At 34.3% G+C, this 72,089-nt stretch overlaps 5 protein-coding genes across 8 annotated transcripts; 3 read left to right on the top strand and 2 right to left on the bottom strand.

The window, feature by feature from the left end:
• Nucleotides 1–26,353: 26,353 nt before the first annotated feature.
• LOC127120133 (histidine kinase 1) lies at nt 26,354–33,025 on the top strand. The gene is made up of 13 exons (XM_051050528.1): nt 26,354–26,703; nt 26,857–27,099; nt 27,522–28,325; nt 28,729–28,976; nt 29,488–29,647; nt 29,747–29,873; nt 29,961–30,050; nt 30,150–30,344; nt 30,442–30,511; nt 30,817–30,859; nt 31,114–31,254; nt 31,360–32,370; nt 32,576–33,025. The coding sequence occupies exons 1-13, from the start codon at nt 26,446–26,448 to the stop codon at nt 32,789–32,791; spliced, it is 3,606 nt and encodes a 1,201-aa protein (XP_050906485.1). The 5' UTR covers nt 26,354–26,445; the 3' UTR covers nt 32,792–33,025.
• A 436-nt stretch (nt 33,026–33,461) lies between these two features.
• LOC127120134 (L-ascorbate peroxidase 3) lies at nt 33,462–35,310 on the bottom strand. The gene is made up of 8 exons (XM_051050530.1): nt 34,929–35,310; nt 34,709–34,833; nt 34,512–34,627; nt 34,377–34,425; nt 34,193–34,275; nt 34,021–34,100; nt 33,830–33,932; nt 33,462–33,742 (listed from the first exon to the last, which is right to left on the bottom strand). The coding sequence occupies exons 1-8, from the start codon at nt 35,039–35,041 to the stop codon at nt 33,566–33,568; spliced, it is 846 nt and encodes a 281-aa protein (XP_050906487.1). The 5' UTR covers nt 35,042–35,310; the 3' UTR covers nt 33,462–33,565.
• An 18,790-nt stretch (nt 35,311–54,100) lies between these two features.
• On the top strand, nt 54,101–58,660 carry LOC127120130 (protein ALTERED PHOSPHATE STARVATION RESPONSE 1). Its single transcript, XM_051050523.1, has 4 exons — nt 54,101–55,096; nt 55,327–55,532; nt 56,154–56,377; nt 57,584–58,660. The coding sequence occupies exons 1-4, from the start codon at nt 54,361–54,363 to the stop codon at nt 58,368–58,370; spliced, it is 1,953 nt and encodes a 650-aa protein (XP_050906480.1). The 5' UTR covers nt 54,101–54,360; the 3' UTR covers nt 58,371–58,660.
• Nucleotides 58,661–63,651: 4,991 nt separating this feature from the next.
• LOC127120131 (senescence-specific cysteine protease SAG39) lies at nt 63,652–65,228 on the top strand. Its single transcript, XM_051050524.1, has 2 exons — nt 63,652–64,236; nt 64,305–65,228. The coding sequence occupies exons 1-2, from the start codon at nt 63,795–63,797 to the stop codon at nt 64,895–64,897; spliced, it is 1,035 nt and encodes a 344-aa protein (XP_050906481.1). The 5' UTR covers nt 63,652–63,794; the 3' UTR covers nt 64,898–65,228.
• Nucleotides 64,740–67,442, bottom strand: LOC127120132 (L10-interacting MYB domain-containing protein). 4 transcript variants are annotated; one of them, XR_007803135.1, is made up of 5 exons: nt 67,321–67,442; nt 66,597–66,950; nt 65,940–66,486; nt 65,357–65,469; nt 64,740–64,889 (listed from the first exon to the last, which is right to left on the bottom strand). XR_007803135.1 is itself a non-coding variant. In XM_051050527.1 (4 exons), exons 2-3 carry the CDS (start codon nt 66,948–66,950, stop codon nt 65,944–65,946), a joined length of 897 nt encoding a protein of 298 aa, XP_050906484.1. In that variant the 5' UTR covers nt 67,321–67,442; the 3' UTR covers nt 65,269–65,469; nt 65,940–65,943. The 4 variants fall into 4 exon arrangements, 3 of the variants coding, with proteins under 3 accessions (XP_050906484.1, XP_050906482.1, XP_050906483.1); XM_051050527.1 differs by lacking the exon at nt 64,740–64,889 and having other exon boundaries at nt 65,269–65,469; XM_051050525.1 differs by lacking the exons at nt 64,740–64,889; nt 65,357–65,469 and having other exon boundaries at nt 65,474–66,486.
• Between the last annotated feature and the right edge of the window lie 4,647 nt (nt 67,443–72,089).

Below are 72,089 nucleotides of genomic sequence, written 5' to 3'. Positions count from 1 at the left end.
ACCAGTTGTAAAAGGTACTTCAATTGCATCAGTAGTGACTTTCGCTTTCTTTGCATAGTATCTAGATCTCTTTCTCTATAAATGGAAATTATGAAAATATTAACATCAACTAGTTGCACAAGAAAATTAAGTACATGACAATAAGGAATTCTTACCTTTCTTTTCAAAAGTAGCAATCCCTGTAATTGTTAAACCACGTAAGTTAAATCACACTAAGACCATATCAGTTGAAACATACTAACAAATAAAAGCCATACCTTATATTGATCAGATATGAAGACATATCTTCTTTCTTGCCTTATGTCCTCCATTAGCAGTTGTAAAAACCATCTCCAGCTTTCTTTGGTTTTTGTCTCAACAAACCCAATGGTCAATGGAAAGTATTGCTCATCCAGGTCTCTTCCCACATTAATCTTTGCAGTATTCCCTGCATAAAATCTTTTTAACTCAGTTGCATACCTCCAAATCGTGGCATATTGTCTAGCAGCATATCCTTCAACTACTCCCTTTCCTTTGATAAACCCCATTTTTCAATATTTTGTTCATGGACGGTGCTTTGAACCCCACTCATGTAAAACCTTGTTTTCTCCTTAACGAATTCTACATCGTGATAGAAAACCACATTGGACATGATCAACTACAAAAATGAAAAACATGATAGAGAAAATTTACTTGTGAATGAAATTTCGTTTCCAGAACACAAATCATATCGTCACCTCTTCAATGTCGTTTTCACTGCAAGCTCTTCAGCACTTCAATGGTGTTTTCTAATTCAATGTCGTTCTCAATTATGAGTGGTTACGTGATGTGTCAAACATTTGATATATGTGACAATGAATATTTAGATTCAGTCAACACTCACTTTCCATATCAGCTCCTCAAATGAATCTGATCACTAAAAGATTTAAGTCAAAAGAATTTTCATGTGGTAAGATTGTATTTTTTAAATAAAAAATTACATAAATAAAATCAAAAGACCCCTAAATGACATAGAGATAAACACCTATTAACTCTTGAATTTTTTAACCCGTCTTTACAAAATTTGAAACCCTTCAAAATCGACCCATTAAGAATTGAATAGTCCATTTTGACGGTTATGCGATTAGTTATGTGCATTAGAATGATATATCTACTAAAATATCATCATCATTTTGAATTGATGATTGAATTGCACGACATGTTTTTAAAAGAAACCAATCACACGCTTAAGGTATGGTTATAAATTAATTTGACAATTTGGCAGCTATGTTGTAGCAATGTTGTTGTGAGACACTTTCCTTCTAGAAACTTGTGCTTTGCAAAATCATCGAGAATAAATGAAATGGAAAGAAAAACCGTCCACTTAGTTGACAAAAATACATGGATTTCACATTTCACTTGATTCTCTTCACTCCACAAATCTCAATAATTTGATTGCTACTTTAAGATTCTTATATCTCTCCCTAAGTTATTCTTTTATTTATTTATTTATTATGATATTATACTTCATTAGTTTATTTGGTACAAGTGAAAAAAATTATAAATTATTTAAAAATAAGATTCCACTAACATCAACTAGCAAAAAAATGTTAATGAAACTTTATTATATAGATTTTAAAACTATTTAACAATTTTTAAATTTTAAAGTTACCGTAAATTTATGTCTAACACTTAATCAATATTAAATTGACAAGAGTATTTGTATTTACAGTAATACTTATTCAGTGTTAAAAATGACAAGAGTATTTCAATGATAAACACTTTCTTTTATCACATAGAACACATTTTACTCTTTATTTACTTCATTTACCAAATAAAATAGCTCAACATCAACCTGTCATGAGTGGAAAAAAAGCTCAACATCAATATTTAGAGGCAAGATAATAGGGAAGAATTTTCGTTAAGTACTTTTTGTCATTCCATTTGATTTCTGATCAAACATTGTTCTTGCTTCCCTAAATTCATCTTTCATACGAGACCAGTGTGAAGAAGTATTAAGATTTCATAATGATTTTATTGGTAGCAATGCAAAAGAAGTTGAACAATTTTCTAAATGGATTCTTAAGGTGAGGGTCAAATTTCTGAACCTAATGACAAAAATGTCGAAATTGAGATTTTTCCTAAATTGTTGATTCCAAAATCAGACCAACCAATTATAGTTATTGTTCAAAGTACATATCCTGATCTACTCCATGATTATGAATGTCAATTTTCTTGAGGCAAGAGAAATTTTAACTTCAACATATATATTTTTACTTACATTTTACTATTATCCTAATCAAATACATAAATCGTCCATTACAATTTTCAAATGATAAATATCAAACCAATTTTATATGTGGGTGATGAAAAAGTTTATACGAATTCAAATTCAGTCGATAAATCTGATGTAAACGATCCATCAACCTGTGAAGTCATAACACCAGAAATTCTTAATTCACTTAAGACATTGGGCTTACCAAATCACATCATCAAATTTTAAGTTGGAACTCCAATCATGCTTATGAGAAATTTGGACCAATCCAAATGGTTGTGTAACAATACGAGGTTAATAGTGACCAAACTTACTGATCATGTATTGTAAGCAAAATCATATCGGGAAAACACGACAAAAATGTCATTTACATTCCCCGGATGACCACCTCACCTTCATAGTCACCTTGGCCATTTAAACTTTCAAGAAGAAAATTTTCGATTATACTTTCAAGAAGGCAATTTTCGATTATTGTTTCTTACGTAATGAACATTAATAAGTCACAAGGTCAATCCATGGATTATGTTGACCTTTATCTTCCCTGTTTCATGTTCACCCATGGAGAGATTTATGATGCATTGTCAAGGGTAAAGAATAAACAAGGATTATAAGTTTTGATACACGATGAACAATCTCATCAGAATACACAAACAACTAATGTTGTATTTAAAAAGACCTTTTAAAATGTACATGTAAGTTAATATTCATGTAGATTTTTATAGCCTTTCTAAGTCATTGTACTCTTTTATTTCATTGTATAGAAAAGACAATGACAACTACAAGGACTACTAAATGGAAAAAACATTTGAAGGAATATCTTTTATTCTTTTTTGAAGTTCATTATGCACTTTATAAATTATTATGTGAAAAGTATCTTCAACACTTTTTCAGATTCTACATATTACTCATTCATCTATAAGATGTTATTTTATGAATATTTGTTTTATATAAAATCCATTTAAGATTATAAATGTATTAACATTTTGTGCAAAATATATCACTGAATCTTTGTTCTATATATACTTTTGTGTGAGTTGGGGTTACATCTGTATATAAACATATATCAAAACGAAATTAAATTCATTCACATATTAATAATAAAACACAACATTATACATAACACCAAACATACTTAAAAAATACTTAAAACATACTTCAAATTGTCACATAAAACTCCCAAGATGGAGTACGTTTTTAAAAAGTACTTACATAAAACACATAACATAACAATAAAATACTAAACATAGGTACAAAATAAACCAACCAACTTCAGAACAAACTTTCATAGTAACAACATCATCAAAGCTCCAATAATATCCCCTTCCTCAAACAACTTTAAACCACCCATGAATCTTCATCTTCAACTTTCAACAATTACGCAAACTGACATTGAGAAGCTCAGGAGAATCAAGAAGAGTAAACTCTAGCTCATCCCCTTTTCTCAGCCTCTTTTTATTTGCAAACTCATACCATCCTTGACCAATATACTTTTCATACTAGCTTCTTTTAGACCTGTGAACTACACATTCACATATTTCCCCGTGTCCTCATCAACCATGATGATTTCATCTTGATTCATATAAAGGCCTCGCTGACGAAATTCCCGCGGGAAATGCTGCAAAAAAATATGATAACTTTTTAAAAACCACATTCTTCAGGGCTTCATTCATTTAGTTTTGGATAAGTTACTTACCAACAAATTTCTTCCTGTTTTTGTTGACGATGTAACTTTGATTGTCCATGTGTATTCATCACCATCATGAATCACAACTTGGAGTGAAAGTTGGTCATTATTCTCAGCATGTGATTGGTGGGGTTCTTCACCATGTCGTTGACAAGGGTGTTCACCATGTGGTTATTGGGGTTACTGACCATGTGGTTATTGGGGTTCAATAGGTATTTGAGGTTGTTGTGGTTGTACCTGCTCTTGAAAGTTGTTGTTATGACCAACCAGTTCGATGGGTGCTTGAGGTTGTTGTGGCTTTCAACTTAGTTTTTGACATGTGAAATTCTTTGAGTGGTTTAGCTTCAAGTGAAATATATTCTTCAGGACAAAGTATATGATTATCGGTGATGACAATGTGAAATTCCTGAAGCGGTTTATCTTCAAGTGAAATATATTATTCATGAGAGAGTATGATAATTTATAAAAACTATGATTGTCGGTGAAGACAATGAAAGTTGATGATGTATTATTTTCAATCAAGTTGAAGATTGTTGAGATTGATTGAAAATATACACGTTGATACTCTTTATAGTGGATTATGATTGTCAATGGAGACAATAAAAACTTATGTATTTATTTTCAATCAAGGTGGATATTGTTGGGGTTAGTTGAAAAAATACATGTTAAAGAAGTTCAACATCGCTTAGTTTTGTGAACAAGGAGAGAGTCCAAGGCTATATATATTATACAAGTTCTTTGAAGTCTCACATCACTTAATTTTGTGAAGGATTCAAGTTCTTCATTTCAAGAAGTATCAGTCAAAGATACTCTTGTATTATATTATTGTCAGATGTAGTTAAATACTTGTTTTGGAGAGTGTGAGTGTACTGAAGACCTGAGTTAGTTGAGGGTATATTATATGTTGTAACAATTTTCACATTGTGTTATTCTCTAATTGTCTATTGACAATGATAATGACTTTTTCTCCGATTTTAGAATTTTCATTTATGTTTTTATGTTATGATTGTGTTCTTCTTTTTTCTCTATGTTTTGTTTGTTTTTTCCAACAAAAAATAATAATATAGTACATCATAGAAGAAGAAGAGACTGAGATATGGTTGTTCATGTTTTCGATTCTTCATTATCCTTAAGTGGTAAATACCATGTTCAATTTTATAGTCAAAAGCATTTACATATTGGGCCTGTAACTTTTAATACTCGATTTACAAAATAGCCCTAATTGTTAAGAGTCCCACATTGGACAATATATTGCATGAACATGTGTTTATAAATGGAGGCAGTCCTCACTCTTCCAACCGGTTTTGTAGGATTGAGTTAGGCCCAACCACACTTCTTAACATGGTATCAGAGCGCTCCAGATGTCCAGTCCTGGGCGTGAGGGGGTGTTAAGAGTCCCACATCGGATAATATATGGCGTTCAGTCCTGGGCGTGAGGGGGGTGTTAAGAGTCCCATCTTGGGCGTGAGGGGGGTGTTAAGAGTCCCACATCGGATAATATATGGCGTTCAGTCCTGGGCGTGAGGGGGGTGTTAAGAGTCCCACATCGGATGATATATGACTTGAACATGTGTTTATAAATGGAGACAGTGTAGTTAGAGGAGAAGTTACCGCAACATAGTCTTTTATATAAATATACACGATATCCAACATTTATTGATTGTTTAGTGTAAAATATGACTTTATCTCTTCCAAATAAAAAACAGGTGTTTCTTTACTATAAAAGATGATTTTATCTCTTCTAAATAAAACAACGTTAATATCAGCATTTTCCAATGTTCTCAATTGAATTGGGAAATCACTAACTGATATTTTCAAAGTGTCATTTTTATTAAATTATATCTTTTTAATTGTCAAATATAATATTAATTGCACTTTTGTTAAAATATCACAAGATAATTATTACATAAAGAAAAAAAATAAAAATAAAAATAGATAATTAAGGGTATTATAGGTAGAAGAATAATTATTGTTTCAAAAGTAACATTAATGATTAACTTTCTTGATATGTGTAAAAAAAACTAAAAAATAACTATATTCATTTGCTTCTGATAAAGTTTTCATCCTCCGATCATTATTTTAAGAAGAAGAAAAATTTAGATTCATTGAATAAATGATATATTTGGTTATTATTATATATAAGATACATCAATTATTTAATGAAATTAAAAAAAAATTTATTGCTTATAATAGTAATCAAAGAGTATATCATTTTTAATGAGTTATACACATGTTACTGTACAATTATATTCCTTTCTTTAAATTGGTTTCCATATCTTATAAATTATTGTACCTCCGGATCATCCACTTATAATAAATAATTGGAATGATATTGTCCAATACTACAATTTCTCGGATAAAATCTATATAATATATTAAATTTGAAGTAGCTGATTATCTCAATGACACATGTAAATTTTTCTAATTTATTTATATCACATCATTTCATTGTCCTATGGCACCTCCCTAACCTCATTTTTAAAATGTCAAATTCAATAGTTATTCTCTATTAGAGGTCACAAGTTGAACTCCATGCAAAAATAAAAAGTGCAATTTTTATTCTCTATTAGAAGTATTAAGTTCAACTCTTCACAACACTCTTCAAAACAAACATTTCAAAACTTCTATTATTTGCTTGAAAAAAATGTGTAGCATTTCATTTATAAATCTCTTTTAATTAAAAAAATTATATTTTCACATTTTATGAGTCATCTCCTTTCAATAAAAAAAATTAAATTTATCAATTTTTAAATATTTCGATAAAAAAAAACTATAAGGACTAATTTTTTTATGTCTTATTATAAATGAAATTGTAGATCGACTTTGCAATAATATTAAGAGATCACGATCATCATTTTCTTCTATTTTGTGGAGATAACATAAAAAAAACGATACTTACTCTATCAACATTGAAGATGGATACACAACAAAATTGACATACAAATGTAACTAGTTTTATGAATCTAATTTATTCACACATGGAGACAAAATTTGATTCTAATTTGATATTACCTCAACAAACAACAAGTGTCATGTTTATAAAATAAGTATTTAATTATTTTTGTAATGTATCTTTATATTTTTCATTTTTAATAATAATTTCTTTCTTTCTAATTCTATTTTCATGCTAATTTAATTTACCATTTTTTCTGTTATATAACTACAATCATTTTCTTTTATTTTTTTTCTTAATCGATAACTATTAAAATAAACTTTAATAAAAAAAACAGCATCTCACGAGCCCGTAGTTACTAGTCACAGGAATATATATTTTTTCACAAAATAATATTACATTTTTTTAATAAATCATCCCACACATCATCTCTCAATTTTTGAATTAATTTTTTTTGTGTATTAATTAATTTTATAACACTAACTATATCTTGAGATTTATTGGAAAATTTGACACAAGTTCCGATTTTTATTTTCAAAATAACCATTTTTTTCAAAAAAAAATCGAAAAAAACCAAATTTGGTAGAGGATGCGCCGGATGAGTTGGCGCACCCCCATACCATTAAGAGGAGGCGTCAGTAGCATTGGCCCACATGCATTGGGCCTCATGAGGAGGCGCCAATGCTTGTGGCGCCTGCATTTGCCCTCATGAGGAGGCGCCAATGCCTCTGGCGCCTGAGTGTATTTTGCATGGTGGACGCCAATTCATCTGGGTCTGCATGTGATGGTCATGTGGGCGCCAATTCATCTGGCGCACACGTGGTTTGTCCATTACATGTTCCGTCTCTATAAATACCACGCCTTGTATACAATTTTTTTTCACTCAAATTCATCTCCTAATACCATAAGTTGTCTAGTTCAACCATCAATTTCGATTCTCTCTGTTTCAACAATGTCTGCATACATTCAGAAATGAAATGTTGATGTAATATTTTATGTCGTTGCGGCTCCGATACAGGTTTGACTTTGGAACACAGATACGTTTGAACGTCTTAATCGGACGTTGTATAGTTGGTTAGAGGGAGAAATTGGAGAGGATGAACGGATTAGAAGAATACAATGGTTTGTGTCCACGTTCAACCAACACGGAGAAGTGCGCGAAAGGGTGGATATTAAGACCGACCAAGACGCTCATAGGATGATGCATTACATGTTCAAAATTGTTTTGATGGTTGTAATCGCATAGTTTTTGTATTCTAGTTGTTTTAATTGTTTGTGTTATTTTTTTATGAACAACTGTCTTTTCGTCACAGACGTCTACTATGAAGTAAATTTAGTTTTCCATATATTGCAACAGAGGTACTATGAAATAAATTTAGTTTTTCATATATAGCAACAGAGGTACATCTGAATTTATCTGGTTGTGCTCGTTCCAACACTAGGACAATTATTACGATTGTAACCTGGTTGACGGCATGAACTACATATCTAACCATTTTGTTCGCCGTATCCATTTCGGTTCGAATCCGGGTGCTGTTAGGGCGATCCTTTTTCTTCCTTCGCATAACTTCGTTGTGCCAGACGATGTCCCCTTGATATTCTGGCCAATAATCCTCTTTTGCCATTACCGAAAAACTAATTTTATAAACATTTGAAAGGCTGACGACTTTGTAAACTTCAGATAGCAAGTAGGATGGATCCCTTTGAACCTTTGAGCACGCCGCAATGACATGGGAGCAGGGGGTACGAAAGGCTTGGAACCTTTCGCAGTCGCACCAACCTCTATCTAGTTCGACTCTGTACTATCCCATCAGCATGCCCTCATTGTGATCCATGGACTCGGCAACACTAAACCAACCTTTAGTTCGGTCAAATATTGTAACCACAGGTGTGTTTGCTTTAGCAGCTTCATGTCTGATGAATTTCATTGAAGCATCACTGAACAACTGTCTAGATTGTAACACTGAACTCCATTTTGAGTGTCTGGTTTCAAACAACGCTCCTAGCCTGAAATATGTAGTCTGCACCAAAGCAGTTATTGGCAGGTTACGAATGCCTTTGAAGACAAAGTTCATTGATTCCATAAGATTTGTTGTCATGTGGCCCTAACGCTGACCGTTGTCGTATGCCCTAGTCCACTTCTCCAACGAAATACTATTGATCCACCGTATCGCATCTTCGTTCGACAATCTTATTTCCTCGCGGTAGTGTTTGAAAGAAGGTTCTTATAATGCATAACCTGCATTGACAACCTTCTTACGCAACGTCTTATCTTTGATTTCCTGCATGAAATTCTGAGCAATATGTCTAATACAAAACACATGCGTCGAAGGAGGATTTTGCCAGCCATTGTCAATGTTATTATATGCACTGATGATTGAGAGGTGTCTATCAGAGATCAAACACAAGTTAGGCTGAGGTGCAACGTGCAATCAAAGATTTCTTAGGAAAAAACTCCATCCTTCAACAGTCTCCCCTTCGACTAGGGCAAAATTGATTGGAAAAATATTGTTGTTCCCATCTTGTGCCACTGCCATCGGTAACGTTCCTTTGTATTTTCCATACAACCATGTACCATCAATTTGTATAATTGGTTTACAGAAAGAAAAACCTATGATACACGGTTGATACACCCAGAATAGACGGTGAAATATTATATTTCCAACAGCACACGTACCATCTGGTGTATATGCGGACAATGTTTCCATCTTGACAATTGTCCCGGGAGCATAGTGTTTTAGAGCCAACAGGTATTTTGGAAGTTGTTTGTAAGACTCCTCCTAATTTCCAAACACTTTTTCAATAACTTTTGTTCTAGCTATCCATGCCTTCCTATATGACGGAGTGTACTCGTACTCTGCCCTAATATGCGAGATTATTGTACTCACCTTTAACGATGGATTGTCACCAATGACAGACAATATTTCATCGCATATTAGCTGAGAGCTTAATTTATGATGATCCTGCATTGGGTTTGTCAGCATGCATGTGTGATCTGGACCCATTGATCCAATCTCCCAAGACTCGCTCCTCTTTCGGTACGAAGCTGACAACCTAAAAAGGCAGTGCTCATTCGGACAATAAACTTTAAACCTCAATGCGTCAGTTCTGTCAACTCTGAAATCAACTGATAGTTGCATGTGGAATTTCTTAATGGCTTTTACACATTCCTCTTTTGTGCGAAATGTGTCTCCTTATTTCAGAGATCCTTGCATTTGCACGTAAGATTTGTACCATACATCTGCCGAAGGTTCATCTGAACCCAAATTTAACCTTGTCATGTGTTAGGGTGGGCAATATACATGACTTGCTGGTATTGGCTCCTCTTTCTCTTCAACATTCACCATCGAATCAACCATGATCTCAGGTTCCTCTTCTTCGTCGTTTGGAACATTCACCTCAGCTTGTTCGTCATCAGTCTCACAAAACACTTGTGACTGATCAATGTACTGAGACTCCTGTTGTTGATGGGGTAATATATACAACTCTATATCGTTGTAACCGGATTGTTCGTGACTTCCAAACATATGTTGAACATCATCATCATCTCGAATCTTCTTTTGATAAAAATTTATCTGGTTTTTTACAAACCAAACCGGATTTTTATAGATGATCTGACCCACATTGTTGCACTGCAATTTCTTTTCTATTCTTTGTTTCAGATGTGAAAAATTTGATTGTCGATTTATTATAAACCGAGTCACCTTTGTGTTTCAAAAACAAAAATCGACTAACTGATGATCAAATATTTCACCTTCGACATGGGCACTGATCATGTAATATTGTGTGGAAGACATTATGTTGAAATATTAAATATGTAGATAGTTTGAATGGAATTGGAATTGAATGCATTGCTAAGTTGTTCATCTGCACATCATAAATAGCTTGGTCATTGGTAAGTTGGTCGTTGCATTGATAATTTCGTCATTGTCTGTACAGACTTGACCATGCATGCAGTAGAAGGAATCCAGCATGCAAAGAAAAGATTGAAAAGAATACACATGCGCCAGGGAATCAAAGAATCTCTGAGCTCTGTGCCCTAAGATTCCAACCTAGGCACCCATTCCCTAGGCGCCATAAAGTAACTGAGGCGCCAAAGGGTTGGGCGCCTCTTCACAAAAGTAGTCTTAGGCGCCACTAGGAAGGGCGCCCCTTCCAATTTCCCTACACTAAAGCGCCAAGAGGAAGGATGCCTCTTCCCTTGCATGTGCTTTCTTCACATGCCCCAAGAAGATTCCTCACATGCTAGCTTTCTCTTCCATTCTGAATTTTGTCATTCTCTTGTCTCCTTTTGCCTTTCCATGCAACCAATCACACTCTTTTTAGGTTCCAAACCTACTCACTCATTCATCTATAAATAGTCTCTCATATCAACAATAGCAAATCATCTTCATCAATACTCAAGTATTTTCTTCTACCACACTTCTTTCATCTACCAAACTCAAGCTTTGCAAATTCAAATCATGACTTTGTTGACTATGGGCGATGAACACAGAGGCACAATCGAGAATATCTCGGCATTTGTATGTTATCTCTCTCTTTTAGTTTCTATTTTTGGATTACTACTTATAGATATCTTTTTTGTTATGTCTCTCTTTTGAGTTTCTATTCTTGGATTACTTCTAATAGATATCTTCTTTTTGTTATACCTTTGTAACCTCTCTCTTTTTAGTTTCTATTTTTGGAATACTTCTAATAGATATCTTCTTTGAGTTATACCTTTGTTGTCTCTCTCTTTTTAGTTTCTATTTTTGGATTACTTCTAATAGATATCTTCTTTGTGTTATACCTTTGTTGTCTCTCTCTTTTTAGTTTATATTTTTGGATTACTTCTAATATATATCTTCTTTGTGTTATACCTTTGTTATCTCTCTCTTTTTAGTTTCTATTTTTGGATTACTTCTTATAGACGTGTGTTTGTTGAGTATGTATTTCTTCTTCTAATTGTATTTTCTTACTTTTTTGTTATTAGGATCCGAAGAGGTTTAGATGCCGTGTACATGAATATGTACCCCACGATCCTTTAATAGAACCATATATTAGAGGATGTGGATTTGGAAATCTACTAAACATTGTTTCGTACTCGGTGGACTACAAGTTCATTCTGGCTTTGTTGGAGAGGTGGAGACCCGAGATCCACACATTTCACCTTCCGATTGGTGAGTGTACCGTCACACTTGAGGACGTGTACATGTTGGGTCTCCGTATAGACGGAAAGGCAGTGAATGTGCGAGTTAACCAAGACAATAATATATGCAATGAATTATTGGGTGTCCCTTTGTTAGACGACGAAATTGAGGAAGACACATCCGGTCAAGCAAGGGGGAAAGGTATAAATTTAAAATACCTAAAACAATATTATGCCAGTATAGTATTGTCCGACGATTCAATCGAGTATGAGAAAATAATAAAAGCTCGGTGTTATATTATGATTTTATTTGGTAACTTTTTGTTTCCAGAAAGTACAGGTAATTCTGTGAATATAATGTATTTATCTTTATTACGCAACATTAATAAGGTAAACACTTATAGTTGGGGTTCAGTTGTGTTGCCCATCTATATAGTGCAATGTGTAGAACTGCAAAAAAGAATACCTGTACTTTTTTTCATGTGCTTATTTGCTTCAAGCTTGGGGGTGGTCGAGAATGTCGTCGCTCGCCCCGATAAATGAGCGCCCATTCGTGTTCCCGTTTGCAACCAAGTAAGTCTAACACTTTACCATTCACCATTTAGTTAATTATATTTATTATTATAATTAACAGTAAATAATATTTTTCACTTCTTTTTATTATCTTAGGTGGTCAGTAAGGGGAATGAACTACAATAGGTGTCTGAAACACGATATTGTAGTCTATCGAAATCTATTGGACCACATTGGACATGACGATGTAATAATCCTACCTAACTATATTTTAATTTAAAAATACTTCTCAAATTATTTTCCATCTAATCGTTTCGTATTGTTTTACAGTTTGTCTGGAGGCCATATCTGGGTCTGGATCATGATGTGAACCATGACGATGTTGCAGTTTGGACAGCGAAGACACCGATTATCCAATTCACTACGGTGAAAATGCACCAGAGTGACCGGGTCAAACTGCAGTTCGGAATGCTACAACAGATTCCAGAATCCCCCACGTGTTTGGGGAATTGACATAAAAAAAGGGTCGTGCATAGTGGAATTATTCTGACTGGAGAGACTTTGCAAAAGACATGTGTCGTCAATGGAGGAATCGACGACAACACATCTTGAACGAACCAGTCATCCAAGGTGCAAGACCCACTCAACAATATATGGCATGGTTTAGGTCTGTAACAACTCAGTAATTTGTATCTGAGCCGCGGTATTTGATGGATCCACGCCAACTTGCTTCGTCATCATAACCTGTTCATGCCAACCACCCAACAACCAACCACATACACACAACAACCAAACACCCAACATCGCAACCCGTTCATGCCAACCACCCAACAACCAACCATCCAACGTCGTACCCCGTTCATACCACCCACCCAAACACAAAACCAAGAATCAAACCCCGCATCCACAACCGTCTACAGCCCAGATAATCCATATGGGTCACTTCATCGTAGCCCCCCACCAATGAACGCCCAACCACTGTTTAACTATAGTACGCCCCAGGAACCATTGCTTCGTTTTCAAAACGACTCAATGGCCCAATTTGGGCAACTATACCGTCCCCAATTCACCCAACCCCAACGCCCTAACTACGATGACACGGGCACCGAACTCCATTACGGAAGCGTCGTTGGCCAGAGCCCCTCCGAATATTGGGAGCAAATGATGACACATCTGTCAAATACCGCCAGACCTTCCAACCAGTCATCGCTCGATTAGGTCAGCACCCAAAGACCACAAACACCTCAAGAAAATTGTGGGAGACCTCGAAGACAAACTAACGCACCGAGATGTGGAACCGGGGGACGTTATAATCGGGAGGGTCATTAGTTTTTTGTCTGTCTAATGTAACCAATTATTACATATTTAATGATTTTTTTTTTCATTATTATCTCTTATGTATTAATTAATAAATACTCCCTCCGTTTCTTTTTAAGTGTCGTTTTAGCATAAAGCTCTCCAACCAAGATAAATGAATTGTTATAATTTTTTTCCCATTGTACCCTCATTTTAATCCACCATATACTTTCTCTTTCTAAATAAAATTCATTAATATAAGTACTCATTAAATTATTTACTTCAAATAACTAATTCCATAATTTTCTCCACATAACTCTCTCTCTCTTCCGTTGCATTTTTCAACTACTCCTAAATTTTTGGAATTAATATTGCTTGCTATAGGAATACGTACTGCTTGCATTTTCATTAATGGCTAAAGGAAAACTTATTGCTTATTGTTTCAATGAATGGCTAAAGGAAAAAATATTCCCTCCAATTATTTTAATAAAAACTTAAGTTTCCCACCGAAAAATTAAAACCAGTAGTACATATAGTATGGTTTCATATTATAAGTTCAAAATATTTACAACTCATAAAATATGGATTTAGATAGTGATACAGAAACATCATTAACAAACCAACATATATTTGAGTTTAACATTGAAAGCTATCATTTGAATTTAATTTTTATTGACCAGCCAATACTTTGAATAGGAATGGGAGTTATGTATGGGAATGAGAGTACGTATTAAGAAAGAGAATTTTATGGAAAATGTGGAGTGAGTTATTACATATATTAAGAAAGAAAAATTTATGGAAAATATAAAGTTGAGTTATTTAAATAGTAAGGGTATAATTGACAAATTGTAACATTAAAACATCAAAACGACACTTAAATAGGAACAAAAAAAATCTTCTAAAACGACACTTAAAAAGAAACGGAGGGAGTATTAAATATTAAAAATAAAAAAAAATTAAAAAACTAAATAAATATAAAAAAATGAAAAAATAATAGGAGGGAGTGTATGCGTCAGATGAACTGGCGCATACACCTACCATGCAAAAGCCACTAAGACGCCAGAGACATTGGCGCCTCCTCATGAGGGCCAATGCAGGCACCACAAGCATTGGCGCCTCCTCATGAGGCCCAATGCATGTGCGCTAATGCTACTGACGCCTCCTCTTAGTGGTATGGGGGTGCGCCAATTTATCTGGCGCATCCTCTACCAAACTTGGTTATTTTGGTATTTTTTTTAAAAAAAATTGATTATTTTCGAAATTTAAAAAAAAAAATTGGTTATTTTGAAAAAAAATTCCAAATCCTCATCATGTACAAAATTAATAGAAGTCAAATAATTCCATAAACTTATAAGTAGTATTACCACTTGCACATATAACATAATTTCTTCTATTTTTTCTAATACTTATAAGAACCACACAAGTTGAATTTTGCAAATCTATCATACTACATATAAAAGAAAAGATTAAAGGTAATGCACTGTCAATGTAAAAAAAATATTACATTGACATCCGATCAAAATAATTTATATTGGTAAATCATAAAAGAAAAAGAATTGTATTAAGAAATACACTAATAAAACCAAGATATTCTTTGAGGGAAGAAACAAGAGCAAAAAGAATTTATTAGGACAACGTTTATTTTAATGCACTACTTGTTTGTATTTTAACAGCAAGAATACACATATAATATTGTTTCTTTTTAGGTCATATTTCAGCCATGCAATGAAAACACAATATTATGGACAATTTTTGTCACCAAGCAGTAGTACTTGAAACTTTTTCCCACTATTTACCATTAAAAATGTCTTAATCCTCAGCTAAACTAGTGCTCATTTCGTCTTCTAAAGGCTCAACAAGGAGAATAAATATACCATCAAAAGGGTTAATATGGAGTAGTGAGTTGGAGCACAAAAGTTGTGTTCTAGAGGTTTATTTTCAGCCAAGTCAATGACCACAGTGCACGCCTAATAGACCCACATTCATCAACTAAGATTTCTTTAATAGCTTTTTTTCACATACATCTAAATATTGTGAGATCAGAATTAGATAATCTATTCATTCATTGCCCGTAACCACAACTTAATATTAATAAGTTATAATATATAGCATCTTAAATTCAAATTCATAGTCGTCTTTAAGCATTTTCAATACGGATTATTACACATGATTTAAAATTTGATAAAGTTAAATGGTAGGTTAAATAAAGTCTTTTGGATTTAAGATGTGAATTGACTAAACGTTTGAGACTCAAGAGATCTTAATGTCACATATCTATCCAAAATTTTAAGGTATCAGGGGTGTGAGTCATTTCTTTTATAAATTCAACCTTCCTCCATTTCTAGTTGATGTGGAACGTAACCACTCACTCTTGAATTCCAATAATTTTTCTCACAAAAGTGTGAGTCACTCATGCCACTAGCCATGATACACACTAGGATCGACTTCCGCTCCCTCACCGATCCAACCAGGGCTCTGATAGTCCGGGGAGCACCGAAAGTGATAATGGACTAAACATCTAGGGTCTAAGAGTCCTTGACGACACATATTCATTCAAAACCATTAAGGCATTAGGGATGTGAGTCATTTCTCTTATAAACCCAACATTTTCTCTATTTCTAGTCGATGTAGGACTTAACCATTCACAATTGAATCCCAACAATCTCCCCCACAAGTGTGAGTCACCCACATCACTAGCATTGATCCATATTAGGATCCACTTCCGCTCCCCCACCGAGCCAACCAGAACTCTGATACCACTTGTTAGGGAAGTACAGGATGCGCCGGAAGTGTCAATGGGCTAAACGTTCGGGGTCCACGAGACCTTGACGTCACACATCCATCCAAAACCTTAAGGCATTAAGGGTGTAGGTCCTTTCTCTTATAAACCCAAAATTTCCTCCATTTCTAGTCGATGTAGGACTTAACCATTCACACTTGAACCCCAACAAAGTCTCATAAAATATTTATCATGGTTGAATCATGAGAAAATAAAACCCTTATTTGTTTTGTCACAGTTAAACTGTAACTAACCAACATAGGGTTCCGCAAAACTTAAGAAGGCTTAACTTGAATTATACTCAAATGTTTTTCTTTTTTTGTTGTATAAATTGGGTATTCTCTACGCTTACCTGCATATATTAACCCATCAAGTCGAAGATGATCACAATGGACGTCAAAGATATGATAAGAGCATGCCACACCACAGGCTAGAAAAGTGATTGATTATTCATACATTCTATAATGGTCTTCTCTATAATACGAGAATGACTATTGGTGTCGCCATAAGCAGAGCTCTAATAAATAAACATTTCTCTGATACCTATGCTCTGATTGTGAGTATGGCTAAAAAACATTACCATTGGAGGGGGGTGAACACACTCCTATAAAAAAGTTGCAACCCAAAGGCGATATGTACGAAGTGAGCAGTTTTGATCACATGAATGCGAAAGTAGATGCCCTCACTCAGAAGATAGATAATTTGAGCATTAATCATGCAACTATCGTAGATGTTGTGACTCCCAACTGCGAGATATGTGGAGTCCATGGATATATTACTGATGACTGTCAATTATTAGTTGAACCAACCCTTGACCAGGTTCATTATGCGTAAGGTAACCTGTATTCTAACACGTACAATCCTGGATGGAGAAATCATCAAAATTTCTCCTACAAGAACAATAACCTTACCTTTGCACCCATTCCCGCACCACATGTTACTCTATTGAGACTTCAAAGACAAATGGGTGCACTTGTTGCTCCCAAAAAGTCAAACCTTGAGGTAATGATGAAGAACTTTATTATAACCTAAACCTGGAAAAAATGAGGACTTCAAGAACCAAAGCATCCACAACAATGAATTAATAAGATAACTAAGAGATAATGTTGATGCCATGGCTACTCATAGAAAGATGCTTGAAACACAAACTTCAAAATTAGCCCAGCAACAAGCATCTACAAGAGCCCCTGCTGGAATTTTTCCAGGGCAACCTCAACCCAACCCAAAAAGGCATGTGAATGCTATAATGTTGTGAAGTAGCAAAGAAATGGAAGTAACTACTAATAAGAGGGATAAAGGAAAAGATTCTAAGAGAGAGTCTGTACCATATGGGAAAAAGGGAGAGCTAACACCCATGTGAAGGAGGTAGTTGAGAAAAAGTCGTATGTGACTCCCCCACCATATAAGCCTTTTATCCAGTTTCCACAAAGATTAGTGAAACCCAAGATAGAAGGTCATTTTAAGAAGTTTTTTGAAGTGTTAAAAAAGTTAGATATCAACATCCCTTTCACCAAGGTGTTACCACAGGTGACATCTTATGCCAAACTCCTTAAGGAAATTCTACCAAACTGGTGAAAACTTGAAGATATCGATATTGTAGTGCTGACACAAGAGTGCAATATTGTCATCCAAAATAAGTTGCCTCAAAAATTAAAAGATCCTGGGAGCTTTTCAGATCCATGTGTTATAGGCATGATGAGTTTCTAAAAATCCTTGTGTGGTCCAGGGGCGACTGTGAGTTTAATGCCTTTGACCATCTATGAGAAACTAGGCCTATGTAGTATGAATCCAACTAGAATGAATCTACATATGGAAGATATGTCGGTCAAATATCTTTTAGGAATTGCAGAGGATGTGCAGATAAGGATAAGGCAACTAGTCATCCCTACAGACTTTATTGTGATGGGTATACGGGAAGACACTGAAATCCCAATCCTACTAGGTAGACCCTTCCTTACCACGACCAGAGCAATTATATATGTTAAGCGTGGGAAGCTTGAATTAGAAGTAGGGTATGAAAATATTAAGTTCCTATTGTCCAAACTTATAAAAAATGCCTACCTTTAAGAACTCGTGTTGCAGATTCGACATAGTCGAAAAACATGTCGATGAACTCCCCCTTTGAACACGCTCTCTCTGACATAGTAAACGCATACCTAGTGAGTGATACCATCCAAGATAGATAAGACAAAGAAGTCGAAGCTTACGAGAAGGTGCTAGATAGAATCCCTATTACTCGATACAAGTACTTTAAAAAGGAAAGTTAACCATGGTACAACTACCTTCATACCTGAAGTATGAACCTCTCCACAAAAAGATAGACAAAGGTAAATTACCTGGGAGTTGGTTCGGGATGTTAAAATGGAATCATAAAGTTATTGGACATGATGTTGAGCACAATGTCAATGATATAACTCTGAAAGAGGCACCATTGTAAATCATAGGGCTAAGCAAGTCTAGCTACCGATTTTAAAAAGAAGTGTTACATGGGAGGCAACCCATGGGTTTTTAATTTAATATTTTTGCTTTTATCTTTTTGAATTTGCAGAAAATAAAGAGATTGATCGCTTGACACCATCATCTCACCAGGATTAATTCAATGTTGTCCTTACATTGAGGATAATTGATATGCATTTTCCCAAAAATTTCATAATTTTCAGTTGTTAAAAATATGCTTAAATAATCTCTTGGTCCCTGTAAGTTAGCGCGTTTTTGATTTTGGTCTCTATATCTTTTTTTTGTCTGAGTCTTTATTTCTCAATTTTGTGTTGCCGTAAGTCTCCGGAGTTAAAATTCTATTAAAAAAATGATGACTTGGCTAACGGCGCATACGTGACCGGATTTTTTTTTCTTTTTCCAAGTTTTTATTAACGAACACTTCCACGTCGGTTTTTTTTTTGTTTTAGTTTTAAATCTTAAAAGACAAAAAGTTAACTTATGGTCTCATAAGGTGTCAAACCCATAACCTTAAGGGTATGTTTGGATTGATGGTATGAGATGGAATGGAATGGAATGGAGTGGAGTGGTAACTAATGAAATTCCATTATTTGGATTTGCAAATAATGGATGGAATGGAATGGAACATGATGGAACCCATTCCATCAAATTTCATCCAAATCTCTATTTTTTGTTCCATCCAATTTGGGGTGTATGTGATGAAATGAGACATTTTTAATAAAATAACCAAACAATGGAATGGGATCTATATTCCATTCCGCTCCGTTTCGTTCCACTCCTTCATTTTCCATTCCGCTCCGCTCCATTATGTTCCATCAATCCAAACATAGCCTAAGGTTCACAAAGCATTCTCTATCCACTAAGTCAACTCACCAGTCATTTGTATTATTGCAACACAAATATATATTACATAGATATTTCAGTATTACCAAAATAATTTATTAAATATTTTAACTATTTTATATTCCAACTATTAATATTTAATAATTTTTAATATTTCAATTATTTAAAAAATAAATAATTGAAATATTAATAGTTGAACTATTAAATAATTACAATATTTTATTAACTAATTATTTAATAAACTAAATAATTGAAATATTCATTAAAATATTAAATAATTGAAATATTTTTTAAGTTAATTATTTAATAAAATAAATAATTGAAATATTAATATTTTAACTTTTAAATAATTGAAATATTTTATAAACTTATTCTTTAATAAAATAAATAATTGAAATATTAAATCATTGAATATTTTATAAACTTATTATTTAATAAACTAAATAATTTAAATATTAATAATTGAAATATTTTATAAATTAATTATTAAATAAACTAATTATTAAATAAACTAATTAGACACTTCAGTAATGCATATATGCAAATATAGAATTTATTTAATAATTAGTTTATTAAATATTTAAATTATTTAATTTATTAGATAGTAAGTTTATAAAATATTTCAATTATTCAGTTTATTAAATAGTAAGTTTATAAAATATTTCAATTATCCAGTTTATAAAATATTTCAATTATTTAATAGTTCGAATATTAATATTCAATTATTTAGTTTTTCAATAATTTAAATATTAAATAGTTATTAAATATTAATAGTTGAAATATGAAATAGTTAAAAATATTAAATAAATTATTTTGGTAATTCTGACATATCTATGTGAAATTTTTGTCCAAATAACAATTTTTTTCAAATAAATATTCAAAGTAACCCACTTTTCCAACTGTTTTCTAAAGTAATTCACTTTTAAATTAAAAAAAAATCTCAAAACAAACGAGACGTCAATCCAATTGTTGTCTGTGTACAACACATAAGAGGAGGCGTCAATCTAATTGTCGTCAATTGGATTAGCGTCTCCTCTTATGTGTTGTACACAGGCGCCAATTGGATTGACGCCTTCTTTATTTTGAGAATTTTTTTGTTTGAAAGTGGGGTACTTTGGGAAATAGTTGGAAAACTGAGTTATTTTTGGTATTTATTTGAAAAAATGGGTTATTTAGATAAAAAATTCTATCTATGTAATATATCTTTGTGTTGCAATAATTTAAATGATTTGGTGAGTTAATTTAGTGCATAGAGAATGATTTTGTGAACCTTGATGTCATGGGTCCAACACCTTATGGGAATAAACTTTCATTTTTTGTCTTTTAAGATTTAAGACTCAAACAAAGAAAAAGTTGACGTGGAAATGTTGGTTAATAAAAAAATTGAAAAAGAAAAAAAAAGTTTGCCACGTATGCGTCGTTAGCCAAGTCAGCATTTTTTTAACAAAATTTTAACTCTAGGGACTAACGGCAACACAAAAGTGAGATATAGAGACCCAAAAAAAAATACAGGGACCAAAATTAAAAACTCGCTAACTTACAGGGACGAAGAGACTATTTAAACCTTAAAAATATGTTTTCTCCCGAAAATTTCAGAATTCCCGGGGAAATTAGGGAAATTTCAAAATTTCCGAAATATATCTTATTTTTTTCCCGTTTTTGCAGTGAAGTACAGGGGATACTATTGCATGAAGAGCGACAGATAATGTGGAAGTCTATGTTAGGGTTGCTGAGACTGAGTCTTCCCAGATACGAGCTGGACGAATGGTTCTAACCAGTTCACATCGGAAACGGTTAGTTGAGCAGGGGCAGTTCTGTGCATCCCGTAGTACCCAACGACAAGTTGTGAGATCAGTTAAGCAACCCAGAGATGTGCATGTTCTGGATGTTCATGACTCAGCGGTCGAGACAAATACAACACATGTTGCTATTGAGGTTGTTGATGATGTGGCATATGAGGTGGTCCAGTTAAATGTCCATGTTGCGGATGAGATAGTACAGCCAAATGTTGTTGTTGCTAATGAGGTGGCTGCCACAGATCCGGTCTCATCTACTACTACTGACACATAAGTTACGGTTCCTTTAATGAAGTCGTCTGTGCATACTGATGGAGCATTCCCGAGAGGATCTATTGACTAGTCGGTATTAACTAAGTATGCTAACCATGTGGCATACTGACTATGGCAGAGAGATGTATATATATATTTTATGTTTTTTTAATTTATTTAGTATTGTTCCTTGATGTGTTGAAAGCTAACTGCTAATTTTATAAAATTTTGTGAAAGATAAAGAACTTCCCGAAGACTCTGATGCTTTAGCAGGTCAGACGTATTATACATGATTTTGAGCTCCTTCTATTTTCTAACTACTCACTTACCATGCTCGATGCTCCACTTCTTACTACTTTTTTGAGCGATGGCACAAGAAGACATCTTCATTTCATCTTCCATTTGGGAAGATGACTATCACTCTAGATGATGTCTCCTCATTGTTCCATCTTCCCATCACCGACAGATTCTTCATGGCACTTGCTATTAGCCTGACGCTTACATGTTTGTCTGTTGTACGAGATTTTGGAGTTTCTGAGGAGGTCGTGCTAGAGGAGCTTGACTTTAACATGATTGCTCACCTTCGTATGTATTGGCTTCGGGATAGGTACGAGGAGCTTGTTGTGGCACAGATGTATGAGTTTTCCGCTAGGGTGTACATGTTATATCTAGTAGTATGTACTCTCTTTGCAGATAAGTCAGGTGTTTATATTAACACCCGATACATGTGGTTGTTCAGTAGCCTTGATGTTACTAGTTGGGCTTGAGGGTGCACTACGCTGACCATCCTATATACAACACTTTGAGTGGATATAGGGCCAGTTTGTTTTAGCTTTAAAAAAATGGGTTTTTTCTTTGTATTTTTGAAAATGGATTCTACAAAAATATTTTTCAAAATATTACAAGTTTTTCTAAATTTATTTTTTATAAATTAAAAGATTGAATTATTCATTCTATAACATAAATATACATTATTGAAGATCAAAACATAGTCAAAATCACAATTTTTTCAAAAAATTGTATTTTAAAAATGATTTTTATGAAAAGCTATTTGAAATAGCTTCAAAATTAAGTGATTTTTTGAAAATTTGATATCCAAAAAAAGTTTCAGTAAAATGATGAAATACCTAAAATAACATTTTAAGAATAACTATTCAAACCAAATTTTCATTTGAAGCTTTTATAAAAAGTTTCTTTGTAAAAATTTTTTACACTAAAATATGTAACACTATAAAAATCATTTTTAAAAAAAGACAAAACAAACGGGCCCATAATCTTTGAGACCAAACAATTGGCTGGTTATTTTAGTTTATTACAAGTATACTCAGAATTACTATTTGTTGTTGAATTCTTATTTAATTGTTACGAATAACATTTCTTAATTATTATTTGTTGTGTCTGTGTTCTGATATCAGTGCTAGATATACAGACATTTCTCCATCATATATGATAGGAGGGTGCAACATTCCCTAGTGTGAGGCCCCGCATGCGAGGAGATGGAAGGTCATGCAATCACATCCTGATGGTGTTGTGGAGTACAAGAAGAGACTAAATGTGTTGATTGTATATGATATCATCTGGACACCATATACTGATCATAGAATCCACAATGAGTTTGATGACTTTTCTTTATATTCTGGTTATATATGGTGGGAGACTTTAGACGTTAGACGCTTGCCTGAGAGGTGTCTGTGATAATATGGTTATGTTCAGGGTATCACACAATCAGTTTTGGATATTCCAACTACAGGCATTGACAGATGGTTTCATAGTAATATCATCCGCTCTAGTCGTGCCATAAAAGATCGCGCAATGAGGACTCAACACAACTCACAATGTGAGGATGGTTACTTGGAGGGGTACCTCAATATATCACAGCCTCACATCATCCCACCTATTGAGCATACAAATGATATTGGGTCTTCCGATGTTGGGGTACCAGTCGATGATGTTTCGTCGCTGCCGCCACCACCAGCTGATGTCGATGACCAACAACGCCTACAGATGATTGCAGTTATTATGGATAACCTCATGGGTTTGGTAAACCCAGATGGTAAGATTTTTACTAGATTATCTCGAGCTGCACATATAGCCCGTGGGAGACATATTTAGACATTATTGTTATCTTTATGTATTATTTGTATACTACATGTAACATTACTCAGACATTTTCATCAGAACTTTGTATTAGATAATATTTTTGATCTTCCATTGATGCAACGTGAACATAAATTAACATTTGACATGAATATCATAACTTAAACATAACTTAAGAAAACGATAATAAATAAGAAAACCTAGACACTATCAGATGATTCTGGATATTTCATCATCATAATTATGTCTCGGCAGACCTTGAAATCTTTGCATCTAACTCGATTTCCCCATTTGTTAACCTACAGCAAAATGATCTCCACATAACCGTCACATTTTCATCGATCTTCAACTCAATAAAGTTGTATTTCACCATTCCATTAGTATCAATCTAATCTTCACGAAACTCGATCTTTCTCACCTTTCTGTTATCAGTATCATGAAATGATTCATTTAACTTGCATGTCAAGGCGGCGAGAGATGTGGTGTCATCCGGAAGTCGATACTCTACGGGAGGTGAAGCTCCGTTGAACTACAATTTTGCCTTAATCAAAATTTGAGGAAGAGGCATTTTGGGATGTTTTTCTCAAGTGATCCCTATTTATACAACTTTGCACTTATCCTGGACCACACAAAACGGTCGGTGCAATCACAATCGTCCAAAACTGTCGGCAAAATTTTGACCGTTTAAAATTTTAAACAAATTAAACTACCAAAAATTTCACTTAGGTTGAAATTTCCAGTATAGCATGGTACTTTTAACATTTTCGATAATATTATAAATTCACAAAAAATTTAAAAATTCCGATATACCGAAAATTCTAAATATACTCCTGAAATTTTAGGTTATACTGAAAAATTTTAATTGTCTATCGAAAGTTTTGTATGCAAATATGTTTCAAATTTTTGTCAGAAGCAATTATGGAATTATGAAATTATGGAAGGTGTCAAGTACAAGTGTGAGGATAACAAGTTAAAACCTCTATGATGTTGGACTAACAGTGTAAAATAATTTTACATTGTTAACCAATAACCATCATGTATCTCGCCAAATCAGACTGTAATTTTTAAGTTAATAATATGACATGGTAGATTCATAAATCTCTATTAGATGACGGTGTAAAATTATTTTACACTACCAGTGCATACCAATTAAACTCTAACCTCTAAATCAACTATCAATCCATTAAAAATCAATTGCATGAACTTCCTAAATTATCCTTTCACTATAAATTATTTACACTAAAAACAGACATTTAAATAATCAAGTAAGTCGGTACAACTAAATTTATATAATTATTATTCATTTTTCAAATAAGTAAATTATTTTAAATAATTTTTTTATTTCATGGGTCATTATCAGCATAATACTTATTTTATTTTAGTTAATAGTTTTTAAAGATAAAATTCTTATTTTAAAATATCAAAAATTTCTTTTTATTTTCTTTCTTCTTCTCACGAATCATTTTTTTCTTCTTTTTACATGATTATTTAATAGAATTGAATTTATATAATTATTTTTTATTTTAAATCAAGTAACTCAATTCAAATTTACATCTTAAATAAATATAGATTATTTAATAGAATTGAATTTATATAAATTATTTTTTATTTTAAATTAAGTAACTCAATTCAAATTTACATCTTAAATAAATACATTTTAGATTGTATCAAATAAACTTTATATTTTACGTATCACTGTCGATATAATACATATTTTATTTTAATCAATAATTATTTTAATTTAAAAAATAAAATCTTTATTTTTAAATATTAAATATTTATTTTTCTTTCATTTATATATCTCTTTTTTTATATTTTAATATAATTGAGTTTATATAGTTATTGTTTATTTTAAAATTAATAGTTAATTTTAAATTTAGATATATATCTAAATATATTTTATTTCGTATCAAATAAATTTCGCATGGATATGTAGCTAGTGTAACACCATCATCACGAGTGTATTTCTCCAAAATTTTAGTAATGCCATTTTAACTTTTAACTACTTATTCAGAAGAATTCAAACTTTTCCATAGGGGTAAAAAAATACTTTCAAGCAATAAGCATTTTGGGTGAGGAATAAATAACCCCACTTAATAAAACAAAACCTCTTGCTACATTGCACTTTCACAAACAAGTGGATAATGACAAAGCATTAGCACTCAAGAAAAATATATATATTGTATTGGATCCAAGGTCTAACACTCTAACACATTAACATTTACCTATAAATTCAGTTTGTAAAATGAAAATTTATTATATTTACTATAATTTATTCTCACCAATAGTTCACATTAAAATACCATATCCTTTTAAAACTTTATTCCAATAAAATAAAACGCACACACTATATATATAGAACACTGAAAACATAGTAGTTTCTCTGTCTGACACGAGGCATCAACAAAAACAAATTGGAACCTCTCTAATATGAGTTCACTTACTTTATAAGCTCATAGAGATGGCAAAGAGCCATGGCCAAAAACAAAGACAAAGCAAGTTCTGATTCTGAAAATTCTTTATTTTCAACAGGTTCACACTCCTCAATGGGTAATAAGTACAGATACATGTTTAATAGATTATTCAGGTTTGCCAATTCATGGAAGAAAAGTAGCACACCAAGAGGTAGAAGAATTTTCCACAGAGATGTTGAAAAAGAAGAATTCCAATATGCTAGTAGTCACTGTCTTTCATCCTATTACAGTGTTTTTGTGGTTAGATTAGCAATCATGGTTAGTGAAACTCAATCTGCTTATGTTTTGACACATGATATAATTTCATACATCTATTTTCTGTCATAAGTGATGTAACACAAAAACGGGTTACATCACTTATACCGAGAGTAATTTATTGATACAATGAAAATCGTATTTTTGTTTATACAGGTAATGCTAGCAATCTTGATAGGGCTATTGACAATATTAACATGGCATTTTACGAAGATTTATACCGCAAAATCACTGAGTAGTTTGGCGTATGGTTTGCGTTATGAACTTCTGCAACGTCCAATTTTGAGGATGTGGAATATTTTGAACTCTACTTCTGAAATCACAACAGCTCAAGTCAAGTTGTCTCAGTATGTTATCAGACGTTATAGCAATCCTGCAAGTCAAGCAGAGCAAGTTGAGGTTAAATTTTACTGTTTATCATGAAAAGTATGTGAAATGGAGTGAATAATGAACTTAATTATGAATAATTTGTCCTTAAAATTCACTAATTAGATTAATTTAATTGCTGAATCATATAGCACTTAGTGACCATGCAGTTTGATAACATTCAACAAAATACAAATTTAAGTGATGAATCATATAGCACTATAGTGATCATGCTATTTAAATTTGACATTTATAAGCTTACGCCTTTATCTTCAATAGTGTCATAGATCATAATATATGTTTTATAAAATTCTAAGATAAACTGTTACAAAGTGTGTGGATACTTTTAGTATGATGTTTTTCAATCTTGCTAGGTTGAATTGATGAAATTCATTACAAAACTATTGCAAAATTTAGTCCTCTTATATTTGACCAATTGATTTTATTTGTAGCAGCTATATGAAGCAATGAGAGCAGTAACATGGTCACTGTTTGCAAGTAGAAAAGCTCTAAACTCGATAACAATAAATTACAAGAATGGATTTGTTCAAGCATTCCATAGAGATCTAAAAGATAACAACACATTTTACATCTACTCAGATCTTTCAAATTACTCAATGGTTGCAACAACCTCAAACATGGTCAATACCCTCTCGACTCATCAAGCTTGGGATGACAAAACAATTCATGGAAACTTCTCAGCAATTTGGTATAGAGAACCACTTGATCCCGTCACAGGCGAAAAAATCGGAAAAGCAATGAAAATTGCACCAGAAGATTTAATAAACATCGCAGGACTTTCACAAGTTCCTGATGGTGTAGCTACATGGCATGTAGCAGTTAGTAAATTTACAGATTCGCCTTTGCTTTCAGCAGCGTTACCTGTTTGGGACTCTTCGAATAAAAGTATTATGGCTGTTGTTGGTGTTACAACTGCATTTTATAGTGTTGGACAGTTAATGAGAGAACTCGTTGAGATGCATAGTGGTCACATGTATTTGACTTCACAACAAGGCTATTTGCTCGCAACTTCTACAAGTGCGCCTTTACTTACAAATTCTACTAAGCCACCACCTAAGCTTAAGATGGCTGTGGATTGTGAAGATGGTATAATAAGACTTGGTGCTGAGTGGTTGCAGAGAACTTATGGGAATCATTTTCCTAATTCAACTCATGAGGTTCATGTTGAGAATGCTAAACTAGGTCACCAGGAATATTATATTGACTCATTCTACCTAAACTTGAAGAGGCTTCCTTTGGTAAATATTTGAATAGACTAGTGTTTAAAGTTTAAAATAAGATATATTGATGATAATTAAGGTAGAATATTTTTAGGTGTCACCAAGGTTTTATATATATTCAGCAACCATGATTGTGGCCGCAACGCTGAGATTTTTGTCTCCACGGCCTTATCGAGACATTGGTCATATTTGACTGCAATTTCATACAATATGTAAGATCACGATTTAAAACCGAGAAAGGGGGACATGCATTTTTAGTGTAAACTAGTTTTACACAAACTCTGTAGAACCTTGGTGGTCACTCTCTTTTTTTCAAACAATTCTACTAAGCATAAATTTCAGGAAAAATGTTTCTGTTTTATGTCACCAATGATTTTGTTATGCTTTTTTCTATACAACTTATGACTTAAATATTTTGCAGGTAGGTGTAATCATCATACCAAGAAAGTATATAATGGGACAGGTGGATGAGAGAGCCTTCAAAACTTTGGTTATTCTGATATCAGCAGCTTTGTGTATTTTAGTCATTGGATGTGTTTGCATTTTGATATTGACAAATGGAGTGTCAAAGGAAATGAATCTAAGAGCAGAATTGATAAGTCAACTTGAAGCAAGAAGGAAGGCAGAGGCATCAAGCAACTATAAAAGTCAGTTCCTTGCAAATATGAGGTTAGTTTTCCTCAAGTTCTGTTTTAAGTTTTTTATTCAATTTATGGTCTATGTATATAATTTGAATATATGTTTAACAAACTTCAAAACATTAGCATTGTCATATTTAATATATGTTCATAATGGACATTTCTTCTTTATTCAGCTTTTTTTCTTAAACTCTTCACGATAGTCTATGTAAACAACTTATAGCTTAATTGGAAACAGTTTGAATTTATTCTATCTTCTGTTATAGAAATAACTTATACACTATCACTTATGCTATAAGTATTTAATTAAGTTGTTTACCAAAAAATAGCCTATAAGTGCTTAATTAAGTTGGGACTCATAATAAATATAATGTAGGAGGTTCAAAACTCAATTCCTACTGTAACAAATCATGCTCTCTAACAATTAACCGCTAAAATTTCGCTATAAAAGAAAATAGTCGTGTCATGTACTAGAATTTTTAAAATCTGTCATATCTTTTTTGTTTGCAAATGTGCTTCATTTTTTCTTGGTTGTATTACAGTCATGAACTAAGAACACCTATGGCAGCAGTAATTGGATTGCTGGACATTCTTATATCTGATGATTGTCTCACAAATGAACAATATTCAACAGTTACTCAAATAAGAAAATGTTCAACAGCTCTACTACGTCTTCTTAACAACATATTGGATCTAAGCAAGGTGACACATATATATAATAAGCTAAACTTTATATTCAAATATATTTCAAAACCAATTGCACTAGTGCCAAAAAGGTTCCTAATATTTTGCACTATTTAGGTGGAATCAGGAAAACTTGTACTAGACGATGCAGAATTTGACCTGGGACGTGAACTTGAAGGGCTTGTAGATATGTTTTCTGTTCAATGCATTAATCACAATGTAGAGACTGTTTTAGACCTTTCTGGTATGATTCTCAATTTTGTTCAGTGCATCATTGACTTTAACAAGTTTCTGATGAATTATAATTAATCAATATCTATTTTCAATGCAGATGATATGCCAAAAGTAGTTAGGGGTGACTCTGGTAGGGTTGTTCAAGTATTTGCAAATTTGATCAACAATTCAATTAAGTTTACTACATGTAAGTCAAAATGTGTATGAAAAATATCATTATTTATTTAACTTTTAAAAGTGCTTGTTATAGGGGACTTATCTTGACTCTTGTAAAAATGTACTACAGCTGGTCATGTTATTCTGCGAGGATGGTGCGAATATCCAAATTCGTGCGATAGTCCGACCTTTTATCTTGATCAGAAGAAATCAAGGATTATACAAAAGACCAAAGAGAAGCCAAATGCAAATCATGCAAGGAGAATATCTATGAGAGATAACAACAATGTGATACTTTGGTTTGAAGTTGAGGACACAGGCTGTGGTATGACAACTGTTTACATTTAGGACTGTCCCTTTTGTCAAAATAAAAATCAATCAAGGAATAAACCAGTGTTTTTCTTCTTTTGTATGTGACATAGGTATTGATCCCAGCAAATGGGATTCTGTGTTTGAAAGCTTCGAGCAGGCTGATCCATCAACTACCCGACTGTAAGCAATTTTTTTTTCAATATAGAAAATGAATTTGATGTAGGTAATGATCTCGATAGTTGATGAACATCAGACGGCTGAAATTTTTAGTTTCTGATTCGTCAAGTAGTGAAGTGAGTCAATCAATATTTGTTTAACCACTTAGATCAGCTGACTGCAGTGACCAACTGTAGAAGTTATTGAGTGGTTTTTAGCTTACAAATTATTTTGAATATTATTATTATATACGATTATTATAGTTTAAGAACTTTTTGAATGTTATGGGCTGCAGATTTACTGGTTTCTGAATCCTTTACTTATTTCAGGCATGGAGGAACTGGTCTTGGTCTTTGCATTGTTAGGAACTTGGTGAGTAATACATTAAGAAGTAAAGTTTCAAAATAATAAACTACAATGTCATTCTTTATAAATGTGTTTGATGAAAGAAAAAAGATGGATCCGAATTTCTAGAGTCAAATAATCACGCATTTGACGCAGTTACACAATCTAGATTGTCAAATCAAGATCCGACAATTCCCATTTTCTTTGAATATAAGTTTTGAGTTTGCTTATTTGAATATAAGTTCCTCTGATCTCATTATTACTGTTGGATTGGATGGAAGGTTAATAAGATGGGTGGAGAAATCAAGGTTACCAAAAAGGAGGGTCAAGGAACATTGATGAGATTATGTTTGCTTCTCAGAGCACCTATGGACGTCACAGAACAACAGTGTCCACTAAATTTGACAGACAATGGCTTAGTGGTGAGTACATCATTCTTCTTGGCAAATAATATGTAAAAGTTGAATACTAAAAGTTTATGGTATATACATAATAAAAAAAGTTATTAATTAAAGGTGTGAATGCAGGTATTGCTTGCACTACAAGGCAACATGAGTAGATTAGTAACATCAAAGTGGTTAACCAAAAAAGGGGTGTGCACAATGGAAGCATCTGAATGGAACGGACTGACTCAAGTTTTAAGGGAACTCTTTCATGCAAGAAGTTCAATCCATAATAACAACAACTTTGATGCACACTATCCAATAAATCTTGAAGGATTCAAGTCCAAACTACTCACCATAAAAGACATGAGGAACCCAATTTTTGTCATTGTTGTTGACATTAGTTTACTTGACTTAAGCACGGATATATGGAAGGAACAACTTAACTTCCTTCACAAGTATTTTGGAAGAGCAAAATTTGTATGGATGTTAAACCATGACACACCAAATACCATAAAGATGGAGCTTCGTAGGAAAGGTCACTTATTAATGGTTAACAAGCCTCTTTACAGAGGAAAAATGATTCATATTTTGGAAGCTGTTATGAAAAACAGAAATATTGAGCTACAAAAGAAAAACATGAAAGAGGGAGATTTGCATGAGTTTCTTGAGATTGATTCTACTCATTTTGACGCTGCTACTAGCTCTGATGATTCTGACTTATCTGAACTTAGCGAAAAACCAATTTTAAAGGTAACCAACGAAACTGAACATTTGGAAAAAAAAAAACTTAGGAGAGAAGAATCTTGTTCCTCATTTTCCACTGAAAAGCAAGATGAAAAATTTGAATGTGAGGGAACAAATAGGGAAACAAGGTCGAGAAAAGAAGTGAACGACAAGAAATCACTTGAGGGATTAAGGATTTTGCTTGCAGAAGATACACCTGTAATTCAAAGGGTCGCAACTATAATGCTTGAAAAACTGGGAGCTGTTGTTGTTGCTGTAGGTGATGGACAACAAGCCGTAGATGCTCTCAACTACATGGTAAGCGCTGAAGATTGTAGAAGAGAGTCTCTCCAGAAAGAAAGAAATACAAGATCACAAACCGAGATTTTGACTTGTCATCCATATGATTTGATCCTAATGGATTGTCAGGTATGTGCTACAAAAACTAACGCATATATATTCATGACACCTTAACTTTAATAGCTTTAGGAGCTATATCTTAAAGTTTGTATAATTTACTTATTTGAACTTATCTACTGACATAAGTATTTGCCTGAAAACAATTTATAACGCGTGCATAAGTTGTTTTTAGGTTAAACATACTGATTTTTTAACTGTATGCGTGGAAATTTAGATGCCAAAGATGGATGGATATGAAGCAACAAAAGCAATAAGAAAATCAGAAGAAGGAACAGGAAAGCACATACCGATTGTTGCTCTAACTGCGCATGCAATGTCTTGTGATGAAGCCAAATGCCTTAAGGTTGGCATGGATGCTTACTTAACAAAGCCAATTGATTTCAAGCTTATGGTTTCCACCATTCTCTCACTCACTAAACCAACATCTTGATTTCTTCTCAGCTTTAATTCCTCAGCAAACAGAGAATTGGATTAAACTACATATATTAACATCATAAATCACATGTATTCTAAAATGTAGATTAATTTTACCACATATTAACAGCTTTAATCACATTCTGGCTAATAAAAATAAATGTATATAGAATGGTATAAGGAGTAAATGTAATGGTTCTTGTTGCAATAAATCTTTGTAATATAAACATGTGAGTTGAATTTTGATTATGAAAGTGTGTTTAAAATTGCTAGGTTTCGTCCCTTTGATCTCGTTAGATGCAAGATAAATAAACCAATAAAATATGAAATTCATAGATTATCATAAATCTTACACTAGAGTGAAGACGCGAGTTTTGTTTCTTCTCCGGCGAAGTGGATGCAAGGTGGAACGGAGACGGTGACTGATAGACGCCGGCGACGGATTTTAGAGGACTAAGGTGGCTGGTGAAGGAGAATTGAAAAATAATTTGCTGTAGCGTATTCACTATAAGCTCTAGTGAGTCTAAAATAAAAAGATGAATCTCACGGTCATAATTATTAGCACGACGCTCTAACCAACTGAGCTAATGAGCCATTTGTTTATATTTACACAACTGTTAAATTTAAACAATATTTTACTGTAGGATTATTCACTTAGCATAATTTTATAACTTTACAATATAATGTAAATTAAATTCAGTATATGAATGTTTTTGAATTTCACAACTTGTAGTACATGATACTATATTTTTATGGTGAACAAATAAAATACAGCTCTATGATAATCTTTTTAGTTGATTTTTTTGTTGAGTTCAAGCAAGTAACCCAGAACCACAACAGTTGATGCAATAACCACTCCTAAAACTGCCTTAGCCAATTTGGAACGATAATTGCAATTGGGATTGAAGCCTAATTCAGAGAGTTTCTTGTGTGACTTTGCATAATCTCTGAAAAAAGCTTTCTCATCCTATAACAATTCAAAATTATTATTATTAGTCCCACAAATTATACTCAATATTATAAAGAGAAAAGGAAAATATAGTAAAGGCTAAACCTTAGCATAGAGTTCAACATATTTATGAAACTTTGGATCTTCAACTAGAACCTTATCAGTGGGAAGCTTCAACAAGTCTTTTGATTCCGATTTCAATAATTCCCTATATAGGTAACCAATCTTGTGTTAATTACCAAATTTCATAACATTAATTTAAAATTATAAAGTTATCATGAAACAAATTATCTTACACAAAATAAGAATTATCAAACTTGAGAGGGTCTCTTGTCCATTGACCTTCAAAACCAGATCGATCCTTATGTGCCTTACCCTTATCAATTAAAATTAACATCAATATATAATAATTAATAAGATTAATTTATATAAAAGGGAATGTTTTGGATTTATGATTCTTAATCATACCAAAGTGTGGCCTCCAGAGAGAGCTACTATGTCTCCATCATTAAGACCCATGCGATAAAAGACCTCTCTTAAATGCGATGCACCTGAATTTTGATTTTTTTTGTTTGCATACGAATTAGTGAAACCGTTCTAACTAACTTTGCTGTAAGAATCAAGATCCAACAACAGAATTAAATTTAATCACCTTGTTTAGCATCGGGAAGACGACCTTCTTCAGGAGATTCCAAAGAATCCTAATTCAAAAAATTTATGGCAGTGAGAATTTCAGATACAGACACCGACACAATCACAGATACACTTTGTTGAAGGATGAATTTACCTTTCTACCAGGAACAAAGTGAATAGCTGGACCACCGGTGACCTCTACCGCCACAACACCAGCTAGCTGGTAAAGATCCGCGTATGAAATTTTTAGGTGTTTAGCTTTCACTTCCTCTGTTTTTAAACAAAATACAATAACGATTAATTAGAGATTAATGAATGAATTTGTTAATTAATTGATTATTTCAGTCTCACCGCATAATTCAACTGCGATTTCCAAGCCTTTGTTAGCAGAATGATTGAGCTCTTGTTGATTTCTGATAGAGCCATTTGGACCTCCTGTTCTTGTTTTTGCATCGTAGGTACCAGCATCGTGCCATCTATAAATCAATATTATTAAATGAATTATTTTATATAACAAACTGTTTGTAATTGTAATTCATAGAGTTGAAACTAATGTAAGTGATCAACATACGCTAATCGAAGCATGAGAGGAGCGCATTTTTTGCGGGAAATAAGAGAACCAAGATCGCTACGAGTCTTTTCGATTTCCTTAACATACTCTGCGTCAACTCTATATTGTGCCATAGGTGCAAGATTTGATTTGTGTGAGAGAGGGAGAGGGTTCTGTGAGTTGTGATTTGGGGTTGGTTGATTTATAACTTATAAGAGAACGAGGAAGATGCTGATTATGGTGGTAGCATGGACTCATGCAAGTAAAGGATTTTATTGCTTTGTTGAGTTAAGAGGAAAAGGTAATTGTTTTTTGCTTATGTTGCTTCACAACAACAAGATTCGATAAACATTTCGTCGATGAAAATTCTAGATGATTAATTAAGTTGCTATGATAGAATACATATTTGAAGTATCCGGCGTAGAGCGCTCAAACATTCTTTCTACATAAAGTTGACCATCAATAATTTAGTCACAAACACATTGCTTATTAATATGTTGTTTAAATGCAAGTGTGTGAACAACGAATATTAACTTATAGAGGGTTAATTTGTATTTAAATATTGCTAGCCCAAGAATTTTTAGTTTAGTATTTGCAAACTATAAAATAATTTAGTTATGCTTTCGACGTTTTGACGACGATTTTGACGGAAAAGTTTGTTAGAAGTTAATAATTCAATATTTAGTAGATAAGATATATATGACACAGTTGTATTCGAATTGTATTCGAGGGAGTCGAATACAATATATAAGTGTTGAAGTTTATAAGCATGTATTCAACAGAATTAAATAATGCAGTTAGTGTATTGTGTTTTAGTTGCATATATACACGGGTGATACGTAAATCTAAACATATACAGCTTCACTTTAATAAAATTGTCTTTCACAACATATTCTCTCTCTCTTTCTCTTCGTTCTTTTTGAAAATTCTAATTGTTCCAATAAATTGATATCAATGAGTCCGATTGCGATTCAGAGAGAATATATAATGACAAACGATAACATAACATCAACACAATTTCCAACGAGTCTACCGATTTTCAAAGGCGAGAACTACGAGAGGTGAATTACGAAAATGAAGGTTATCTCTAGATTTTAAGATGTGGCTAAAATCGTCGATGATGAAGTACCTGCGTTGGAAGCAAATGAAAATGATGTTCAAAAGGTTGTGCACAAGGAACAAAGGAAGAAAGATGAAAAGGTTTTTTTCTTGATTCATCAATGTGTGGATCCTAACGTATTCGAGAAGATTATTAAAGAAGAAACATCCAAAGGGGACAAGTTGAAGAACTTGTACGGCGAAGATGAAAAACTGAAGATGGTGAAGTTGTAGACACTGAAAAATTCATTTGAGATAACACATGTGAAAGAAGATGAATTGGTTGCTGATTTCTTCTCAAGATTAGTGTTACTCACGAACCAGATGAAGGTGTATGGTGAATCAATCAATGATTTGCAGAAGATTGAGAAAGTGTTGAGATCTTTGACTGCAAATTTTGATTATATTGTATTTTCTATTGAAGAGTTTAAGAACCTAGCTGAGATGAAGTTAGAAGAACTTCAAGCTTCATTAGAGGCTCATGAGATGAGGCTGAAGTAGAGAAACTCTGAAAGGGGGATGGTTGAACAAGCATTACAAGCAAGATTCATCAAGAAGTCTAAAAAATAAAAGGTGAAGCAAAAAAAGAATCTTGAAAATGATGAGAAGTCGAGCAAAAATTCAAAGAATCACTCTGATTCAACCAAGAAAGGCATGGGCAACAAGTATTCCACTATTACAAAAAATATATACAACAACGTTTATCTTACCACGGTCCTTTGAAAGACCGTGGTGACATATCTAAACTCAGGCGCCAATATTTTCTTTTATTTTTTAATTAAAAATTATTAACATATTACCACGGTTAACTAGTCCAACTGTGGTGATATAATCAACCTTCCATGGATTCGAATTTCAGCGCCAACAAATAATTTATTTCTTTAACATTTTAGTCGCGCCTATCTTTTTTATTTTTTTTTAAATAAAAAATAAATGTGATATCATTACAGTCGTTTAAATTAACCGTTGTGATATATTTTCCATTTTGTTTTAAAAACTTTAAAAGATTAAAATTTGGCGCTTCTTTAAAATTTCATTAAGTAAATTATATATCACCGTGATTGTTGTAACTGACCATGGTGGTATCCCTTATTCATTTTTCACGTAACACGGCTAACTAGTTTGTCTCTTCAGTTTCCATTTTTCCACTGAGAAACGAAATGAGATGATTTCAATCCTAACATTCATCTTTCATCGTTCATCGATCATGAACAAAACGACACACGATTTCAACCCTAACATTCATCGTTCATCGTTCATTTTGATTTCAACCGAACAAGTCATCTTTTTCTTGACGTTCGTCGTTCGTCCTTGCCATTTTGCTCACAAACCATCGAGGAGGAAGACAACACAAACATTTTTGCTCTAGAACTGTCACCGCGTTTACTTATTCATCACGAAGAAAATCACAACATAATCTTCTTTACTTATTCATCACATTTTTAGTACGTACTTTTTTTCCCATGCATCTACAGTAACTTCAGTTGTCATTGTCGTTGATGTTTATGTTTATGTTGTTGATGTTTATGTTTATGTTGTTGATGTTGAATGTTTAAGGTTGTTGTTGTTGTTGAATGTGTATGATCATATTTGATTAATATTATGTTGTTGTTGTTGTTGTTATTTGTTGAATGTGTATTAGAGACATTTGTTTAATTGTTTGTTGTTGTTGTTGTATGTTATTTTATTGTTGTTGAATGCGTATGATCATATTTGATTAATATTTTGTTGTTGTTATTTGTTGAATGTGTAGTAGATACATTTGTTTAATCGTTTTTTGTTGTTGTTGTTGTGTGTTGTTTTGTTGCTGTTGAATATGTATGATCACATTTCATTAAAAAAAATTGTTGTTGTTGTTGTTATTTGTTGAATGTGTATTAGATATATTTGTTTAATCTTTTATTATAGTAGTAGTCATTGTTGTTATTATTGTTGTTGTTCTTGTGAGTTATTTTGTTGTTGTTGTTCTTGTGTGTTATTTTGTTGTTATTGTTGAATGTGTATGATCACATTTGTGTGATCATTGATAATTGATCATCATATCTCTTAGGACGGATATGGTAACCACATTGTGTTTATTACACTACCCACTTAAACCTGACATGAAACTTATTATTTTTAGGTAAGTTTATGTTTATGAGACTTTTAGTAATATTGACTTTGACTTTGTAATTAGTTTAGTGTGTAATATGTTTAAATCATTTTCAGGGTTGTGCAACCACACAATTACTTAAACAATATTAGAAAAAAGCCCACATTTATCGTGCCTAAGGTAAGTGGATTACTTGTGACATTCATTTATATATATAATTACATGCATGTGTGGTTATATATTCATGAAATGTTTAAATTTGTAGACGAGGAGGCAACCAAAGGAATACGAGTGTGGGTATATATCATGAAATACATGTTAAACATTGTCTATGTCGACATTGTTGATTCTATGTAACATGTATATATTATATATGTCATGAAATATTTACAATAACCTATTAATGTTTAAGTTTGCTATTATTTCAAATCATGTGATATTCAATTTTCTTCACTTTTTTATATAGACGTTTACCGACACTACACCATTCCCCACCGACGACTTTAAAGACCTTCGTAAATGTTGGGTGTTTTACTTCAATTCTCTTAAGCCAGAGGGTGATCAAACATGATTTTGTAATATATGTTTGATATATTTTTGAGATTGATATAAATAATATTTTTGGGGTTTTATGTAAATGATGTTTTTTTATGTAAATGATATTTTTGGCTTTTGATTTAAATAATATTTAGGTACAAAAAATACAGGTACAAAAATACAGGTAAAAATGATGTTTATATATGGAATAATATAAACAATTTTTTTTTAAATAAAGTATTTTACCATGGTTGATTTAGAGGACCGTGGCGATATGTAATGCGTCAAATATAATATACCATACAAATTATGGGAATCGAACTCATGACCTATAACTATTTAACAACAGTCATTTAGAACAACTATGATGATAGATAGCGTGTTATCTAGTATATTACAACGGTCACATACCAATGGTGATAAATAAAGAACTTACAACCTCACCCTACTTCACCACGGTTGGTCACGCATGATGGTATATCTTTTACAACTGTGGTTAAAGAGGTTTTTCGTAGTAGTGTTTGAGGAAGAAAGATGTCATGAAGGAGATGCAATGTTACAGTTGCCAATGATTTGGTCATTATGCTCGAGATTGTCGGAGAAAGAAGGAATCAATAGCAAAAGATAATGAAGAACATATGCACATGCTGGAGAAATCGACTTTGATTATATGATACTCATGGAAAATACTCAATCAAATAATGAACAAACCAATATGTGGTACATGGATTTAGGATACCGCAACCACATGACTAGGAATAAAAATTGGTTCACCAAGTTAGATGAATCGCTCAATAAAGTGATCATGTTTGCAGATGGCAGACATGTCACATCAATTGGAAAAGGAAACATAGTTATGGTGAGAAAAGATGGTAAGAGGACCACTATCACTAACGTATTGTATGTACCTTCAATGACAAGTAATTTTATAAGCATATGTCAATCACTTGTAAAAGGGTATAACATGAAGTTGGAAGAAAATCATATGAATATGTATAATGGTGAAGGAAGGATGGTCCTGAAAGCACCATTGGCAGTGTTGGTTCTAAGTGTTGGCAGCAATTTTGGTAAAACCTAGAGTGTTCACAAGTTGTCACATGTGTTATCTTGACATAAGATATCATGTACCTGCAGGATGTTTAAAATGTAATTATGCAGGATTTTATTGAGATGTCAGACCCGATGTCATGACATCTGTATACAGAACATTCAGTGTGAATGTTATGTATTATGTGATTGCGTTTTTAATGCAAATCTGTGTATGATTGATGAGATGATTAAACACGCTATCAATCAGTAATTACAACAAGATTAACTTATTTTCCAAAGAGATCTAACTCAACTGTCATGAGAAGATATGAATGGAAAATAGTTTTAGTGTTTTATGATGTCCAAGCCCAGCCAAATGCTTCTATAAAAAGGACATGGAAAACCTGATTTGATACACAAGAAATAACGAACGAAATATTGAGAGAGAATAAGGGTTTTAGTCTTGTATGGTCGTGTGAATTGTAATCCATTCAATTCATCCATAGATGATTGAATTGGTCTGATTTTTGAGTTGTAATTTGTCACTCTAAGCTTTTAAGCATGAGTGTGTGTCTACTTGATTGAAGCTGTTAAGTAAGATCAAGTGTGTGTCTTTGAAGAGTGTCTTCTTTTCATTGTAATTCTTGTTTTATATCACTGGTGTGATTGAGGGGGAGTGAGTGGGATCTCATATCTAAGAGTTCTTAAGTAGAAGTCACACGGGTAGAGATTAGGTGAAAAGACTGTAACTTGAAGTTGTTTACTGAGAGTCTTTGAACTGATTCTATTTAGTGGATTTCCTTCCTGACTTGCTAGCCCCCAGACGTAGGTGAGTTTGCACCGAACTGGGTTAACAATTGCTTGTGTCTCTTGCATTACTGTTCTTTATCTTTTATCCTGTTTGTTTTGTTCAGATATTAGTGTCGTGACATTACCTTCGACATCTCATATCTGATACCAGAATTTCAGGCAGATAACAAAACCTTCAAGATTGAGATCGATATGGTTGATCATCAATGTCTTACTTCGACTGTTGTTGAAAACAAGAACTGGCTATGGCATTACATGTATGAACATCTAAACGTCAGAGGTCTAGGTATGCTCAACTAGAAGAAGATGGTGTATGGCTTACCTCAAGTGAAGGAACCAAGTCAGTTATGTGAGAAATGTTGTATTGCAAAGCATGGTAGGAAAGCACTCAAACATGACCTGTCCATGAAGTCGAGAGAAAAGCTTGAGCTTGTTCACTTTGATGTGTGTGGATCATAATATAAGTAAGGTCGAATGAAGTTAATTTCTATTTTCTAACCATCATAGATGAATTCACCATATATACGTGGATTTATCTTATTGAAAGGAAGAGTGAGGTATTCACACAGTTCAAGAAGTTTAAGTTGCATATCAAGAGACAAAATGGATGCAAGTTAAAGAAACTGAGAACTGGTGGTGGGGGTGAATACACCTCTAGAGAATTTACATATTTTGCAATGAGGTAGGTATAGAGCATGAGATTATTGCACCTTATACACCTCAGCACAATAGTATAACTGAGAGGATAAACAGAAGTATATTGAACATGGTCAAGAGTATATTGAAAGCTAAAGAAATGTCAAACAGATTTTGGGGTGAAGCAACTTCGACAGCACTATACCTTCTAAAAATATGTCCAACCAAAAATATAGTTGAGAAGACACCTTGTGAGGCTTGGTCAGGATTGAACCCAAATGTTGGTCATATTAGAGAATTTGGATCAATGTGTTTCAGACATGTACCTGAGCAATTGAGGAAGAAACTAGATGATCAATGTCAGGCTATGATGCTCATAGGTTATCATTCTACTGGTGAATACAAGTTGTATTCACCAAATGATGATAAACTATTTATTAGTAGGGATGTTATGGTGGACGAAGGCAAAGGGTGGAATTGGACTCAGGGGTCAGCCTAACACGAGCAAGATACAATCACGATTATGCTTAAAGAAGTTCAACAAAATGAAGTCACAATCAATCAAAATGAAGAACCACCTGAGCAAAATGTTAGAAGATCGACTAGAACGAGAACTGAGTTGACAAGGCTAGTTGGATATGAGAGATTTCCTATCATGCAATCGATGTAGATGTTGACTTCATAGAAGAAGTGGTGATGATGGATGAATCATAACCAAATCATTTGGATCAAGCTATGAATGGTTCAAATTGGTTAGCACCCATGCAAGAAGAACTCGTGGAAATCGAGAAGAACGGGACTTGGGAGTCTTAGAAAATTCAATCAAGACACCAATTGATATGATATGGGTCTACAAGTTAAAGTTAAGCGAAATGGTGAAATTTCCAAGCATAAGGCAAGAATGGTGATAAGGGATTTCCTACAAAATCCTGGTATCAACTTCAATGAAGTCTATGCACTTGTTGCAAGGCTGGAAACCATTAGAATTGTTGTGTCGGCCACAACATAAAAAGGATGAAAGATACATCAACTAGATGCAAAGTTAGCATTTTTGAATGAACCATTAGAATAAGAGGTATATGTCATTCAAGCACATGATTCAAAATCAAAGGGCAGTAACATAAGGTGTACATATTGAGGAATACTTTGTATATAGTTTGAAGCAATCCCCAAGGGCTTGGAATAAAAGAGTATACGACTTCTTGATTGAGGCAAGTTTCACAAAATGTGTCTCAGAACATGGAGTGTATGTCAATAATGCAAGAAAGCTTAATCGGGTCATTATATTCTTGTATGTGTATAACTTGTTTGTTACATGTGAAAATGAAGAAGAAATAAGAGAGGTCAAGTCGAAACTGATACAGGAATTTGAAATGTCTGACATTGGGAACTTGTTGTATTTCTTAGGGATGGAGTTTAAAGACACAAGTGAATGAGTGTGTCTGCATCAGAAGAAGTATGCCCAAGATATCTTGAATAGTTCAAGATGAGCAATATATACAGGTAACAATGTAATTCTAAACATATGCCCAAGATATATTTGTAGTGGTAAATTCATGACCATTAAGCTATGGATAAACTTAACGTCAATTAAACCAGAGTCGACACCGCGCTTTTATTGCTTCCAAAGGAAAAGGGAAAAGTATGAACAAAACCCAAAGATAAGAAGTTTTCAAATCAAAACTAATAAAATGCCAGAGATTACAGGTAAGGGGGTTGGTTACACAAAGGGAAGGTGTTAGCACCCAAAGTGTCCTAGGTACTCCTAGGGAGCCCTTTTTTGTGTGTACATGTGTTTTGGTATAAAATGATGTTTGCAATAAATAGAGTGTGGGGATTAGAAAATAATTTATTAATTATATTTTATGTGTTTGACAAGACCTTCGGACTTGTGCCTACGTACCAACATAAAAATGGGGGATCAAAACCTCGTTGTCGTGGTAACAATTTCAAAGTGAGTGAGTTGTTTTTAACAAAAAATTAAGTTTGAAAGAGGCACAAAAGGCCTAAAAGAGTTTGAGTGGGTGTTAGTTCTTTTTTGTCTTTTGAAGATTTAAGTCAAGTATGATTAGGTTCATTTACAAGTTTACTTAAGAAAAGAGTTTGAAAATGCAATGGCATAAGGCCAAAGTTTCTAATTTGCAATAAAGTCTAAGTTCAAAAATCACAAGCAAAGAAGATTTTGAAAAGAGGGAGAGATTTAAAATTTAAGAAGTGGGAAGGAGATGAAGAGACTAATCCTAAGAAAAAATTTAAAAGTTAAGAGTTGAAAAGATCTGACCAATGGGAAGCAATCCGATAGACAAGAATGTCATATAGAAACTCAATTTTCCCTTGGACTATAGAATCAAGAAATATCAATACACACATAGCAAGATGAAGAGCAAGGCATCAAATAAAGATAGTCACATCCAAGTTAGCAACTCCATAGTCTTCTTCATAATCTCTCATGCATCATATGACATACTCCTTGAATGGCTCAGAATAAGGCATTAGACACAGGTTCAAAGTAACAACTTCATCAATACCATGTAGTAGATGAACTCAAATGGATCTCAACACTTGCATCAGATGGAAATTCAACTCACAAGCACTTGGTTTCAGAAAAGTTGGCATTGGCGAAGTCCTTTTGCATAGGGAATGTTGCCTAATTCTAAGTCCAAGTCTCAAATCAAATCCAACAGTCCACACAAATCTTTTTTAAGGGTTTTTGTTGTTATTATGTACATTAAGGTCCTAAGACCACAAACACAAACAAAATACACAAACAAGTATATACAATAACAATATATGGCTCAAATGAGCAAAGTGAAAAAATGGCATTAAAGTAAACAAGTTGAATGATATGAATAATGGCAAATGATAAATGACTTGAATTTAAAGTGCGTAAAGTAAATGATTTGAAATTAAAAGTTAGTCAAATGTTAGTTGATTAGAAGTTAGTATTGTTTTCGCTTTTCAATTGTTTAAGTCATTCTTTGGAGAACACTCAATCTTCTATTCATAAGCATGGATCCTTGAACCAAGACATCTTCCAAAGGAAGGAAAAAAGGTCAAGTTTCCACACAATACCATGAAAGGGGGGAGACTTACAATCTCACTTACTAGAATGTTATGCTTTTGGGTCAAAATTTAGCGTTATGTTAAGCAATCATAATTGGACTTATGTAGAAGTCACAACTATCTGAGGTCGGGCAATAGAAATTTTAGTGTTAATGCATGTTAGAGATATGATATTATGAACCATACTCTTAAAACATACCACACTTAAAAGAAAATGGCAAGAGGTTGGACCTAATCTCATTCATACTTATATTGGTTTATGAACCAATTAGCCTTAGGATATAGAGATATCATAGGTTAATGGAATGGATGGGATATAAAGGGATTGAAGATGAAGAGGGAGGGGAAATGAGACAAACACAAATTGGTCATGGGAGGACTTTAATCAAATTAAAATCATTCATTCATTTTGGGAGATGAAATGTATATTTCATCAATCCCTTAAATCCAATAATTTTAATCCAACAAAGTCAAATCAACCTTGACCAAGGCCCAACAACAATAGTCAAACTCAACAAGTCAATAAAAATAGCTCAACATAATTTATTCACAATTAAACAATTAAAAATCAATTAAATATGCATTAAATTAAATTATGGTTGATCAAAAAATCCTAAAACCTCTTCAAAACAACAAATAAATGGCCAAGAGATTTATCATAAATCAAACAAGGTCAAAGGACCTTGGAGAAAAAATTTCATAATTCTTGGAAACTTAAAAGTATTTTTACACAATTAAAAATATGCACAAAAACAATTAAATCATGAAAAATATTAATATTGATCCAAAAAATAATTTTAATTCAGAAAATGAAAGAGAAAAATATTTGAAATTTTTTGGTGAAAGTCACATATTTTTGGATCAATATTAAAATTAATATGAATTAATGAAAATAAGACAATTAAAATGAAAATCAAAAATTACAAAAAAAATGTGGACCACTTGATCTCCCTCATTAGATCAAGTGGATCTGAGCGCGCGTTCCACCATATACCAAGTCAAATGTCCTACACACAGGGTAATCACTTTGAACGCCCCAGATTAAAACAAATTAAAAGGATCATGTGGTTCAGAAGTGTGCCAACACACCGCCGGAGCCAGAGCTTTGATATGCATGATTCCAAGAAAGGATTCATACCTATGCAACATAACTTGTGTCTATCAAAAACACAATCCCCTTCAACTAAGGAAGAAAGGGATCGCATGAATAAGATTCCATATGCATCTGCAATAGGATCTATCATGTATGTCATGTTATGTACTCGACCAGATATCTCGTATGCTTTAAGTGCAATAAGTAGGTACCAATCTAATCCCGATGATGCTCATTGGGTAGTTGTCAAGAATATCCTTAAGTATTTGAGAAGGACTACGGACTCATTCTTGATATATGGAGGTCAGGAAGAGCTTGCTGTAATTGGATACATCGATACTAGCTTCCAGACAGATAAGGATGACTTTAGATCGCAATCTGGTTATATGTTTTGCTTAAACGGTGGCGTTGTGAGCTGGAAAAGTTCAAAGCAAGATACAGTTGTTAATTCTACAACCGAGGCCAAGTATATTTCTGCCTCAAGTGCAGCAAAGGAAGTTGTTTGGATCAAAAAGTTCATTAGTGAACTTGGCATAGTTCCTAGCATTATGGATCCCATTGGTCTCTATTGTGATAACAATGGTGCTATCGCACAAGCTAAAGAGCCTAGATCTCACCAACTATCCAAACACATACTTAGGCGTTATCACCTCATTCGAGAGATAATAGATAGATAAGATGTGAAAATATGCAAAGTACCTACACTTGACAATATTGCTGACCCACTGACAAAGCCTCTTGCGCAACAGAAGCATGATGGCCATACTAGATCTATGGGTATTAGGGGTATGCCTGATTGACTCTAGTGCTAATGGGAGATTGTTGGTGTAAGCCTTAGAGGCCAATACTTTTGGTACTTGTATCGAATTATTTATTAATAATAAAAGACTTTTTCTTTATTATGTTTGTTTAATAAAGTCCCTGGAATAGTTAGTCCATTTAATGTATTAAGTGTGACTTAATCATGAAATCCCATTAAACATAAGGACACTATTCTTAAAGTATCCTTAGTCGAGCTTTATTGTGAAATGGGATAACATTAAAGCATTAAGACTATTATGTATATAGACTGATGATCACATCTCATAGATCATGGATAAGGAGTTATCAAGTCTTAAACATAAGTATGAATATTAAGAGTAATATTTATACTGGATTGACCCGCTATGAGAATACTATATAGAATGTTATGCAAAGTGTCATAAGTTATTCTCATTGTGATAATGGTGTATACCACCCTTCAACCTGAAACCACTATGGACCATAGATGTAGAGTCGAATGCCTTATTGCTGATCAAACGATGTCCGTAACTGGATGACCATAAAGACAATTGATGGGTACTCCACGAACCATGCTGAGGGACATGAGTGACCTAGATGGAATTTCCCCATCCTGCGTAACAGGATAAATGTCTACGGGCCCAATATTGAACTGGACAAGGATGACACGGTCTATGCCTTGTGTTCAATATAGACATAAGGGCAAAAGGGTAATTGTATATATAAGTATTATCACAAAAGGATTTGTCAGATCACATGACATTTTTGTGTATTGGGTAGCAAGGATGTGTTGCTAGATACCGCTAACTGTTTATTATGTTAAATACGTGATTTAATATAATTGCCAATATCGCGAAAACCTACAGGGTCACACACAAAAGGACGGATTAATGAGAGATAAAGTAACTAAGGAACACCGTAAGGTACGGTGCACTTAAGTGAATTAAAGAACATCGTAAGGTACGGTGTACTTAAGTAGAATATGAAATATGGTAAGGTACCACACACTTAAGTGATTTTGGCATATTATAAGATATGGGCGACATACTCTTAAGTGGGTTTTTTAGCTTGCAGCCCACACAAGTGGTTCTATAAATAGAACCCTTGTGCAGAAGCATTTGTGTAGTTGTAATTTCGTTTCTCTCTCTCTCTCTCTCTCTCTCTCTCTCTCTCTCTATCTATCTATCTATCTCTATCACTCAAAACCTTCATTCGTAACAGCTAGCACTGAGATTGAAGGAATCTGTTTGTGTGGACTGAGTAGAGGCGTTGTCACCGTTCAACGTTCGTGATCGCTCCGTAGATCTGTATCAAAGTTTTCAATCGCCACAAGAGGTAACGATTCTATCACTGATCATGCCCATTCGTAAGGATTACTAAAGGAGTTTTTTTTTTAAATTCTGTTGTATTTTGGATCGCTATTCTCCTTCATTCGCGTCCCTACTAATGAGGAAGGTGATGTCCCCAAGTCTTTTAACTCAAATCAGTTATGGACCCAGATTGCTAGTAAGACCCCCTACATTACGAAAAGTGCCAAGGCCTATCGCATTCAAAATCATGTTTTTAGATACATTCACAATGTCCTTGCACACACCTTATTTGCTATAAGAGATAACACATGGAATGCTTACCTTAGAGAGCTTTATCTCCTTTATGCCATGGTTAATAACTATTTTGTTAATATTCATGCTTTTCTGGCCAAACAGCTTAGCCACGTCGCTAACTCCACTACGAGAGATATAGTGATAGGAGGATTGATTACCCCCATAGTGTAACATGTGGATGCTTCTTTTTGTGAGGACATCGATCTCCCTATTACGGGACGCTCGTGCTGTGATTCAGAGTCCCTTTTGAACATGGGACTAATTTACCGCAATGGTGAATCATATGGTCTAATGGTACATGAGAGGGCTGGACTTTACCTCCCAAGCAGGAAAACAATAATAACAGCTAAGAAAAATTGGTTGTATATTGTTGGAAACCCCTCTAAACAGGAATTTAAGGAGGATGGTTTTCCTAGCTATGAAACTAACCATGCAGGTGGTGCTAAGGATGGAGGCGAGACCTATTAGGAAACTGAGTAATCAGGTCAATATCAGGATCAATGGGGATATATGCACTAAAAAATGGAGTGCCTGAATGCAGAACAACATATGCAAGGGGAAAAACAAGCATGACAAGGTGTTAAGGTGAAATACATACATAAGTCACTACAAAACCTCTTGTTATGCTTCCCGCCTCCACAATGAGTCACTTTGTGAGTTTTTCTATATCTCTCCCTACTTGGATTGGAACCTTGGCGATAATGTCCGATTTAAGTTTTTTTTTTTTTTTTGGGGGGGGGGGGGGGTATTTCCCTTATTTTACAGAATTTTTTATTTTGTTTTGTTTGTGTGTGATTTTTGTGCTAGTAGGATAGTTTCAATTGAATAAGTTACATATATTGTTGTTAAAACACCCAAAAATTGAACCATACATTTTTTTTCCTGAAAAAGCTCATAATTTTGATAACTTGTTGAGAAAGTATATATGACTGATAGGAAGATTGGCTAAGTTCATGGGCCAATGGAAAATCGATAAAATTGGTATTACTCGAACACCCTTAGTTTCCCAAAAGAGTCACAAGTTTAGCACGTGTTTTGTATTGTAGTACTCGAATTTTGAGAAGTATTTCCTGAGTAATTTCTTATGACAGTCCGACACACTTTAGATTGACACATATGTATGATTGGTTGAGAAATAAAAAAAATATTAGCACAAAAAATGATGGAAAAGACGGTAAAATGTAATTACACCTTCTAAGTTAGGTAACCCTCACCCGACTATTCAGTCCAATAGTGATTGAACCCTAAACATCATCCCAAAGTGAACAATAAATAAGCACACAAAAGTGTGTAATTTCATGAGTAAATAAAGATAACAATTGTTGCTTATCTGATGTCTAAACAAAAAAATTCTCTCAATCAATCTTGTGCGTGTGATGATTATCATAATTCAAAGTGTCTTAAATTGATTATCAAAATGAAAAAGGTAAGAACATGGATAAGAGACTTAACTCCAAAGCGTAGCTAGAGAGGTGACCAAAGTAAGAAACTATTGACTGTATTTACGGTTTTGTGTTTCAGTAATGCCTTTAGTGTTGGTGAGTACGAGGGAACTTGAATCTTTGTCGGTCGAAGTGACATACCACATATGAGTAATGACAAAGATTTCATCTTTTTGAGTTTTTAAAAGGACCAAAAACTGCTTAATCCTAATTCTTTCTAAGCAAGCTTGTTGCTTGAGGACAAACAGCTGTTCAAGTTTGTGGGTTTGATAAGCGATAAATGTACTCTATTTCTTGCTTGTTTTCCCTTGATTTCATGTGTATTTTAAGCATTCTAGTTCTTTTTAAAGCGTTTTTATCTCCTATGGTTGTTTTCAAAGAATAAGAAGTCAGTGGAGTGAATCGGGACAAAAAGACCGAAGATCACACAAAATGAGCTCTCCTAGTACAAATTTCCCAAGTCCAACATGACCAAAGCGTGTCTCATGGCATTGGCCGTGTCCCCCATTTGGAGGCACACTGATTGAAGGAGCCAAAGGGTGACACGGCCAACCCATGTCCACTGGCATGACCCGTGTCTGGCCTTAGGAAGTTACAAAACCTTTGGATTTTTGATGGCTATTTAGACCTTTTGGCTTTTGTAACTCCCATTTTCTTTATGATTAGTCTTTCGTGTCAATTATGCATGAAATTAGTGCTAGCAGTTAGTGACTTAGGCCTTGAATTAGTATAAATAAGGGCATAAGGATCCATCTTTAGCGTCATCTTTCACTATATCATTCTAAACAATTATTGTTCTTGTTCTTAGCTTAAGTTATTAGTAATCTTTTGTAATTTCCAGCATTTTTAGTATAATCTTGCATTCATCTTCATATTTAGTTTATTATTGCTTTATTTATATATTTTTATTTACTTTTTTATGCAATGCCCCTTAACTTACTTATTGTTGTTGTCCATCTCACCATGAGTGAGTAAATCCTTATGGACATGGGGTTATGAGAGTCATCTCATGACTAACCCCTACTAAATTTTTCACTTGCAATTACGAGAAGTTTAAAGTTACTTTATTTTATAACTTGAAATCTAATCCATGTATATGACTGTTGCGAAAGCAAAGTCAAAAGAGATATCGATCATGTATCGAAAGATAATGATTCGACATCCGAACGCAAGTTGCTAAACAATTGATTTCGAGGCGCCACTGACAAGGCGACTTGATATTAGTTGAGATACAATCAAGATGCATGTCACATGACAAGGCAAAACGCTATTGTTTGGATTGGTTATCCGTCCCTGAAACGCGTTTAGATGCGCATGGCACAAAAGCGGGTGACACACAAATTTATCTAATTGTCTATAAAAATGGCTTAAATCTTCTCGTTATGCAAATGTGAATAATCTTAAGGGTAAGTATACAAGGACAGTCATAACTCATATGTCCTGCTTTTTATCATTTATTAAATCTATTTTTCAATCTACAATAAAAAAAACCAATTTCGGTCACTTTAAATAAACATAGTTGAAATAAGAATTGTTAAACACATATCTCTTTTGGTGTGATCAATATTTTTTACTACTTGACACAATCATACACTTAAATTTTACATACATTAGTGATGATGTTTTGTGTGACAATATTGATTTCAGCACCTTTATGGTTTCTTTTAGCATATTTTTAAAATTTATTATATAGTTTTATTTTGACATTGTCATTTAAAGTAATGCCAATTACTTTATCAAATTTTTAATCCACTGTATAATTTGACAACATAAATATTAATGTAATTAATACCACATACAATTTGTATTATTATTTGGATTAATATGCGTATTGACTATTGCATAAATTTAAATTTTGTCTTCTAATCAAATTTTGATTTTTCTTTCCTTTACTTTTTAGTTATATATGTGAACAAATGTACGTACAAAATCACAGTATATGTTCGTAGGTACAAATTTTTTACTAGTCTTTATATTAAAAGAAAATTAATTTTTTAATAGATCATGTAAACTTAACCACTCACATTTGAAATCTACAATCTCCCCCACAAGTGTGATTCTCCCATATCCTAACATGATCTAACTCCCTCTTTTCATCAAATTTTAGAAATATAGTAGTTTAAATTATATTAAAAAAACATTTCCTTTAGTAAATTATCCACCAAAATTCTAAAGTTCAAATTTTGTTAGTGGGTAATATGGTTTTAATTTATTTAAATGTTAGTTTATTAATTTTAGATTTTTTTAGTCAATTAGTTTTAGATCTTAGATAAAAAATAATTAAAAAAATAAATTTGTTATTAATCATTATTATTTTATTTAAAATAAAAAATATTAAGATGCATATTTTAAAATTTTTTTTAAAAGATATATGAAAAAAATAATTTCATACATATAAAGTAAGTTTAAAATAAAAAATTATTTTAAATATATTTTTTATAAATAATGCCCCCACTCCATAAAAGTTCTGGCTTCGTCAATGACTAGATGAGGCGAGATCAACAACAAGTTCAATTCTCTAGGCCCAGAAGACAGTGAGTCACCATATATCCATCCAAAAACATAATACATTTGTATATGGATCACTTCTATTATAAATCCAATATTCTACCCATTCATATGTGATGCGAGATTTAATCACTCAAACTTGAACCTCAAATCTCCCTCACAAGTGTCAGTTCTCACCTCCTATAATATGATCTAACTCAGGATCCAACTACTGCTCCCCTATCAAGTAGAACAATGACTCTAATTTCAATTGTTTGAAAAAATAAGCATAGAGAAAAAAAGGAACACGATAGCAACACAAGAATATAACATGAAAACTTCAAAATCCAAAGAAAAAACCATGATTGTTGTTTAATGATAACTAGAGAATAACACTATGTGAAAATTATTACAACACATAGACCGCCCTCAACCATCCAAGATCATAATACATTCACACTCTCCAAAGTAAAATATTTAACTATCCATTACAACACTCTAACACAATAGTATAAAAGAAAAATATAAAAAGTCCAATACAAACTTAAAATGCTTTTGACTTATGTATTTTGAAATGAAAAACTTGAATCCATTATATAGTCTTGAACTCCCCCTTACTTTACAAAACTAAGCGACATGACTTCTTAAACATGTATATTTTCAATCAACACCAACAATATTAACATTGATTGAAAATAAAACATCAACTTTCATTGTCACCACCAACAATTATAGCTCAAAATAACTATCATACTCTACCATGAAAAGTATAATCACTTGAAGTTACATCACTCCAAGAATTTTCACATTGTCTTCACCAACAATGGTACTTTAAAAACTATAATACTCCATTAGAATAAAAGTATACTCCACTTGAAGGTGAACCACTTCAAGAATCTCCACGTGTCAAAAATCAAGTTGAAAACCCATGGTGCAACTTCCATGTTGACGAGAAGGTTTTCAACCACTGACGTAACATCACAACACACTTTGCACCAATGTCAATCAATGCCCATATACTAATCAACTAGCAATAGATCATCCTTTTTTCATGATAGTTGAAATGTCATGAAGACACGCATCTCAATTTTCAGAAAATATCATTATCTCTCAAAGCGAGGGAAACAATGTTAGCATTTAACTCATATCTCTTTTTTGACGCCGATCCATTAGGACACTTATTCTTTACATGTCAAATATTTCCACATCTCAAACCCATTCCATTATTTTTGTTCGCACAAGGCCTTTCTCTAGCAACCAACATCGAGTTGGATGAAGTATTATCCCCTTTCTTCAATCTTCTTTTTTCATAAATAATTTTACCATAAAAATCTTTAAAACTCAAAGTTCCATTCTCATATATCAGAACAAGTTTAATATGATCATATGAAGATGAAAGAGAACATATAAATCCTAAAGCTTTATCTTGATCATCAATCTTGACTTTAATAGTTTCTAATTCATATATAACCATTAAATACACTTAAATGATCAAATACTTTTATATTTTCATCCATACATAGGCTATGAAATGACTTTTTCAACAAGAGTCGATTTAAAATATCATTTCTTTGATATAGCCTTTCAAGTTTCTCCCAAAGCTCTTTGACTGACGATGTACTAAGAACATTCACAAGAATATTCTTAGCCAAAGACATACAATTTGTACTCGATACTCTCAAATCTAATTCCTCTTCCGCCAAGCCAAACCATATGACTCTAATACCACTTGTTGAGAAGACCAGGGGAAGCGGGAACGACAAGCCTAATGCATCAGTACCACAAGAGAGGGGGACACCACATCTCCATCCAAAATCCTAAGGCATCAGACATTGAGTCTTTTCTCTTATTGATCATACATTCCACCCATTCATATGCGATATGAAACTTAACACTCACATTTGTACCCAACAATCTCCTTTGGAAATGCGAGTTATTAATTTTTATATCTACGAATAAATAGAATGTTGAATTTATAAGAGAGAGAACTTATGTATTTAATAAAAGAATGACATCGTTCTAATTAAACCGAAAAGAAAAAAGCTACAATTAAAGTCCCATTTATTTCATTTCCTACGTATTAAAAGTATCATTTTATAAATATGAGTGTGATTGTAACAAGAAGAAAATCGTAAAGCTCCCATGCGTTTCTTATTTGCATTTCAAAAAAGCAAAAGCCTTTGATTCAACATACCATAACCACTGTAACGGAGAGAAAATTGGCTATACATCAATGTAGAATTACCAGAGTGCCCTCACCAGTTATACACACACACTAGTACTAATGTACTAGTAAAATTCTCCGACGATATCTGCCACTGTCACCTTTGTTTTGCCCTTTACCATCTTCTTCCTTATGCACGATCCCTCACGTTCTGTAAACATCATTCCTCCATTTTATTTTATAATAATACTGATTTTACCACAAAACCCACGGTAAAATTACATTATACCCCATTCAAAGGGGTATTTTCGTCATAATATAAATTCCAATATATATTTTAAATTGAAAAACATTGTCCTTTTTTAAAACTAGGCTCTCTGTCCAAAGTCCCCTTGTCTCAAAAACACAAGTACCTATCACTATTCCCTTTCTTCATTCTCCCCTACTCTCTTCCACTACATACAAATCCAAACCATTAACCCTTCCTTAACTAAACTACCTTTTCTTCTTCTTCACATTCAACAACACTCAACTTTCTTGTTTTTTCCACCAACAAAAACATCACTTTTTCCACTTTTTGCAGAAACCACTACCACTGTTTTCTTTGATCCAGCTAAAATGGGTTGTTGCTATTCAAGACTAGAGAGGGAAGAAACTGTGACGCATTGCAAATCAAGGAAACGTTACATGAAAAACCTGGTACAAGCAAGACATGCTTTTTCAGCTGCGCATGTTATGTACATTCGATCTCTTCGTTCAACTGGTTCAGCTTTGTTTCACTTTGCTAACGCTGAAAAAACCACTCATGTTAATCACCATCTTCCACCTGAGCCACAGCCAATTCTTCCACCTCCGCCGCCGCGTGCTCCGTCGTCAATGCCTCCTCCTCCTCCACCGCCGATGAGTCCGAGTTTGAGTTCTTATACTTGGACTTCCGGGACGGGTTCGTCTCCTCTTCCTCCGCCTCCGCCGCCGCCTCCTCCTCCCCCGGTGATGTCCTCCGGTTGGGATTTATGGGATCCATTCATGCAGCAGCAGCAGCAGCAGCCTCCGCCTCCTTCGTCGAGGTCGGCTACCGAGGAAGAGTGGGAAGCTACGACAACTACTGGCTCTGAGGTGGTTGTGATGGCTGGTGGGGCTGCGGCGAGTATGGCGACTCCGTCGTCTGGTGTGGTGGGGTTTTCTAAGGAAACGCCTAGTGAGCTTGCAATGGTGGTTTCTAGAAACAGTAAAGATCTGGTTGAAGTTATCAAAGAGCTTGATGATTACTTTCTCAAAGCTGCTGATGCTGGCTCTCATGTTTCATTTCTGTTACAAGTTCCAACTTCTGGTTTTTCTGATTATAGTAAAGCAAGTAAGTTTCACTTTCACATGCATGTCACAATTTTTGAGTTGTTTTTTTGTTGACTCTTTAACCTCTTTCAGATTTGAAAATTTGGGTTGTTTTTGTTGAGTGGAGTGTTATTCAATGAAGCAGACAAATTTCCTTTTTTGTTTATTGTTATTTGCTTTGTGTTGTTTTTGTTCAACATTCATGTTTTTGAATTTTGAAGGTTGTGTTTATGATGTACTTGTTGGTGGTAGGTAAAATGTACGGAAATGGATGGAGTTTGAGTCCATCAATGTGGGCTTGGGGTTCTTCCAGTCCTAAATTGAATGGATTTGGCAAGCTGACTCAGGAGGTTTCTGTTGGTAGTTTTAGGGCTAATAATGGTGTTGGAAATGGTGGACATTCCTCTACTGTTGAGAGGCTATATGCATGGGAGAAGAAATTGTACCAAGAGGTCAAGGTGAGTGTACCTCTTTTTTTCTCTTCCTATTCCTAAGCCTCGAAAAAGAACATCTTAAACGATCTCGACGCTTAATTTGAGATACGACGGTTCAGATTATACGATAACAAAATCGATTTTATATGATTTTGACTGAGATTGGACGATTGAGATTTAAGACTGTGGATCCAAATGACTTAGAGGATAATTATACTAATAAAAGAAAAAAAAGAGAAATAAAGGTTGAAGAAGATTTGTCTTTTGTGGCCATAAACATGTTGTGGGTCTAGTGAAGAATTTCTGTTCTTTGCAACCAACATTCTGTGGATGACTATATTGGTTTTCCATTAGTAGTCATGTAACTTTATTTTCCCTCATCTTTTTCAAGTCTCCAAAGTAAGGTTGATTTGATGATTAAAGAAGAAATCTAACCCTTTTATTATTAGATTCATTAGGTTATTTGTTAACTTTCACTAATAGTTTCTTGGGTCTTGTTAACCTGTGCCATAACGGCACAAACCTTAGGGCACATGTTAAGGAGTACGGTAAAAAAAATCAATTTTTGAACTTTTTAAGAAATTGAATTTGCGAGTTTTTAAACAATGTTTCTTAACTCATTTGATATTGTTTGGTTGGTTTAAGAATGCTAAATTAATAAAGATGGAGCATGAGAAGAAGGTGGCAATGGTAAGGAAGTTAGAGATGAGAAGTGCGGACTATTTGAGGACAGAAAAGGCGAAGAAAGAAGTGGAGAAATTAGAATCACAAATAATGGTTTCTTCGCAAGCCATTGATAGTACATCGGCCGAAATCGTCAAATTAAGGGAGATAGAGCTTTACCCTCAACTCATTGAGCTTGTCAAAGGGTCAGTCTTCTCATATTCTCTACTTCATTTTTCAATTTCATACATAGCTTTACATAGTAGAAAACAATAGCATATATCATCAGTTAAAAATTAGCAACATGAGTAATCTGCGAGTATCTCGGTAAGTGAGTCTTGATAGTCTTTCCCTGATTCTAGTGAGCCCTCAGAAACTAATTTGCATAAACGTTTCAGATATAAAAAAAATAGAAACCGAGTCTTGAGACCCCTTTACTCAAGTTACAAATTCACGCGGTTAGCGGTTAGCAGTTAGCACAACGGGGACAGTTGGATTGAGATTATATGGTCCATAAAGCAAACATGTTTTGATATTTAAAATAACCATTCATAGTATTGAGATTGAAATTTAGACCGTATAATCTCGATCCAGCATCCACCGACTTGCTTACTTAGTGAAAGTGTGAAAATTCGAGCGCGCGAGCTATCCGTTCTATCCTTGTGCTTGCTTGGGGGAGTGACAGGTGTTTGTGCTTGCTGTATGTAGCAGTAGAGTGAGAGAATCAAGTACTACGAATTGGTTCAGAGTACATGCATAGCATAGTATTATTATTAACAGTAGAAAACAATTGTTCTAAGTTTTAAATAAACTATTTGATAGTTTTTGCTGGATTGAGTTGTTGTGTTTCTCACTTGTTTTTGGGGAAGACAAACCTTATCTTGATAAGTACAATCTGTACGACCAAAATCTCGTTTTCTGAACAAGTGAGATGAAGGGTCTCTAAAACTAACCATTTATTGTTGCTTTGTACCATATATTTTCCCAATGGAATTTATAAGTGATTTTTTGTAACAATAGATGGGATGTTACCTGCATGATGGTTCTTTTCTGTCTGTTTTCTGCTCATAAATCAAGAGATACTTTTTCCATAACTTTAGCAACTCACTAGTACAATATCCACTGTTTAGAGACAGGTTGATAAAAAAAGTGGTACCTTATTGGGGACAAGTAATTTGACCTTGTCAAATGCTTAAGATTTATATTATTGTCACTTCTGATTTTCTAACAGAATGTGTAGCACTAATAAAATATTGTTTATTATGATCCGGCTCAAATAAGTAATATCAGTCGGTACCGAATAAATGAGTAGTTGATATTACACGCACATGCATAGCAAATAACGAGTGTTTTTTCATTTTGTTATCTGATAAAGTTCGTCTCGGTGAGCGTTGTGATTCTTGTGTTCTCAGGTTGATGTGCATGTGGAGAAGCATGTATGAGTGTCATCAAGTCCAGATGCATATAGTCCAGCAACTGGAATACCTTAATACCATCCCGTCAAATAACCCGACGTCTGAAATTCATAGGCAATCAACGCTTCAATTGGAGCTTGAGGTACAACAATGGCACCAGTCCTTTTGCAACCTCTTTAAAGCTCACCGGGATTATATTGAATCCCTCTCGGGTTGGCTAAGGCTCAGCCTTTACCAGTTTAGCCGAAACCCTCTTAGCAGAACATCTGAGGAGTCAAAGATATACACTCTCTGCGAACAATGGCACCTTGCTGTTGAGCATATACCTGACAAGGTAGCGTCCGAAGGAATAAAAAGCTTGTTGACCGTTATTCACGCGATTGTAGTTCAACAGACGGAGGAACATAAGCAAAAGAAGAAGTCGGACTACGCGTTCAAAGAGTTTGAGAAGAAGGTGGTTCAGCTTAGATCCTTGGAGTGCAAGTACGGTCCTTACTCCATGTCGGAACGGTCTGGTTCTGTGAGAAGAACGAAGGACCCTGTCGTGGAGAAGCGAGCTAAGGTGGAAGCTATGAGAGCGAAGGCTGAAGAAGAGAAAACAAAGCATGAAAAGGCTGTGAGTGTGACAAGGGCAATGACACTGAATAACTTGCAAATGGGTTGTCCTCAAGTTTTTCAAGGGATTGTAGGGTTTTCAAGTGTGTGCATGGAGGCTTTTGAGTCTGTATACAACAAAGCTAAAGTTGCCGAACAAGAGCGCGACGTGAAGAGAATATTACCATAGGAGAAATTACTTGGGTATGTATAGATAGATGATCAATCCCATTTTGCCCATGTGATATGTAGATTGCAATGTAGCACTTTCACTTAAGATTGAAGTCTCATCTTGTGTTCGACGTCGACACCACACCAACCATCCGCAGTTACATTCAAATATATGACTTTTCAAATTATTAATGATGTCGCAGTGTCAAATGTAGATGTTGTATCATGAACTGTGGTATACTGATACCCCTGCAAACCAACTGTGATGAAGGTGAATGAAAGAGTGAAATACAATTGCCTTTTTTTTAACTGTCTTTTGTGTCTACATTTGGCAAAACATAGTATGGTTCTGAGTCTAAGTCCACCCTACTGGTCTGACTGGAAAATAAAGTTATTTCTAAATGCATGGAGGGGAAGCAGAAGCTGCCAACTTTGCTAGGTGAGGGAGCATTGAAGCAATTTACCATTGGTTTCAGTACAATAATGTTGATATAATTGCATATAGTTGATATAAGTAGATAAACATTGAATAACTTTTTGCATAGTTCTCTTGTCTCATTCACACTTTTCTTGAAAGGACTATTACTTTGTTACAAGGACCATTGACCAAAGTTGGTTGTTTGGGCATCCTCTTATGTTTGAAGATTACTGCTGGAGTTTAGTGTAGTTTGTCTTTGGTAAAAAATGATTTTGAATTGATTTTATATGATTGATATTAAATAAATTGATTTTGTAAATTTTTTTGTACTTCAATTTTAAATGTGAGGTGAAGGTGGAGTGGTATATAGTTTGGATACTGAGTGGCTTATGATTATGATTGAGGATTTCTTATCCCACCATATAGGACACTTAATGAAAAATCCTGAATGCTCCTCAAATTTTGGAGATCTATCTCCAGATTCACTTGTCTTAACTTAAAATGTTACAACTGATCCGGAGATGCATTTTAGAAATATTTCAAAAACACATCTCATGCATCTCATTGAGTCACACAAACATATTTTGTAAACACGAATCCGAAGATGCATCTCTGAAATATTTTAAAACACACCTCATGCATCCCTCTTTGAAAGATCCGTTTTACATATTTATTGATTCGGAGATGCATCTTCGTTTAGGGTTTACGGAGATACATCTCGTAATCAATCAAAACAGTGTAAATTAAGTTAGTTTTATGGTTACTCAAAGGAAAATGACGATTTATAAATGTTAAAGCATCTGTTATGTGATGAGTATTAAATCATACAATCGTTATGTAAAAAATGACATATAAATTTGGAGTAAAAATAAGTCATCATGACATACACAATAAAATCAAAATATACAACGAAGTCAAAATAAGTAAAAATCCAATACAACAGAACATAAATCCAAACTACAAATACTATCAACTGCTGCGTATGCCGAACTCGAGCCCCTCGGAATCCTCTGCCCCCCGTGCTCTGACGTTGTCTCTGGTACATCAGTGTCTCCGTTATAATGGCATCTAAGACCCCACTCACCTCAGAACCATTAGAAAAGATACCTCTGCCAATATCTGTCGGCGCATTCTCCATAATACGACGACATATAGGCAACACATCATGAGCATAATCTAACACAGTGTCCTCCTCTAGTATCTCATGATGAGTTGGCCTCAGTGGATCTCATGGAGCAACTTGCATCATATATGGATGTGACACCCTGAATAACAATCTGATGTGCCCGTCTACATAGCTCCAGTAGCTCTTAGCTATGGTACTTCGTACCTCCTTCGATACCAGACTAAGATAATCATCAAACATGACATCCATCTCTACATGTCAGAGCGGGAGGAGCAGAGACAACATAGTGTATGAGAATAGTCTAGGTGTAGTCTAATTTTTGCATGACGCGTGTCGCTACGCGAAAAATACAGAGTCACTATCGGTTTTTATTTATTCCATAGGAAAGGGAAAATTTTGAGAAAACCCCCAAAAAATGGTAATCGTAACCACAAACAGGTTCGAAAGTCGGTTATGCGAGGGGAAAATATTAGCATCCATCACATCCATGGTACTCCATGGGAACCATCTAAGATGTCTACGCTTGAATGTGTGTCGTTATTTTAATGCTTACTTGCTAAAGGTTTATGGAGTGGAAATGAATTTTTTTTATTATTGTGTTCGCCAAGGATTTGGGTCCTCGTGCCTACGTATGCTCACTTGTTGAAGTGAGAAATCAGAGTCCTGTAGTTCGTGGTACAAAATGTTTGTGTGTTTTGTTGATTTTATACCTTGAAAAGGGTTTTTAGAGTGATGCCCTAAGACTCAAACAAAAGGTTTAATGAGTTGATATTGATTTTATGTTTTGAAAAGAGATTGTTCTTGATTTCAGATTGCACTAAAGACTATGGATAAAGGTGAGTATCTCGATCTACCAAGCCAAACGTCTTGTGTTCAAAATACTCAAAATGAGTGTATGAAAGCTCCATTCTCATCCCTTCTCTACCACTTAAGGCTTGTAACGTAAAATCCTAATCGCATTTTATGATGTTTTGGATTTGATTTGAGAAAATACCGCTTGACGTTGGATCAAGGGTTTGTTTATTTTTTATGAAATAGCGACGATCATGTATCCTAAGGTTAGCTAACAAGCAATAACAAGACAAAGGAAAGCGATTAAAAAGTACACCCAAATGGGGAGAGGGATACATGAAAAATACAATGGATTTATGCGAGAAATAAAGGGTCTCATTGTAAGGTAGCCCAAGAGAAAGCCTTATGCGTGCATTGTGTCCTAAGCTAACAATTGGATAATGGAATTACAAAGCATGTCTCCCTAAGGTAGTGCCATGAATGCTCTCCATTCTTGCAATAAAAGATTACAAGTCCTCAGAAACTCCAAGTTACATAGGTCAATCACAAAAGTCCAAGTCCAAATGCAAGGGTACTAACAAGTCCTCCAAGTCTCCAAGTTTAGGTCTATATTGTCCATAGTACTCCATGTCTAATGCTAAGGTCAAACATTAAGTCCATAGTCCAATAGTCCTCAAATTAAATCTTTTTAGTCTTTTCCATTTTTATCATGTTTTTGTTTGTTTTAGATTTGATAACAAAATAAAGCAATAATGATGAAAAATGGTGATGAAGAATGATAATTATGATATACAAAGTAAAGAAATAAATTGCAAGAATTTAAATGTTAGAAGTTAGATGCGTAAATGTAAATGTTAGAAGCGTAAATATAAATGTTAGAAGTTAGAAGTCAATTTAAAAAGGAACCAATTACTTGAGATTATCTATCCACAAATCAAATGACTCAAAATATGACATATCAAGGGACAACCTATCGATGATTCAAAGTATCGAAAATGATCCAATGATCATTTGTCAACAAGTTTGAATCAAAGAAGATTAAATCAACCAAAATGTCCATCTATCAATGATTTGAAGTATCGAAGATGTATCAATCAAGCCATCAAAACAAAGTGAAAAGAAATACAAATCAATGGTTAAATGGTTGGAGATTAGTAGTTAGAATTAATCAAAATCGAAATTGCGAGAAGAAAAGAAAGAAAATTAAAATCAATTATTAATACTCTATTAACCCTTATTAAAGATCTAACATCCTAAAAATCAATTAACTAAAATTAATTACCCTAATCCTAATCATATATTCTAACAATAGAAAATTCTAGAATTAATATTCCTAGTTTCTACAACTAACTCTGATTATATGACTATGATTTCTAATTATCTTCTAAGAAAAGCTTAATTAACCTCTAATTTCTAAATAACTTCTAAAAGATTATCTAACAAATGAGAGAGCTAGGGTTTACAAGCCACTAGAGTGATAATGGGCAATGAACCGTGGGCCTTAGGTCCAAATTACCATTCCCGAACTACAAGAGTCAGGTCAATCTTCCTCTTAACTCATCGATGGCGAAAACGAACTCCTGCTTCGCCCTAACGCTCGAATGCGACCTCGGGACACGCCCGGACGTGGCGCGAAGAACTCGCCTCCATCTCAACCACGACGCAATGGCTTCTTCTCCTATGCGAAATCGGAGCACAAAGAATATGCCACATGCAGAGGATTGCTTGCTCACGATTCAAACTCCACGCACACCAAATCAGAACGAAAATGATGAAAACTCACCTAATCGAAACATGTACAGAATTCCTCGACTTGCTCTCTTTCTTCTCCCTCCGTTTAACTTCAAACTGCGATGACGTTACGTGAGCGATGCGAGATTGTTGATGTGATTACTCTGAGTGACCCGTTCTTCATTATTCTTCTCTATTCTTCTTCTACTCATTGATTATGCGCTCTGAGTTGCAATGCATTGTGGTTGATGGATTATCTAGATTAACTCAGACCATTCTCAGACACCCTGTTGTCTCTACTCCTCCTGTTTTAACATGTAGACAAATAGATGACATGTTTGCTGATTTTGAGAGTCATCTGGTACTGGAGGAGGTACAGAGTATCATAGCCGTGAATGAGTGGAGCTACATCGAAAGGTATATCAGATGGTTCTTCAGGGTGTCACATCCGTACATGGTGCATGCTGCTCCAGGAGACCAACCTAGATCAGCTCATCAGGAGATACTAGAGGAGGAACAAGTATAGTTAGATCATGCAGAGAATGTCTTGCCTAGATGCTGTCACATTATGGAGATTGTGCAGACAGACATTGACAGAGATATCTTCCCTGATGGGTATGATGTGAGGCAGGTCCTAGATTCCATCATGATGGGGACACAAGAGGCATTGATGTATGAAGACAGCGCTGGAGGACAGGGGAGATTGATAGTTGAGAAGGTAGAGGAAGCAGAAGAGGTAGTTAGACATACACAATAGTATATTATATATAAGTAATACTACGGTCTATATTTTATTTTGACATCATCCTACTTTATTGGTCTCGGTTGTATGGATTTTTTTTTACATTTATTGATCTTTTATATATATATATATATATATATATATATATATATATATATATATATATATATGACATTACGTGTATAATGACTTCTGAGTGTGATGTATAGTAATGGTTTATGAGTGTGATGTATAGTATTTTTTTCCCATTTTTATTCTAAACATAAAAAAAAATTAGATGGTATATTTAGTTAATTTATTTGAAGTATTGATGTTAAAAAATGAACGTGTAATTAACATTTGAATTAAACAATGACACCTTTTATAATCCAAAACGTTTACAACGCACAAGGCATCGTTTGGATTGGTATTTTAGCTTGTTGTAACTAAGGGTCTCATTCAGAAAATTCTCGCAAGCACGTTTAGTCATAGAAAACAAATTTGTGATTGAAATTTAATCTGGTTTTGCCTATTATAAATTCCACAACATTCTCTAGTACAAGCACCACACATCTTTCTCACATTTAACACTCGACAAATCAACCTTAAAGCAGTTGTTGCTTGTTCTCATTTTTGTCACACTTGACTAACTACCATGGCTGCCAATAATCAACTATATCATATTTCATTGGCATTGCTTTTTTGCTTTGGATTGGTGGCTATTCAAGTCAGTTCTCGTACTCTCCAAGATAGCTCCATGTATGAGAAGCACGAGCAATGGATGAATCATTATGGCAAAGTTTATAAGGATCATCAAGAAAGGGACAAGAGTTTGAAAACATTCACAGAGAACGTGAATTATATTGAAGCTTTCAACAACGCCAATAATAACAAACCATACAAGCTAGGCATTAATGAATTTGCGGACCTCACCAACGGGGAGTTCGTAGCATCTAGAAACAAATTCAAGGGGCATATGTGCTCCTCAATTACAAGGACAAGTAATTTTAAGTATGAAAATGTAACTGCAATCCCATCAACAGTTGATTGGAGGAAGAAGGGAGCAGTGACACCTGTGAAGAACCAAGGACAATGTGGTAAGTATGAATAATGCATTTAATTATATATATATATGCGCCAATTTGACTGACTCTACCTTCTGTAGGGTGTTGTTGGGCGTTTTCAGCTGTTGCAGCAACCGAAGGAATTCATAAGTTGAGTACTGGAAAATTGATCTCTTTATCAGAACAAGAACTTGTTGATTGTGACACAAAAGGTGTGGATCAAGGCTGTGAAGGTGGTCTTATGGATGATGCTTTCAAATTCATCATTCAGAATCATGGACTCGACACGGAAGCCGAGTACCCCTATCAGGGTGTTGACGGAACATGCAATACAAACAAAGCATCCATCTATGCAGCTACTATTTCCGGGTATGAAGATGTCCCTGCCAACAATGAGCAGGCACTGCAAAAAGCTGTTGCAAATCAACCAATTTCTGTAGCCATTGATGCTAGTGGATCTGACTTTCAGTTTTACAAAAGTGGTGTTTTCACTGGTTCATGTGGAACCGAGTTGGATCACGGTGTCACTGCCGTGGGTTATGGTGTCAGTAATGATGGAACCAAATATTGGTTGGTTAAGAACTCATGGGGAACTGATTGGGGTGAACAAGGATACATTATGATGGAAAGGGGAGTCCAAGCTGCTGAAGGTCTATGTGGCATTGCAATGCAAGCATCTTACCCTACTGCATAAATATCAAATTTAATACTTATGTTACTTAAACTGTAATTTGGGCTAAACTCTGAATTTTTCTATGTTTATCACCTACTACTTATACTTATACTTGTGCATTTATCAATACAATGAAGATATTAAGAACAAATCCTATACATCTACTACTAATACTTGTGCATTTAACATTCACACTTATGCTACCTATTGTTTTTCTAATTTTTAACTCCCAAAAATCTCCTTTATAACTTACAAATGGCTCTCAGAAAGTGTTTCTGTTTCTCTCTTACAACTACTGGCTTTTGGAAAACTCAAAACTTGTCATCCAAGCAGCACTGGTTTAGGTTTTAGACTTATAATGCAAGTCAAACAGATATAAGAGGAAGGCTAAATTAATGAAAAATTATAGGCTTGGGTTATTGTTTATAAATAAATTCCAAAAACTGATGCAAAACATATACAAACTCTTTCAAACATCACCTTAATCAAGACTATTCCACCTTCTCCATGAAGAATAGTGACTACCAAACTCATGACACTGGTAGGTTGTTGAGTTTCCAAATCCTCACAGCTGACAAAGAGATAGGTGAAATCTGCTGAAAACTGAAAAACTCATCAATTATGATATCACAATTCCAAACAATTTTGACATGTTACAGTGTTTTGAGATTTATCACCCAGACACAAGCAAGCTTGCACAAAACAAACAAGTATTGCTTCTCTGTTTTCATGTTTTGTAACTCACTAGACAAGTTTCAAACATGCATTTCGTCAACTTTTAGACTAAAAAATAGATGAGAACATCAATCTGCACTTTCTGATAAAAATGAAGATTGTTTTAGGAAACTGTAAGACTGATCAATTCATTCAACTCAAGTTTAAGTGCATGATTGGAAACAGATTGCTTCGATTATTGGTATGGCTGCATGTTAATTCAATCAAACAATATCTTTTAACACCAAAACTTAAGGAACTATCGTGATATTGATGAGATTGCTTGTGAGTAATTCAACATTAACTGATCAAATTGGCCAAAAGGATTTCTTTTCATATATTTTCCCACCTATCTACTGGAGTGCAACCGCACATCTGTGATGCAACCATGATAAACGTTTATTCTTTTTGAGAGACAAAAATATTTCCCTTGCATTAGGTTTGTTGAAAATATCTAGAGCAGCAAAATATATCCTTTGATCAACACCTTGCATTAAATCTAATTCCTTAATACAGTCAGCAATGCTGTATTTAGAGTTACGTTGCTCTATAGCAGCTGCCCTCATCTTGGATGCAGATGCCATCTCCAATATAGCGTCCGCAATAGCATCATCAACTCCTTTACGCCCTCTTTTGCGACTACTGCAAGTTGCTGTAGGTGTAGTAGGTTGAACTGTTGGAGTGTAATTTGAATCTTCCTCATCATCATATTCAGATGAAGACTCCTCTTGGTGTGTGCTCAAGAACTTTGGACAAGGAGCTCTAGGAGTATGTTCACCTTCAGACGTAGCTAAAATTTCATGCTTTCCGTTTGTTGTTGGTTCAGAGAATATTGTACATAGCTCCTTAAAGATTGGACAGCCACCACTTTTTAAGGTCTCAGCATCAGGATGATTCTGTAATTTTCCAAGAGTTAGGTCAATAAAACTCCGATACCAAAACAGAGCTAGATACTTTAGAAACGATTTGGCTCCTCTAAAGTAAGGAAAAATTGAGGATAACATACCTTGATGTATTCAGCCCAAATGTCATCATCCGCCCTTATAGATCCTGTGGCTTCATCCCAAATAAACTCGCCTTGATCAAGAATGGACTTCACGATAGCATACTGCCTCCTCAACACTGAATGTCGGTTTTTGAGTTGTTCCCTATCCCATTTCAAACCTGTTTTGTTGTAAAATCCATCACATATATATTTCCATGCTTTCTTATTGAACGAATTGTTTTGTTTATTCCCTTTGTGTACTTGGTCAACCATCAAATCTGCCAGTATCTTGGTGAGTGATGTTGTCCACTTAGCCCTTGACTGTTCCAGCTGCTGAGTTTCTAGCCTTCTTGACCTGGTAATATGGCCTGCCATCTATGTTTTAACTAACATAAGTACTCGAATTAGAGGATTATAACTCAAACTCCACACAGGAACATGAAACTCTACATGCATACAGTGATAAATGAAAAAGATTCAAAACCTCATAATTCAGGGAAAAAATCCAATAAGAGTATGAACACTGTGGCAGTAGACATAGAAAAGGGCAAAGAAATAAACTTTGTATGATTCAGAATCATGGGAATCAGATGCACGTTAACTCAAGCATAATTCTAGGTTGGATGGAATCATTACATTAAATAAATTGATTCAATATACTGTAATACTCTAATAGAGACAATTCTACATACTTTTTGAGCTTTTTCAAAACCCTAATAAATCAGAGAGAAGAAAGTGAAATTACCTGAGAGGAACAGCAATCTCTCAGATTACAATTGATCCTTCGATGAGGTTATAGCAAGAGAAAGTAGACGGGGGAAACCTTGTAAACAAACCTCGTTTGCCAATAATAAAACAAAAGGTTTAAATAATTTATCCTTAAATTTTTATTTTCATTTTTCTTCATAATAATAAAAATAACATATTTTAATATTCCAAAATATATTCAATTAATATATTTTATGACTATTTATTGAGGTTTTTTTACAAAAATAATCCACTTTTTTAAGGAAATTCCCAAAATATCTCTGGTTTCAAAAAAATTCCCAAAATACCCCACTTTTAGGAGGAGTCTCCAATTGAATTGGCGACTCCTCTTAAAACTTGAATGGAGGCGCCAATTGGATTGGCTAGGGCAGGTGCCCTAGCCAATCCAATTGGCGCCTATGTGTAGGTTTTAAGAGGAGTCGCCAATTCAATTGGAGACTCCTCCTAAAATGCATTTTTTGTCTTATAAATAGATGCGTTGTGTGACTAATTGTTCCACATCTCATATAATCATTTGGCTATCATGTTTGGTGTTCGTCGCCGATACGGAAAAGTGATTTATGCAAGAGACAAACCTCAAATGTTGATGCTGTTTTGGAACATCACCACGTTCGATCAACTGAAGAGGGAGTTGGTTCGTTGGTTAGATGGGAAAATACCAGAAGGGGAAAAAATCAGAAGTATTGAGAGACTTGACAGTATCTTTGGTTGGGTGCGAATGAAGACTGATAAGGATGCTAGGGAAATGATGTTCGGTCGAGACGACATCAATTTGATTGTTGTAATCAGTTAGAAATATTAATGTTTTCAGATGTTTTGTACCGATGTTTGTTGTGCACCTCGTTGTAACAAGAACTTAATGATATATAATGATTGAATGTTACAGAAATACAATTTTACAAAAAGCTTAAGACCTAGATGATGCTCCTCGATTGGGACAGTTGTTCTTGTTGTGTCCTGATTGACGACAGATACTACATAATCTTATAATTTTATCTGTGGAATCCATCTCTGTTCTTATACGTGTGTTGTTTGGTCTTCCTTTCTTCTTTCTACGTATCTCGTCATTGTGCTAAACAATATCACCTTCATATGGAGGCCAGTAATCCTCCATTGGTAGTACTTAGAAGCTTTGAGTATATACATTCATGATGGTGTTGGCCTTGTACACACCAGATAAATGGTTGTAAGCGTCTTGACGAGTATAAGTGCATGCTGTTATGACATGGGAGCAAGGTATGCGGAAGGCCTGGAATTTTCCACAATCACACCAACTTCTGTTTAGTCTAACAGCGTAGGCTAAATTTCGTCTCCCCTCGTTGTGGCCCATTGTTTCCTGGACGCTAAAATTTTGTCTATGACGGTCAAAGACTGTTACAGCGTGTGTGCTAGCTTTGATGCTCTCCTCTTTCATGACCTTCATGCAACACTCACTGAATACTTGCCCGAACATTAACACTGCACTCCATCTTTCACCTCTGGTTGCGAACATAGAAGCCAACCTATAATAGGTTGATCTTACCAAGGCGGTTATCGGCAGATTTCGAATTCCTTTAAAAACCCCGTTCATGCATTCCACAATGTTTGTTGTCATGTGGCCCCATCGACAACCTCTGTCAAATGCCCTTGTCCACTGCTCTACTGGTATGTTATTTATCCATCTCCCTGCGTCTTCATTGGACAGTCTAATTTCATCACGATAATATTGAAATGACGGTTGAGTTAAAGCATACTCAGCATTCACCACCTTCTTGCGAAGATTCTTATCTTTTATAGCACGCATGAAGTTTTGTGCAATGTGTCTGATACAGTAGACATGTGTAGAAGGAGGATCATGCCATCCGTTGTCATGGTTGTTGTAGGCACTCTCAATGGCAGCATATTTATCAGAAATCAAACAGAGATTGGCTTGTGGAGCCACATGCGTTCTGAGATGTCGAAGAAAGAAACCCCATCCACCAGTCGTTTCACCTTCAACAAGAGCAAAGGCAATGGGAAAGACATTGTTGTTGCCGTCTTGTGCAACCGCCATGAGCAAAGTACCCTTGTATTTTCCGTATAACCAAGTGCCATCAATTTGAATAATAGGTTTGCAGAATGCGAAACCTTTGATGCACGGGTCAAATGCCCAAAAGAGACGGTGAAATATTCTATTACTTGTAGCACAGGTTCCGTCTGCCATCATCGCTGGCACTGTCTCCATAATTGCCACAGTTCCTGGGACATATGTTTTTAGTGCCCATAAAAACCGTGGCAATTCCTTGAATGAATCCTCCCAGTTGCCGAAAACCTGTTCAACAACCTTTGTCCTCGCAATCCAGGCTTTCTTGTAAGATGGAGTATAATTATATGTTGTTCTGATATGGGATATAATTATACTCACCTTCATTGATGGGTCTTTATTAACCGACGGCAGAATGTCTTGACATATCAAAGCCGCGCTTAGTTTACGGTGATCTTGTTCAACGTTAGTTGCAATGCAACTGTTGTAAGAACAAAAATTGTTCTACAACAGATTCCTTGATTTTGATGATAGCAAAGGATGAAACCAAAAATGGCACCCTAACGAAAAGTTTCTAAGTGTGCAGGGTTCTAAAGAAAGAAGTAATAAATCTGATGATGTCATCAGATGCACAACAAGATCAGATACAAATTCTCAAGTATCAGAAGCATCTGAAGTGGAATCTCGTTCAAGAAACTCTGACTCTGGACAAAACTACAAAGTATCAGAAGCATCTGAACATGAAGTAAAGTCTAGAAGCTCTGATTCTGGAGAAACGTTATCAGCGCCATCTGAACTCTCAAGAGATCAACATCAGAAGCAAGATTCCAAGATTCTCCAGAAACACAAATACTCTGATTATGGATTTGCTAATCATGAAGAAGTAACGTTCAAGTCAAGTAAAGATTTTCAAATAGATTTCCTAAACAGAGAAAGAGACGTTAATCTCCACTTCCAAGAGAGAAGATACTACTTGTGGTAAGTAGTCACTTCAAAGATGAAAAGTTAAACTGCAGAAGCTATTTAAGTGATGGAGTAAACTCAGTTTAATATCCACCAGATTCAACTCTACTCCAACTCTTATATAAATAGAGATGCAATCAACATTCAGTAAGACGAAATCAACTAGCCAAAACTATACTGAATTATTTCACGCTCAAGAAAATCATCTTTGCTCTCAAAGAATTTCACTAAGCTTTTGCTTATTAAGTGAAAAATCTGTTCTTAAGTTTGTAATACTTGCTTTCTTAGAAGCACTCTAGATTACATATCTTGTATCTTTTATTTGTTTGATTTCCTCAAGTGACCTTGTGTGGTCTGTAGACTTGAGAAGACTAAGAGATTTTCTTCTCTCTTAGGTGTTGTTTGTAATCTTTCAAGATTAGTGGATTAAGTCCTTGTTGAAGGCGAAATCACCTTGGCCGGGTGGACTGGAGTAGCTTTGTGTTATAAGCGAACCAGTATAAAATCATTGTGTGATTTTTCATTTTTGAAAAGCGCTTATTTTTCAAACAATTCAAACCCCCCCTTTCTTGTTTTTCTCACCTTCAATTGGTATCAGAGCACCGGCTCTGTTATTGATTTTCTAATCAAACACTTAACCGTGTAGAGAGATCCAGTACGAGAAAAACAATGGCCCACTCAAATGAGAAAGATTCTTACAATGCCAAGCCTCCTGTTTTTGATGGAGAAAAATTTGATTACTGGAAAGATAGAATCGAAAGTTTCTTTCTGGGTTATGATGCTGACCTCTGGGACATTGTCACAGATGGATACAAACCTCCAATCTTAAATGGAGCTGAAGTTCCCAGAAGTAAGATGTCAGAAGATCAGAAACGTGTTTTCAAAAATCACCACAAGGCCAGAACAATACTTCTAAATGCTATATCATACAATGAATATGAAAAGATCACCAACAGAGAGACTGCCAAAGATATTCTTGACTCTCTGAAGATGACCCATGAAGGAAACTCCCAAGTCAAGGAGACGAAGGCTCTGGCGCTTATCCAGAAGTATGAAGCCTTCAAGATGGAAGATGATGAAGCTATAGAAGCTATGTTTTCCAGATTTCAAACTCTTATTGCAGGTCTTAAAGTGCTAGACAAAGGATACACGACTGCAGATCATGTTAAGAAGATAGTCAGAAGTCTGCCAAAGAAATGGAGACCAATGGTTACTGCTCTGAAGTTATCAAAGGATCTGAACAATATCAGCCTTGAAGAACTTGTTAGTTCTCTCAGAAGCCATGAGATAGAACTAGAGGAGGATGAGCCTCAGAAAAGGAACAAGTCAGTGGCGCTGAAGTCCAGACCTGAAAGACGGAAGTCAGACAGAACCAAAGCTCTCCAGGCAGAAACTGCAGATACTGACGACTCTGAACCTGAAGACTCTGATGATGAAGAAGAACTGTCCTTACTAACCAGAAGAGTTAAGCAACTCTGGAAAAGAAGGAACAACAACAACTTCAGAAGATCAAGACCCAGAGGGGATCGATCAGAGTCAACTTCAAAAGGTAAACCTAATAAAGATATTACCTGTTTTGAATGTAAAGAAACAGGTCATTACAGAAATGAATGCCCCAAGCTGAAGAAAGACAACCCTAGAAAAGAAAGCTTCAAGAAGAATACCTTCAGAACAAAGAAAGGATTAATGGCCACCTGGGACGATAGTGAATCAGGATCATCAGAATCTGACTCTGATGAACAAGCCAACGTAGCACTTATGGCTACCACATCCAGCAGCTC

The sequence above is a fragment of the Lathyrus oleraceus genome, chromosome 2 (assembly GCF_024323335.1).
Source record: "Lathyrus oleraceus cultivar Zhongwan6 chromosome 2, CAAS_Psat_ZW6_1.0, whole genome shotgun sequence".
NCBI classification, from domain to species: Eukaryota; Viridiplantae; Streptophyta; class Magnoliopsida; order Fabales; family Fabaceae; genus Lathyrus; species Lathyrus oleraceus.
The sequence above is the reverse complement of the archived record's forward strand: the minus strand, read 5'-3'. Positions and strand labels throughout refer to the sequence as shown.

Bases quoted from the DNA above. Each gene is read 5' to 3' on its own strand.
- LOC127120131 (XM_051050524.1), top strand. From the start codon at position 63,795: ATGGCTGCCAATAATCAACTATATCATATTTCATTGGCATTGCTTTTT. The intron at 64,237-64,304 runs GTAAGTATGAAT...TACCTTCTGTAG, and splicing joins GAAGAACCAAGGACAATGTG to GGTGTTGTTGGGCGTTTTCA.
- LOC127120134 (XM_051050530.1), bottom strand. From the start codon at position 35,041: ATGGCACAATATAGAGTTGACGCAGAGTATGTTAAGGAAATCGAAAAG. The intron at 34,628-34,708 runs GTGAGACTGAAA...GTTTAAAAACAG, and splicing joins AATCGCAGTTGAATTATGCG to AGGAAGTGAAAGCTAAACAC. The intron at 34,276-34,376 runs GTGATTAAATTT...ATCAAAATTCAG, and splicing joins TCTTCCCGATGCTAAACAAG to GTGCATCGCATTTAAGAGAG.
- LOC127120130 (XM_051050523.1), top strand. From the start codon at position 54,361: ATGGGTTGTTGCTATTCAAGACTAGAGAGGGAAGAAACTGTGACGCAT. The intron at 55,097-55,326 runs GTAAGTTTCACT...TGTTGGTGGTAG, and splicing joins TTCTGATTATAGTAAAGCAA to GTAAAATGTACGGAAATGGA. The intron at 55,533-56,153 runs GTGAGTGTACCT...GGTTGGTTTAAG, and splicing joins AATTGTACCAAGAGGTCAAG to AATGCTAAATTAATAAAGAT.
- LOC127120133 (XM_051050528.1), top strand. From the start codon at position 26,446: ATGGCCAAAAACAAAGACAAAGCAAGTTCTGATTCTGAAAATTCTTTA. The intron at 28,326-28,728 runs GTAAATATTTGA...AATATTTTGCAG, and splicing joins ACTTGAAGAGGCTTCCTTTG to GTAGGTGTAATCATCATACC. The intron at 30,051-30,149 runs GTAAGTCAAAAT...AATGTACTACAG, and splicing joins TTCAATTAAGTTTACTACAT to CTGGTCATGTTATTCTGCGA.
- LOC127120132 (XM_051050527.1), bottom strand. From the start codon at position 66,950: ATGGCAGGCCATATTACCAGGTCAAGAAGGCTAGAAACTCAGCAGCTG. The intron at 66,487-66,596 runs GTATGTTATCCT...GGAAAATTACAG, and splicing joins TTTGGGCTGAATACATCAAG to AATCATCCTGATGCTGAGAC.